This window comes from Humulus lupulus, chromosome 8, assembly GCF_963169125.1.
Source record: "Humulus lupulus chromosome 8, drHumLupu1.1, whole genome shotgun sequence".
In the NCBI taxonomy this organism is placed as follows: domain Eukaryota; kingdom Viridiplantae; phylum Streptophyta; class Magnoliopsida; order Rosales; family Cannabaceae; genus Humulus; species Humulus lupulus.
In genome coordinates, this window is record NC_084800.1 from 142,081,296 (window position 1) to 142,153,384 (window position 72,089).

At 36.9% G+C, this 72,089-nt stretch overlaps 2 protein-coding genes across 2 annotated transcripts; one reads left to right on the forward strand and one right to left on the reverse strand.

Annotated features, from left to right (window-relative positions):
- The first annotated feature begins 6,593 nt into the window (after positions 1-6,593).
- On the forward strand, positions 6,594-7,154 carry LOC133796117 (uncharacterized). The gene is made up of 2 exons (XM_062233599.1): positions 6,594-6,746; positions 6,855-7,154. Exons 1-2 carry the CDS (start codon positions 6,594-6,596, stop codon positions 7,152-7,154), a joined length of 453 nt encoding a protein of 150 aa, XP_062089583.1.
- Positions 7,155-9,766: 2,612 nt separating this feature from the next.
- On the reverse strand, positions 9,767-34,127 carry LOC133796118 (7-dehydrocholesterol reductase-like). The gene is made up of 16 exons (XM_062233600.1): positions 33,714-34,127; positions 33,345-33,632; positions 16,490-16,552; positions 16,275-16,391; positions 15,123-15,185; positions 14,296-14,351; positions 13,729-13,831; positions 13,565-13,630; positions 12,896-13,009; positions 12,283-12,409; positions 11,665-11,765; positions 11,041-11,166; positions 10,873-10,937; positions 10,511-10,592; positions 10,347-10,429; positions 9,767-10,013 (listed from the first exon to the last, which is right to left on the reverse strand). Exons 1-16 carry the CDS (start codon positions 34,125-34,127, stop codon positions 9,947-9,949), a joined length of 1,935 nt encoding a protein of 644 aa, XP_062089584.1. The 3' UTR covers positions 9,767-9,946.
- Positions 34,128-72,089: the final 37,962 nt, after the last annotated feature.

Here is a 72,089-nt window from a genome sequence, read left to right on the forward strand (position 1 = left end):
CCGAGACTCGATGAGGGCGGTATAATTAGTGAACCTAGGTTCATAACGATTACCCTTGGCTCGCTTATTATCGGAGGTTGAAGGCTCATTGTGCGGCCGTTTTCCACCGTTCTTGCCATTACCGTTGCTGCGCTTGTCGCCTTTGCCGTTGCCATCAGGTTTGGAACCATTAGCGGCTTTGGCGGGTTCGGCGGCCTTCTTACCCTTGTTCGAGGGTTTTCCATCATCAGCAATGGCCTCTTCGAGCTTGATATACCGATCAGCTCGGTCCAAGAACTCCTGGGTGGTTCTAACCCCGCCCTTACGGAGACTCTTCCATAGAGGAGAACGGCGTCTCACTCCTGCGGTTATAGCCATCATTTTTCCTTCGTCTCCGACTGTCTTTGCTCCAGCTGCTGCTCGCATAAAGCGCTGGATGTAATCCTTCAGGGATTCTCCATCCTGCTGGCGGATTTCAACCAGCTGGTTTGCTTCGGTTGGGTGCACACGACCCGCATAGAATTGTCCGTAGAACTCCCTTACGAACATTTCCCTGGAAACTATGCTTGTAGGGGGGAACTTAAAGAACCACTCCTGTGCTGCTTCAGAAAATGTTGCAGGAAAGATCCTGCACCGAGCGTCTTCGGACACTTTCTGAATGTCCATCTGAATCTCAAACTTATTCACATGAGAGACTGGGTCCCCATATCCATCAAAGTTCGGGAGCGTAGGCATTTTGAACTTGCTGGGAGTTTCGGCGTTAGCTATCCTCTGGACGAAAGGAGTACCTTTCCTCCTGTCGTGGTCGATGTAAGAAGTCCTTCCTCCGACCAACTGCTGCACAGCCTGATTAAGAGCGTCTATCTGGGCTTGCACTGCGGCAGGAATTGCGGTGGCCTCTGTGGCTGGGGGGATGTTCTCGTCGTGCTTCTCGCGATGATCATTGAGTACATCTCTCAGGTCTTCTTCTCTTCTTCGTTGCTCGCTACCTCCGAGTCGGTTAAAGACATTATTTTGTCTGGGCTGCCCCCCAGCATCTTGTCCATTTGGTTGGTCACCTTGAGGTACTTGGCTCCTACTCTTTCCTCTATTTCCGTTCCTTCCATCAGCATTGCCCTTGCCTGAGTCGGCCTCATTGTACCCATGACCATCTCTGAACCTTGAATGGCTGTGGTGAGACTGACTGTTCCCTCTGTTGCCGTCTCTGGCAGAAACGCCCCGAGCGTTAGAGGGTGGCCTGCGCTGGTCACGGTGTCCCCGTGCATCGTTATATCGTGAGGGTCCACGGACCGCAGAGCCTAGATCCGAGTCCCTCCTGTTACCAGGAGGGTAGTGACCTCTGTTTGCTTGGTTTGGCCCATCATTCTCATGGCGCCTAGGACTACGAGGCTGACGCTCGACCCTATTCTGCCTTTGCTGCGGGGGATTACCCCGAGCAGCTTGGGATGGTGGATTTGCCTCAGGGTTTAGTGGGACATCGTCATGGGGCGTCTGGGGCTGTTCAGGCCTTTGCAGACTTGAAGGCTGAACTGGTGGGCTAGGATTGGGACCCTTCTGAGGTGGCCCATTTTCAGGTTGGTTAGGTTGCGAGGCAGGTGCGGCCTGATTTCTTGCTAACAGCAAGGCTGCTTCGAGGGCTGCCATGGCCTCGGTCTGGCGGTGATCCACCTCTGCTTGTCTCTCGCTCAACTCTGCCCGCTGTCGATCAAGCTCCTGTTGCTGTCGCGCCATAACTTCTGCGGCAGTCTCTTGACTGGCCTTCAGACTAGCCAATTCTTCTTGCAACGCGCCCAGGGTGCTCTTCAGCGTCGCATCATCCATTTCCTCCTCTTCAAAATCCAGTTGCAGCTCATCTTCCACCATGCTTGCAGGGGGAGGAGGAGGTGGTGGGTTCGACGGTGCAGCGGCAGCTGTTTGGCCAGCTTTCCTTCCTGCTTTCGCCATCAGTTTTTTTTTTTTAATAGCAATGAATCGTCCCTCTCAATGAAAGCACCAGAATGTTGACCCACAATTTGTCCAACTGACACGGAGTCAAAATATGATTGAAATAGACGAATGTAAGGAGAATAACGTAATGACAAAAGTAAAGAAAACACAGTGATTTATAGTGGTTCGGCCCCAGGATTTGGTAATGACCTATGTCCACTTAGAATGATATTGATATATAATCAAAAGTATGATCAGAGAACTTGGGTTCAATGAGTTTCAACACTTCTGACAAACAATACAAGTTTGCTAAGAGAAATTCTATAATTCCTATGATTCAGAAGCCAAAAGTCCCTCCCCTTGAGCTATATCTTGCTATTTATAGGCTCATGGAGGGTTACCAAATATTTTTACAGATATTACTCCCTGAATAATCAGATATCCAGAAGATTGCATGAGATAAATTCGGGATTCACAAAGATCTTCCATAATTGTTGCCTTGGCTGCGGAACCACCGACCAGACTGGTCGTGGGTAAGATAGGCTGGTTCTGCTTCTGCTGTGCATACTAGTCGATACTCTAGCAGACGCCTTCCAGGTATCAGCCACGTGTCAAGAGAATTATCTGCCACGTCACAAATGCTAATTTATTGGATAACAGGTTGCATGCCTCATGTGCATTATTGGCTAAATGACATAAGTTATGGGCATTTTTTCTTAAGATATATATAATAACACAGATGGATCGTGAACATGCAATGGGGGCTACTGAAGGCTCTTGCAGTAATAAATATGAACTAGAAATGGATGAACTTTGAGCGGTGGTGAATAGACAAGCTGAACAAATTGAGAAATTGTTAGCAGAACAACGACAAAGACAAGCACCATCACCACCTACTGAAACTCCAACACCACCACCTCCACCTCCACAAGCTCCACCTCCATAAGCCCCACCTGCAGTGCACCCCATGGAACCACTATATGAACGTTTCCGGAAACAACACCCACCTGTATTTGAAGGTAGCACTGACCCACTTGACGCACAAGACTGGAAGAGTTCTTTAGAAGATATCTTTGAGTTTATGCACCTAAGTGACAGGGAAAATGTTTCTTGTGCTGCACCTACACTAAAAAATGATGTTAAAATTTGGTGGGAAGTGGTTAAGCAGACAAGAAAAGTGAATCAGATGACTTGGGCAGAATTTGAACTGATCTTCAATGAAAAGTTTTATAATGAAGCTGTGTTGACCACTAAAGTAACTGAGTTCACTAGATTACAACAAGGGTATCTTTCAGTGGTTGAGTATGCCAGGACATTTGACTGTTTAGCCAAGTTTGCACCAAACTTGGTTAACAATGAAACTAATAGAGTGAATCGCTTCCTAGATGGTCTGCAACCATAATTGGCCAGAGATGTGGATATGGGACATCCAGGGCCTCTTTCTTATGTTCAGACTGTGGAGAAAGCTTTAAGAGCTGAACACAGAGAAGAAAGGATAACAAAAGCTAAAGCTGCTACTGGCATGCCTCGTAGAGACACTCCATTCAATAAAGAACAAAGCCGCTTTCTCAATAACAACAAAAGAGGGGACCAGAATTTCCAATTTAGATAATGACAGAATAAGAAATTTCAAGGAGGTCAGCAAAATAGGCAATCTGGATTCCAACAATAGCCATGATGTCAAACTTGTGGAAAGAATCATTTCGGGGAGTGCAGACTTCTAAGTAAGAGTTGCTTCAAATGTGGCAAGGGGGGTCATTTTATCAAAGATTTTCCATTGATGAAGAACCAACAAAAGAAGGATGAACCTCAAAAGACAAATGCTAGGGTGTTTATGATTACTCACATTGATGCTAATACCAACAACTCTGTGGTGCCAGGTGATATTTTTGTATCTGGTATTCTCACTCATGCATTAATAGATTCAGGTGCCATGCATTCATTTGCATCCTTGAAATTTGTAAAAAGGTTGGGTAGAACGTGTGAGAAATTGTCAAAAGTTTTTAGTACAATGTTGCCATCTGGAGAGATTTTATATTCTACTCATTGGTTGAGGGGGGTTCCTATTTGCATTGATGGTAGGGAATTATATGTAGATCCAATAATGTTAGAGATGCATGGTTATGAGGTGATTTTGGGTATTGATTGGCTTTCAAAGTATAATGCCACTATTGATTGTAGAAAGAAAACAGTGACATTTAAGCCTTCGAAGGAAGATGAGTTTATGTTTATTAGAACAACATCAAAAAGTTGCATTCCTTTAATTTCTGTTATGAAGGCCAGGCGACTGTTGGAAGGTAGATGTATGGGTTATCTCGCCAGTGTGGTTGACACTTATAAGGAGCAAAAGTTAAAACCGGAAGATGTATCGATAGTTAGAGATTTCTTAGAAGCGTTTCCAGAAGATTTACTGAGATTGCCTCCAGACAAAGAAATTGAATTTGTGATCGAGCTACTTCCTGGTACAGCCCCTGTGTCCAAGGCACCTTATAGAATGGCACTAACAGAACTAAAGGAATTAAAGATACAATTGCAAGAACTCTTGGATAAAAAGTTTATCAGGCCTAGTTTTTCACCATGGGGAGCTCCGGTGCTATTGTGAATAAAAATGATGGGAAAATGTGAATGTGTATTGATTATAGAGAACTGTACAAGTTGACAGTCAAGAATAAGTATCCACTTCCTAGAATTGATGATCTTTTTTATCAATTACAAGGAGGAGGAGTGTTTTCAAAGATTGATTTGAGATATGGGTATCACCAATTAAAGATTAAAGAAGAGGATGTACCAAAAACTGCATTTAGATCTCGGTATGGCCATTATGAGTTCCTTGTGATGCCATTTGGATTAACTAATGCTCCAGGTGCATTCATGGACTTAATGAATAGGGTGTTTAAGGACTACCTTGATAAGTTCGTAATAGTGTTTATTGATGATATTTTGGTGTATTATTGATCCAAAGAAGACCATGAGGAACATTTGAGGTTGACATTGGAGAAATTAAAAGAAAAACAACTCTATGCCAAATTTAAGAAATGTGAATTTTGGCTAGAGAATGTGGCATTTTTGGGCCATATAGTCTTAAAAGATGGTATTTTAGTGGATCCATCAAAGATTGAAGCTGTTAGTAAATGGAATAGACCAACAAATGTTTCAGAAGTAAGGAGTTTCTGGGATTAGCAGGCTATTACTGAAGATTTGTTGAAGGATTTTCCAAGATAGCAATACCATTGACACAACTGACGAGGAAGAATCATAAGTTTGAATGGACTGAAGCTTGTGAGAAAAGTTTTCAAGAGTTGAAGCAAAGATTGGTTTCTGCTCCAATACTTACTATTCCATCTGGATCAAGAGGACTTGTGATTTATAGTGATGGTTCAAAGCAAGGATTAGGGTGTGTGTTGATGCAGAATGGCAAAGTCATAGCTTATACTTCTAGACAATTGAAGAACTATGAACAGAAGTATCCAACACATGATCTGGAGTTGGCAACAGTTGTTTTTGCACTAAAGATCTGGAGACATTATCTGTATGGTGAGAAGTGCGAAATATATACCCATCATAGAAGTCTCAAGTATTTCCTTACTCAGAAAGAATTAAATATGAGACAAAGGAGATGGTTGGAGCTAGTGAAAGATTATGATTGTCAAATACTTTATCATCCTGGAAAAGCAAATGTAGTTGCAGATGCATTGAGTAGAAAGTCTCATGGAAATGTGTCATTTTTTGAGGAAATTGACAAGACCACTTCAGGTGGGCATGTGTAGAGCGAAGATTGAGGTAATCACAGGAAGATTATCAGTAATGACTATTCAGTATACCTTGTAGAAAGAATCAAACAAGGTCAATGTGAGGATCCTTACTTGGTGGAACAAAAAGGTGAATTGGAAAGTGGGAAGGTCAATGATTTTAGTGTGTCATGTAATGGGATGCTAAAGTTCAAGGAAAGAATTTGTGTCCCTAATGATGAGGAGTTGAAGAGAGAAATCCTTACAGAAGCCCACAATACTTTGTATTCAGTACATCCGGGGATGACAAAGATGTATAATGACTTGAAAAGACACTACTGGTGGCCCAACATAAGAAAGGATGTGGTCGAGTTTGTAGCCAAGTGTTTAACCTGTCAACAAGTGAAAGTTGAACATCAGAAACCTGCTGGTTTACTACAGCCAATACAGAGACCAGAGTGGAAATGGGAAGAGATTACTATGGATTTTGTAGTTGGATTTCCAAAGGCTTCTAAACAACATGATGCTATTTGGGTTATAGTAGACCGATATACCAAATCAGCATACTTTCTTCTGGTACACATGACGTATACTATGGATCAGTGGGATGAATTATATGTTCGGGAGATTGTTAGATTACATGGAGTGCCAGTATCTATAATTTTATATCAGGATGCTCGATTTACTGTATTGTTTTGGAAAAGTTTGCAAAGAGCATTGGGCACAAGATTGAAGTTTACTACGGCATATCACCCCCAATCTGATGGACAATTTGAAAGGACCATTCAAACTCTTGAAGATATGATCTGAGCTTGTGTCCTAGATTTTCAAGGATCATGGGAGAAGTATTTGTGTCTGATAGAGTTTTCTTATAACAATAGGTTTCATGCAACGATTGATGTAGCACCATATGAAATGTTATATGGCAGAAAATGCAGGTCACCAATTCATTGGGATGAAATGGGAGAAAGAAAATATCTTGGTCCAGATCTTGTCAGAAGGACAACTGAAGCAGTAGAGAAAATAAGAAAAATAATGTTAACTGCTCAGAGTATACAAAAGAGTTATGCTAATCGAAAGCGAAGAGATGTGGAGTTCAATATTGGGGACAAGGTATTTCTTAAAATTGCCCCTATGAAAGGAGCAATGAGGTTTGGAAAGAAAGGGAAGTTAAGCGCGAGATTTATTGGACCTTTTGAAGTATTAGAAAATGTGGGAAAGGTAGCCTATAGACTTGCATTATCGCCATCATTGTCAAATGTCCACGATGTTTTTCATGTATCATTATTGAGAAAATACGTTCCAGATCCTTCACATGTGCTAAACTATGAGCCAATAGAAGTTGAACAAGACCTAACATATGAAGAAAAACCAATGAAAATTCTTGACAGAAAAGAGAAGGAGTTGAGAAATAAGAAGATTTCACTTGTTAAGGTCTTGTGGAGAAGTTCAAATATTGAGGAAATGACATGGGAACAGGAAGATGAAATGAGATCCAAATACCCAGAGTTATTTGGGTAAGAGAATTTCGAGGACGAAATTTTTATATGGTGTGGAGTATTGTAGCACCCACATTATTTTGATATAATATAGCCCATAATCACATGATTGCATTGCATTACATATCATACAATATGTATAATTTGAGCATATGCATATTCTGATAAGTGTTTTCATGGATAAGTATAAATTTGTGTATATGATGTCTATGTGTATGTTCAATATTGTTAACCTTGGGGCATTTGAGTTGTCTTTTATGGGTATTTTATGTGCTCAAGATATAAGAAAGTATGAAAAATATTGACAAGGCATGAAATCAAGTGAGAAAAGTGTGATATAGAAGGCAAAAGATGTTAAGCGGTGAAAAATAGTACAATGTCGATTACTAGTATTTCAGTGTAAAATTGAGTAGTATTTGTAACGACCCAAATTAGCTAATAAGGCTTAAGGGCCTTGATTAGCATGCCAGGAGGGCATGATGGGATTTATGTGTGATTTTTATGAATTAAATGCATGGTTATGATTTAAAGCATGTTATATGACAATTTGTTTATCTGAGATGCATGACTAGGTATATTAGTATGCATGTAGGCCCGGATCGTGTTAGAAGGGCATAATTGTAATTTTGGCCATGTTGGGCATAACTGCATTGATATGTGATGATTGTTGAGACCACAGTGGTATGTGGGCGTATCTGTGATTTGTGACTCGAGGCGATCCCAGTGAGCAGGCTAGCAGAAAGTCATGACGGGAATTTATACCCGGCTCGGGGCGAGCCTGGGGGTATGAACAGGAATTCAGAGAATAGATTGAGATTTATTTTGATGATGGGGAATATATTATTTGGTGGTTTATCAGGTGTTGGAAAGCAACGGGAAAATATTAGAGACACTTTAGGATTAGCGGGAATTGGGTAAAATGACTAAAATGACCCTATTTGGACAAAAGGATTTAGAGTTAATAGGAAGGGCGTTTTGGTCAATTGTCTTTTAGAAGGTTGATTTATGAGGCTTTATACACTTAGTGGGATTTATAGAGAAAGAGTGTTGGCTGTGGAGAGAAAGAGAGAAAAGAAAGAAAAAAGGAAAGAAAGAAAATAGAGAAAAACAGAGGGGTTTTCCAAAGGATCGGTTTGTGCATTTTTGCACCATTCCTCTCCATTTTTCTTGGAGCAAAGCTTAGTGGAGAGCAATGGTAGGCTGAGCATCAAGGATCTTGGGTTAGACTTGAAGATTTGGCAAGAACACATCAACTTTTGAGGTAAGTTTTAGAGATTTCAGTTTTAAGGGTTTTGATGGTTTGAGCTGTGTTTTGAGCTGAGTTGATGGGAATTTTAGGGAATTTCTGGGCAAGCTTTGATGATGAACAAGCTAAGGAGGTCTAGGGTTGAATCAAGGTCGAAATTTGCATCAATGGTAAGAATTCTAAGCCTTTAACTTTGTTGTTGACTGAATTTCTGGGTTTAGGGTTGTTCATGGTGAATTTTGAGATTTGGGTTGATTGTGCTTGGGTTTTGAGTTCTTGGGAAGCTTGGGATGAGTGTGAGATGTTTATAAGCTTTATTTTGGGTTTGGAAAAGGTTTGGAAAAGTTTGGGGTTGATTTGGTTGAAGGAAATCGCAAGAAGCGATTTTTTGTTTCTGCTGGGCTGCAACTAGCGCTACAGCGCTAGTCAGTGGGCGCTGTAGCGCTAGCCCCTGTTCTGGGGGGGAGTGTTCTGCTTGTAGCGCTACAGCGCCCTCTTTAGAGCGTTGTAGCGCTGCACTGTTCACAGAGGTGGATTTTTGGGTTTTTGATGAGGGATTTTGACCTAGGGTTCGGGGCTCGATTCCGCCACTTTGTTTTGGGGATTTAGGACTTCCCGGGGGTTCGGGATTGGTCCCGAGGCTAGGTATTCGGACTTGGGGTTCAGTGTTGACTTTGACCTATGTTTGTGCCTAGGTGTGCGCTAAGGCTCGAGTGGGATCGTGCACTACAAGAAAAAATAGTATTCATAACACTTAGAAAGTGCTATCTGGGACTATTGATAGCACTTCTGAAAATGCTAACGTAGCCCATGTTATTAAAAGTCCAGTCTTTTCTATAACATTTTTTGAATGTTATGTTCGGTGTTATCTTAAACTATTCAATAACATATTTTTAGGTGCTATAATATTCAAATAATAACATTTAGATAGAGTTTTTGATTATAAATTTGAAGTTTAATCTTGTATTTTTTTCATAACACTTTTCAACTGTTACATTTGATTATTTTGATAACATTTTTAGTTTGTTATATTATATAAACCATAACGATTTTTTACGCTTATAATATGCTTTTAAATCATAACATATAGTAATAAAATTTTAAATTTTATTTTGATAAGTATACTTATATGGTTTTTTTTTAATTAAAAGATTCTCATTATTGTATTTTGATAAAAAAAAATTCAAAATTAATCATAAAATGTAATTCTCAATAGATTGATAAACCATAAGTATTACATTAAACAATAACTAATTCAAACCATAAATGTGTCTACTTCATGAGATCTTAGTTCTAACTTAAGTTTGAAAGCATAGCATAATAAAGTTTTATAATCTTGAACAATTTTTACTTCAAAAATGAAAAATAGAAACAAAACTTTATAGTAATTTTCCTAAACAAGAAAAGTTTTTGGTCATTGAAGATGAGAGAAATACAACATCCATAAAGTTGACCATTACAAAAACAACAATAACAACAACATGATACCAGCCTGCCATCATTTAATTTGGAAAGGCTGAATATACATGCCATTCTCAACATAGAACAAACACTTGTGCAACATTTTCTCAGTAAATTCCGGGGATGACCCTGTACCGAACCTTCTCGCAGTACGATTTCCAGTATTTTCCATACCTACAATAACAATCACATGTCAAGATTTTATGCCTTTATCTGTATGAAAACGCGCAAACCATTATTCATTTCGTCTACTTATTTATTTTTCTCTACACTGGCATCGGTTTGTAAATTGTCTACACCTGTTGGACCAGAAACCACTAACATGATCAGAGTTTGTCTCTCCCATACAAGCAAATAAACTAGTAGCACTCGTAAGGTAAGTTTTAACTAATGAATTACCTCAACTTCGGGATCTATTTGAAAAACTAAATTTGGAAGGTTTACCTTTGCAATTTTTAAGGGACATATAATTTTTCATAAACAAATGATGAGATTGTGTTTGCTTACTTGGATCGGCACCGATCATCATCCCTTTTCGCCCGGTCGAGGAGAAGGATTGTAAGAAACACCACATAAAAGTAGGGTAAAGCCTGCAGGACAAAAGTGATTCAATTCAAACACAGCTTCTAACAACATAAACAAATCTAAACCCCAGAAGGAAAATTACTTACGTGGTTAAAAAGAGCTGGAACAGTCCAGAAAAATGCAGCTAATATTTCTGGGACATAGTGGAAATGTCGAGCTAATCCCCACCTGCGTGAACCAGAGAACTTTGTTTTTAGAATTTTAGCATTTGACAAATTAGGACAATGGCTCATAGAAATAGAAGAAGAAAGCACCCTCTATCAGAAAACCAAACCATCCACATGGTTAGAATGCTCATTTTATATACATAGTGTACCCATTTCAAGGTTTCCAACATCCTGTTGGAGCAAGTAGGCCAACAACAGCATGCTCACCCCCCGCATTCATAACCAAGAAGAAAAAAAAATCCAGTTAGTTCATATTTACATGGCAGAGCCTGAAAACGTACCATCCCGAAGTTAAAAGAATGCTGCTTTTTGTTTCCCCAGTTGTGGTAGTGTAAGTGGCAGTTATCTGTGAAACAGAAAGGGAAGAATTAAGCAGGATTTAGCAGCAGCTATACAGAAAATTGTATGTATAATGAGAACCAAATAACGAGTTTCAGAGAACCATATACCTTTGATGGAGCTTTACCCCAAACCAAACCTTTCCCATTTGTTCTGCGAAACTCTTGCCTTTGCCTATCACAGTCGTAGTTGATGTATATGCAAAGAATGCCTGCTACTAGGATGTAGAGTGCCAACTGTGACAAAGCAAAGTAGACAACTAAAATTAAGAATTAATTTAACAGGGACAATGGGGAAATAGGACAGAAAAGAAAGTATGGTTGGTTGCAAAAAAAATCAAGTCTATGCTCATCTCATGGGCTTGGCAGCTTACAAACAAAGTTACAAGCATTCAACTTTTGCATTTGGCTGGTAGAATAGATTTGCAGCTTCTAACTCAAATCTAGAATCAAATTGCCAATATACAGCTTTTACAAGCTAATAATAATATTACTGGTGTATACCAAGGGGAGTTAGCTCAAATGGGAAGACATGTGGTTTGCTTCCATAAGGTCTAAAGTTTGAATCCCACCAAGGTATATACATAGCCATTGCTATAGTTTCCTACTCTCTAGTAATGTAGAAAAGTGTTCACATTTTGAAAAGGTTGAAAAACATTTTGGAACTGTTCCTGAACGAAAGCAGTAATATTACATTTTATTGACCAAATAAACTTAGAATAGAAAACTTTATACCTGAGTTCCAAGGTGTACAGGATGATTGACCAGGTACATGCCAGGAGAAGTATATATAGAAGGCACCCATACAAGGCATCCCCAGAAAATATAAAAACCAGCTGTCAAAATGATAGGTACAATGATCCAAATGAGAGAAAGTATGAACAAACCAAAAGAACGGGAAAGAAGCAATAGATAAATTCAGCACTACAAGAACATTTGTTTAATAATTATTTGGTCTCTTCTAATCACAGTGAAAAATTAGGTAGTAGAAACAATTTATCTGCTAAAATTAAGGCCAAGAATTTGCAACGTCATGGTAGCCAATCCAAGTAATTGGGATCAAATACAGCAATAGATGGAAAAGGTTAAAGGGGAAGTAACTATAATCTTCGAATGGTAACGAAAGTAAGAGACTTTAATGATGATGACTTCATAGAAGACGAGTTATCTTATTTCTATCTCACTTAATTCATAAATATAAGTTATGCTTAGTATGCATTCAAAAAAATAATAAGACATCTAAATTTGTACATGTTCCAAAATATCAAACCATCCAGAAGATTATTGCCAAAATGATGTTTAATAAAATAATGGATAACAAGGATGGAAAGTTAAAATAAAAGGATGTAGAACCTCGATCATGTGCAATATCCATTGTGCTCCAGTATCCAGCTTCCCACCAAAAAAACTTAGTAACATACACCAGCATCAATATGGTATTAACAAGCATTGAATCAGCCACTTTGCCGTTCACTTCATACTGGTAAAAAGAAAAAAGATAGACGTTAAATACTAGCAAAAGAGCTAAAGAGTGTGTCCACAAAGCAATCTGTTGTAGAAGTGTAAAACAGGAAGGTCGGGTCTGATTTAGAGGTAAGAAATAACCACCAGGCCAGCTGCACGGGCACACAGTAAAGTAAGATTAAGTGTTCTTTTTGTTCAAATGAATTATACAGAGAAACAATCCTTGAACAAGAGGGAAAATGATTGGCCGCTGGAAATGGATTGTAGAGATTTTGTGGCAAAGCAACTCAGATTCGTTAATAAAATTTTAACAGTCTAAGTTCACACAATCAAATGGCTACACTGCTGCCACATATTTCAAATTGTAAGCGAGCCAAGTTTCAAACCTAAAATGCAATTCATATTGCAACTGGCACATCAACCAACACCATGGACATAAACAAAGTGATGCTGAATTACTGACATAATTAGGCATAATTCACAACTATCCCATAGACGCTACCTGCTTTATGCAATAGGTTACAGCTGGAACTGCCCAAGACATCATTCCAAATCTGCAATTTGTAAAAACTTTAATGTCGAAGTTTTTACCAATGCGAGGATAGAGTTCCATACCCTGCAAAAAGACAATCGAAATTCGAAAGGATATTCAAAAGTTATGGTTTGGGAAAATTTCAATAATGACCGCATACACTTAGTAACCCAGCAGAGTTTAAGCTGCTACAAAGCACATACTCTCTAGCAAAATTGAAATAGTAAAAATGACAACAACAAAAAACTAACAGAAACAAGTAACAACCACCACCACCAAAAATCCACTCAAAGTCCTTTTGACAGTTGACAAGTGGTGCCAAGACTTGTGCTAATTTTATTATTATGATTATTTAAATTAAAAAACTAGATAAATAAAAAAGAAGAAGAAATCAAGCAGAGAACTATTGTGATTTCTAATAGTAGTTACATGTGATAGCACAAAGCCCTTGAATAAGACTTAAGAACAACTGATAGGTGAATTATCCTTACAAAGAATGTCACACTCCAAAAACCTAGTTGGCAATCCTAAATTTACATGTACCTTCACAACCTTATCTCATTACAGTTTTTTTCTAATTTACCACATCCCAAATTTAATAAACAAGAAAAGCAGAAATCCCAGAAGAATCACACTTACCCAATAGAAATCAATTATGATGTTCCTAGACGAGCCAGAATCAGTGGAAGACGGTGCCACATGGCCCTTAAAACAGAAAGAAAGAGTCTCAAAAATGTATCTCTAAGTTCATATTTGTGAAAGGGGAACAACAATTGTATTACATAACAATTCAAAATCCTTACTTTTATGTATAATAAAATGCAAAAAACCAAGCTTCCGAAAATAAGGGCAGAATATATTTCTCCCAAATGATCATAAACAGTTGAAGGATTGAATATGCCAAACCTGAAGACAGCCAAAAAAAAGTACCAAGAGATAATATAGCACATTGCTTATATCAATCCCAAACTGAACAATATAAGCATCTAACTTTCAAAACAGTAATTAACCGGCAGCACTGTCCTTTAACTTAAAACAAAGAAATATTTCACTTGGAACATTATGAAATTTCAGAATATCTCATCAGCTAATAAATTCCAACATTTCACAAAGAATTTGTAAATAAGAGTAAAACAGACAAATTAATTAATAACATTGTAATGAATAATGATGCACATTAATCATAGTGAATTAGTGATCACTGCAATAATTCAGAAGGTGAAGTCTGAAAAACAAAATAAGATGAATAAAACCTAAGACATCGGTTTTAAATGAAAAAGATGCTACACAACTGAGTAATACTATAATAACTTCAGGCTCTAAAAGCTATTTCAACTTGACTGGTAAGCCATCATGGAAAAGTTTCTTACCACCAAAGGCCAAAATAGGTGGTCAGTGTCACAAAATATGCTAGCATTCCATTAGCCTGTAAAGGGCATGAACTAAAGAGTCAGATGCTTTGATTGAAGAGCTCAAGAGTGAGAGAAGAAACTTACTTGAAGATGTCACTAAGTTATCATCAGAAAGAGAAAACTTGTTGGGATTGGTTGAGGGGTTGAGTGACAAGATTAGTGAGATCTCCAGTTCAGACAAACAACTAATGGATCTGTTACAGACAACAATGCCCTCTACTGAGGATGAACACTCTAGCTATCTGAGTGAGAATGTGAATAGTCCCATTGCAGTGAAGAAACTTGAAGCAAATTCTGACATAAGATCCCCATTTAGAGAAATCAACAACTAGAAATATCTATCTTGCTCATGGATAAAGGAATGTTGCTGATCTTGTAGTGTAGTAAAAGTATGGATTCTTGTAATTTCTTCTTTCCCACTACTTTAGCTAGCTTGTGTGTGACTGACTCATGCTAGTGCAAGTTTTTTGTTCTTACCACAAATGCATCTTGGTCTATGATTCAGTGCATGTATTTTTTCAAAAAAAAATACTAAAATTTTAATAGAGTTTTGGGTTATTTGGATCAGTTTATTACCGTCGTACTTAGTTTGCTCTGGTAATTGTATTATTGAAAATCTCCTTCGGCTGAACAAATAACTCTTCCTCCGGCATGTACTAAATTGCCATGTATCAATCGTATGTTAAGAACACTAAAATTAAACAACAAGCATAAAATGTATATTTATATATATGTAATAATAGCCTTTATAAATTATAAAGTATATTACCATACAATATTCAAACAACTAGCTTAGTGACAGACATGATGAATTCCTCACAAGTGGCCTTCAGACTTTTCTCCAGTTCCTGCAAGAAAAAGTGTTACTGACAACTCGATAAATGTTGCAAAAACAAAAAGTGTACTGGAACTCTTCTCCACCCACTCCCCCAAATATCCCATCCATCCCTTATTAGAGAAAACAGAGCACAGCAATTATATGCTGCAAAGAATAGTAGAAGAAAATTTAAACTGAAGAAAGACTAGAGCCCACAGGTTATCTTGATGAACTTAGAAGAAACCTTGATGTCATAGAAATACTTAAAAACACTCAATTTCCCAGGATTTGCAGATCTCCATATAGTAGAATACCTGAGAAAATTCTTGATCATGAGTGAGTATTCTATAATAGTTGATTGAAAACTTGAACAGAATTTTATCTGATTTTTCTTTTTATACTACGGGATTAGAACCCTTTCACTCACACACTCAACCACTTAAGCTAGTCTCAAGTAACAGATTTTTATCTGATATGTCTGTTGGAAAACGATTGTAGTCGGATCATATGGCTTGGGGACTTGAACTACCGGATTTCCTTGAGCTACTCTGACACCCGGAAACTTCTAGAGGCCAAAAACTGGGATGCTCTCTTTGACAGTGATCAGGTATTTTGCATTAATGACTAAGAAACTTAATCGATTTTCTTTTTCCCAAACAATTTGATGGCACTGTTTCATTATTAAAAAAGAAAAAGAAAAAGAAGCTATTGAATTTGTTTGGTGTATTGAGTTGAGTAATTTTAGTTTAAACCAAATATACTTACAGATTCAATACTACTCGATGAATAACTAGGGGCTTGAAATTGTAAACACTTGAACTTTCATGCATTTCAAAATGGTTCAACTCTATTGTCATAAACTTCCATGCACTAGTCTATGTATCTCACAGATTTCTCTCATGTAATTTGTTCATCTCCACAAGGTTATCATTTATTCTTCCCTTAAAGCATCAAAGCTGATATCATCGGCAAAAAAATATTCAAGAGCTTGCTGAACTAAGAACTAAACAGAGTTCTAAAGAAATTTAAGAATTTAAAAAAAATTATATACTTGTATGTATATACGTATTACACACTAAAAAATAATAACAGCATAAATAGTTGCAAGTGAATCACAAACCTTCTTAGCATCTATTTGACTTTCCAAAACTCTGGGTGATAAGGTCCTCGCCAGGGAAGAAGATCTAGACCAATCAAATAGAGAGGCTTGACCTCTAAGTAGCCGTCTTAAATGATCCTGGAAATACAGTTCAACAACAATTGAGACCTTCCTTCCATTATATGAAATTTTTAGTTAAGAATAGCAGCAAAAGGTTTAGCTCTGGAGGAACTAACCAGCAAATGAGAGAAGTCAAGTTCCTTGTGTGTCACTGAAAACTCAATATCGAAAGGTGCAATCTGGGGATGGGCAAAAAAAAAATTTGAAGAATGAGATAAGAAAATCTGCAAGCAGAATCAGACAGGCCAATCTTTTATATAAGAAAGACTTAAGAAGTACCTAATTACAAGTTTGTTAGTCAGAAATAATGAGTTTTACTCTCACTTTAGAAATGGAAAGCTCCAGTTTTTTTTTTTAAATGAACTTTATAAGAAAATCTAACAACGATTGACTAATAGCAGAGCAATACCAGCCACGATCGGAAGAGAGTGAAAGAGACTCCTCGTCGCTGAGGCGATCGGTGAACACAACAACTGTCCAGACGGAGAGGTAGAGAGACGCGACTCTGGAAAGTTGTCTTCGTGAGGCAGAGACTTCGGTGAGGGCGGAGAGACTTCGGTGAGGGCGGAGAGACTTCGTGAGGGCGGAGGCAGAGATGAGTTGAGGGCGGAGAAACTTCGGTGAGGGCGGAGAGACTTCGTGAGTGAGAGATTGAGGCTGAGAGAAAGGCTTGAGAAAATCTGAGAGAAAGGGAATTTTGGCATAAATTCATTTTGCTGCCTGGGATTTTAGTCATATGGCGCCAAAAAATTTAATCCCCACTATTCATCACTATTCATCAGTTCCGTGTTAATTTTAATCCCCATTAATAATAGCATTTTTAAAAATATGCTATTCTTTAATGTAATATATACTCAATATTGTTGTAGTGGTGCTCAAGGAGTCAGGTGATCTAAGCTATTGAAGGGAAAGGTAAGAAAACTATAACACCCGTAGGATAGGGCGTGGGCCCATAGTGTGATTGCGGGGCACGGCCCTATATTGCATGATGAGATGATTGCCGGGCACGGCCCTATATTGCATTACATGTTAGGGTGCAGATTTAAATGAATTGATATTTGTTTGAATGTTGTTTGATTTATGCTATATATGTTTATAGTGAAATGAACGGCTATGGCCGAGGGCGGCAAGGCCGAGAACGGCAGCGGAGCCGGAAGTAACACTTAGCACATGGGATGCTTATAGTCAGGGTAGGACCCAGAGGATACATGTGAGATCCTTACGGTGAGGACCGAGACCCCAGGTTGTGGTAAGGGTTCTGGGGCGGCATGGCCGTGTTTGCTTAGTCTATTGGTTGACTTGTTTATCTGTGGACTATCTGATATGATTAACTGTATATTTTGCATATGTTATGAACTGCATGAGTTTTCTTGCTGGGCTTCGGCTCACGGGTGCTCCGTGTTGCAGGTAAGGGCAAAGACTGAGTCAACCAACCATGAGTACGGAGAGCGTGAAGCGACGCGTACATGTTTGGCCTGCCCGACTGCTTTGGTTGGGGGTTTATTCGAAAATGGCTGTAATAATCTATGATTTTTATAACTAATCAACTGTAAACTTATTTCAAGATGTAAATAGTTTTCAAACCTTATTTTGGGATCCCAAGTGTTTAATACTAGAAGTTTTTAATGAAACGACGCATTTTCAAATATTACAGCCCTAACTTTTAATTAGTCACACTTTTGTTTCAAAACCTCGGTTAGCGAGTTCATTGCACACTGTTTTGTCTTAAAACTCACTTAGTAACGGCTCTAAGGAAGTAGGGCGTTACAGTATTGGATTTACCAAATATAATTGAGGTATGATTAATGTCTCAGTGATGAAGTAAAAATATTTTTAGAACCATTATATCAAGTCTCAATGGGAGGTATACATAATCAGTGGTGTTGACGCAAAGTCAAAACGAGCTTAGCATAAGTGCGCTACGCTCAATCGGGTAAGCATAACTATTGGGTATGAACTCATATGGACCTAAGGTTTGGTGTGAGTGTTTCACACATAAGGAGAATAGGCCTATTAGATGATTAAGTCGAAATTATTGAAGTGATAAGATTTTCATAAGTCAAAAAGTGAAATGATAAGGTGAAAGGTATCAAATTTTAATACAATAAGGCCAAATCATTGAAAATAAAGGATTTTCATCAACCTTATCACTTTACACGACCAAGACTCTGAAAAACAAAGAGAAAAGAAAACAAAAAAAAAAACTTTTCTTGGCTAGCTTGGAGAGATTCTAAGGAGATCCAAGTGAAATCAAAGCCAAAGAAGTGGATTAAGCTTAGTTCTGGTCTTTTTATGGTAAGCTCTTATACGTGGAAGTTAACCAATGTTTTTGAATTTTTCTAAGAGCTTATCTATGGTGTTTTATCTTTTTACGATATTTCTTGGTGGTTTCCAAGTGGTTTGAGGTTCAGAAAAGCTAGAAGAAATTGTTTTCGCCGAAAAGTTGCTCGCTAAGTGAAATTTTGTGTCTTATGGGGGTTTTGTGGTTCTTGGAGTACAAACTGATTTTTGGTTATTTTAATGAGTTTATAAGAGGATAGATATGTTTATAAATGTTTGAATAGACGTGGAGACTCATTTAATTTGGGTGATGATCTTGGAAATTAGAATTTTATCAAAATCAGTATATGATAACTTTGTGATGAATTATGTTAGTATATGAGATATATGGTTATGGAAAGTTATTTGATATTAATTACTGATTGATTTTGATGTTTGGGGATAGTTAAAATTAAGGGGGAGCTCTGTCAAAATTTCTCCAAGTGTCTAAGATAAATCTAACGCTCCATCTAAGTGGTTTAAGACATTTTAGGCATGATTTGGATATGAAATTTGATATAATATTTTATGGATATTTTAAATGATAGTTCAATGCTTTACTGCCATCATTATGATGTGAAATTCATGCCATTGTCAGGATAAGCACATCAACACCTAAGACACCACTTGTTACTCGGTGAAATATATTTTGGACAGAAGGTAAGTAAAGTACTCAACTGTAACACAAGAATTACATGTTATGTGAAAGTATGTATTATATGAATATTTTGTGAGTAAGTGGTATTAACATACATTGACACTTCATCATAAATTTGTATACATGGAATAATAGTGATATGGTGAATTATTGTATGATATAAGACCATGCATGATATAATGATGATTAATTATGTGTGCCTCAGCAAGTTTTATGCAACATAAGAGTAAGTTGTAATAAGAAGTTTAAGTTTGGTGCCAATGTTTTGAAAAGGAAAATGAAAGTGTAAGTAAGTGTAAACGGATGCCTATAGTTAGGCTCATAGTGGCAACCCAATAATTTGGGCTAGGTTTTAGTGAACCAATTATATTGTTTGCCATGTTCCCGTTTTTATTTCTCCTCCATATGAGTTATTGTATATGTATTGAGACCACAGTGTGTGCCGCCTTAACTCTTGAGCCCGACAAGGCAACGATGGAATAAGGTTTTTAATGCGCCCTACTGTGGTGATGGCTAGCCGGAGGAGAACCCATGGGATTTTATATTATATGTGTAACAAGCCCTGTAGGCATTGGCCTAATCAAACAGTGTGCACAATATTAAGGGGCCCAAATTTTAAAAAGAAGTTATGTATGCCCATTGACATTGAGTAATCATTAGCATTGCATTCATTACTTTGCTTACTGAGCTTTAGGTTCATAATTCTCTTGTGTTGCAGGTAGAGAATGAAATGAGTGAATGACAAAGGAGAACTGAAGCATGGTCCTGACCCTGATTTGTGCATATAAACATATCGAATATTTGTGGGTTATTTCAATTTATGAGTGTATATGTTTGTAATAAAGTGTGAAGTTATGTTTTGAAAATAAATTGGGTTACTTAATACTTATTAAGAATATGTTTGAGACACACTTTAAGTTTAATTTAAATAATGTGAAATAAGTTTTCGAAAAAAAAAATCCAGACTTCCGCTGAAAGTAATTATGATATAGTCTTAAAATGTAACACCTCAAATATGGTTTTAACTAAAATAAGTAAGGGTGCTGAACCAATCAAGCCCTAAAGTTTCATAGCTTTTTTCAATAAGCATACTCTATATATATATATACACTAGATACAAGCAACATGCACGTTTATTTAGTTTTATTAATTATTTTTAATAAATTTGTATCATTATTATATAAATTTCAAATAAATAAACAATATTATATATAAAAGAATGACATAAATATATTAAATGAAAAATTAAACCAAAACATTCTTTGTGATTTTTTAACAATATATATAATATGATAACATTTTTAAACATAAATGATAAACCTAAGATTATGTATATGCTATTTTATAATATTTAAATTTATATTAATATATGTATTAAATATCTAGTCTTGTATTATATATTATTATAATATTTTATAAGTGTTTATACTTTTTTGGACCCTGTGTTTTGTCTCATTACCTATTTAGACCCTGTGTTTTGACAAATTACTTTTTGGACCCTATGTTTTGTAAAATGGTTCAAATAGACCCTTAAACTCAATTTTGATGAAGAAAAAAATGAATATAACAACAGAGTTTTTAAGTTGAATGATTTTATTTTTGTTCTGGATTATTGGTTTGGTAAATTATTTGTGATTTCAGTTGAGAAAGCTTTGATCAAAATCGGGTTTAGGGTTCTATTTGAACCATTTTACAAAACATAGGATCCAAAAAATAATTTGTCAAAACACAGGGTCTAAACAGGTAATGAGACAAAACACAGGGTCCAAAAAAGTATAAACCCTATTTGAATTTATATTAATATAATTATTAAATATCTAACTTTGTATTATATATTATTATAATAATGATATTTTATAACATTTGAATTTAAATTTAAATTTAAATTTATATTAATATAATTAATAAATATTTATTTTTAATTAATTTTAAAGATATATTTTATTAAATATTTAGAATATTCTATTAAATTAACAAAATAAACTGTTAAAACTAAGATTTTCCATTACCTATACACTTTTTATATATAAAAGAAATATAGATGATAAATTAGTATGAAATCTAACATTTCAAAATGTCACTGTTTCAACGAAAAAACGCAATTGTTTATGTGCTCTTAAAATCCAAACTAGAAAATATAAGAAATTTATAGCTGAAAACATTTTATAAATTTTATTTACAATAATAACGTCATTTTTTTTATTTAAAAAACTAACGAATTTTTATACTGTTTTAAAATATATATATATATCACTCTCCATTTATATTCTTTCTCCTCTATTTTTCCACTTTTCTTATGTGAGATGCTATTGTTTCTTTTTTTTTTCTTTTAAAAGTTTTTTTTTTCATATCAACAGTCTTCTCTCTTCTTCTTCATGTCTTTAAAACTTTTTTCAGTCACACTTTTGGTCGGTTAAGCTCAATAATTGTATCATCGCGACCCACTCTTCAAGGTGATCATTTTAATAAATGGGAAGCATATGTTTTTTCACCGTCGCCTAAGTAGATGACTAGAATAAATGTTAGAATGTGGAAAGTGGTTTAGAAAGTAGAAAATGGTGCATGATAAGAAGCATGGGGTTCCATCTCAAAACCAATTGGTGATGAGTGGAGTAACCATGCTCTTATAAATGGTATGATGATTCCACATACTTTCCATATGAGATTCTATTCTCTAACATCTCCCCTCAAGATGGTGGTTATTTTTGCTCACCAATCTTGGACGACTCGATCGTAAGTGGTTCTTTGACTCTTTTGGCTCTTTTCAGCTCACTATTCCCGAATCACAATGGGCTCTCTTGGATCTTTTTTTGGACTGGTTTTGGATTTGGATCGGATACAAACTCGTTAGAGTTTTATTTTGCTCATGATACCATGTTAGAATGTAGAAAGTGGTTTAGAAAGTAGGAAATGATGCATGATAAGAAGCATGGGGTTCCATCTCAAAACCAATTGGTGATGAGTGGAGTAACCATGCTCTTATAAATGATATAATGAGCCCATATACTTTCCATGTAGGATTCTATTCTCTAACAATAAACAACAACCTTTTAATTTCTTTTTCATACTTTGTTAACAAAAAAATAACTAAATTTAAACTTAAACAAAATTTAATATACCAAAATTTGTATTCTTATTTACATTTAAAAAATAGTATTTTAAACGCTTTAAAGCTATTTTATAAACATTTCAAGTAATTTTTTTAAAATAGATTATTTAGGATATTGTTTGGTAACTTTTAAATAGAATATTAAAAACATGCTTTTTGGTAACTTACTATGTTTTTTGGTTGCTTTAAATTTGTAGTATACCAAAAATATTAGTCATATATCAAAAGGTAACCGATTGGTATCTTAAATAATTTTAAAAGCAACAAAAATGTAGCTTTTAAAAGTAACTTTGCAGTATACTAAATAGTATCATTTTCTAATAAGTTATTAGTGGTAACTTTGAATTATAGAAGTAACTTTTAATACTATATGATGACTAATTAGTTTCTAAAATAGAATTGAAGGTAACATAAAAGTAACTTAAATAATAAGACATGTAAATTATATGAGTGACTAAAAAAGTCTATTAAAAGTTCTGTGTAATATACTAAATTAATTTTTATTAATAAACTATATGGTAACTTATTATACTATATGATAACTCATTAGTTTCTGAAATAATATTGAATGTTACCCAAATGTATCTTACATAATAAAATATCATAATATAACCTAAAAATAACTAAATAATATATTAAAATGTCTACAAATAAGTTTTGGAGGTAACCAAAAGGTACTGAAATAATATGATTTAAAAATAAAACTTTTAATAAAAAAAGTGACCGATTGCTAACTTATCACAATTATAAGTAACCAAAAGTTACTTTTGAAAACCTAGAAAAATGAGAAACTGGAGATTTCAAGAGTGTTTCCAATTTAGATATATTATTTTTGGAATCATGTATTTTTTGATGATGTGGCAAGATATTTTTGTAAATAAAAATTTGCAAGTGATTTTTGTAATTATTTTATGTTATATACATATAATTGTAAATGTAATGCTCTGAAATCCCTAATGCGGTTTAATGGCTGGATTAGTAGGCCAGGAGGGCCATGACTGTTTAATTATGCCATTAAATGAATATATGCATGTTTATGTGAATTATATTATAATATGATATTAAATACATGCATGTGGGTCCACATTTCATGACAGGGGTATTTTGGTAATTTGGCCTGTTGAGGGCGTAATTGTATATTTGTTTGCATGTCGGTGATATATTGTTGAGGTCACATTATAATGTGGATTGTTCAAGCTATTCGGCATGAGACGATCTTTGAATATTAAGTAGCGGTTTAGTCATAATGGGATTAAGTTCGAGGCTCAGGGTGAGTCTTGGGATGTTTTAATGATTAGAGCGTTGCTAGGAATAAAAGGATAACGGGATATGAATTATTGGTATTTGGGAATATTGAGAATAGCAGGAATTGGAGGATGTTAATTATGATTAACGAAATAGGTTGGAAATGACGATTTTACCCTTGGGAGTTTTTAGAAACTCTTTATTTGACCTAGGGGCATTAAGGTCATTTGCCTTGGGATATGTATGACTTTGGTAACCTGTAGAAAATAGAACTAATAACAGAGCAAGGTTTCTCTCTCCCGTACATCATCCTCCCTCTATCTTCCTTTGGAATTTTTGGTCCCAAATTGAAGAATTAAGATAGGAAATCAAGGCTTGGAGGTTATAGACTTAGTTCATCCATTAAAGAGGATCCAAAATCAGCTTGAGGTAAGAAATCGTCCATGAATTTTAAGTTATACTCTGTTTTTCTTATAGTTTTCAGCCTATGGATTTTGATGTGGATAGTTGGAATTAATGGGAGTTTTTGTGTAAAATTGATTGGGTTTTGATGAGGGTGTGATGTAGATGAATTTTTGGGGTTGAATTGGATGTTTTGGTAAGGTTTGGGATTGATTTGGAAGGTTGGTTTCAAGGAGAATCGCAAGGAGGGAAAACCAGAAACCTTTCTGGTCTGAAGCTGGCGCCCTAGCGTTATGTAGGGCAGAAAATAGCCCTCTCTGTTTCTGGGGCAGCGCCCCAGCACTAGTTGGCAGCGCCTAGGCGCTAGGTCAATTTCAGGGGATGTTATTTTTAGGGCTCGGGATGGTTTTTAAGGCTCGGGGGTTGGTTTCTTTACCCCTTTTGAGTAGATTGAGAGTCCCGAGAGTGAGGGATTGATCTCGGGAGTGTGGTTTTAGATTGTGAACATTTTATTAGTTTACTTTATTAATGATTTATAATTGGTTATGATTAGGGAACTGCTAAGGAATCTAAAGGTTGATCGTTCTCAAGGGTCGTTCTTATATTAATTCTCTCTCGAACCAGAGGTAAGAAAACTGCACCCCATATGTGACATGCATGGTTATTCTTGAGGCATGTTGAATGTTTAAATGTGGACATGAATTGATTATTGAATGCTTAGCAAATCTTGCTCACTTGTGCATGATTGATTAGTGGTGAAAATGCACATTTGTTGATTTTAATTGTCAAAATAAATTAAGTTTTAATTAATATTTTCATAGAATTAATATGATTTTATTTTTAAAATGAAAATATTTGATTAGAATTTAATTTATTGTTGTTTTGTAGGAATTAAAGTGCATTTTGGCATAGAGAAAAAGAAAGAAGAAATAAATAAATAAATAAAACAGAAGAAATGATGAAAAGTTGGTATTTTTGTAACTTGAAGCCCAAACTAGGCCCAGGCGCGCCAGCCTCTTTCTCCACCTTCAGCGCCATGTGGCGCCCTCCCCTCGCGCCACGTGTCCTAGTCTATTCTCAATTCCATTCAGTCGCCCAAGCATCAATTATGCAATGTGACCATGAGCCATATCATATGCCATACGCCCCAGCATATTTCCTCACGCCCAAGTACACATGGAAGCCCAACTTGGCCCAGCAAAGCAGCAAGCCCAAGTGACCATCAGCCAAACCTTCCCAGCAGCCTACCTACGTGGCACTCCCTCATTGGCTGAAAATGGGTCAAAACCCTCTTGTGTCACCAGCCATGTTTTGTGGGTATTGGGCTCTGTAAATTGCTATTTTGAGCTTTTATAGATCATGTTTTTGTGGTATTTTGGAAAAAGAGCATTTTGACTATACACAAAAATAGCTAGGGTAATATTAATAATAAGATTTGATTTTTCAAAATCATATTTTATTATTAATATTTCAGATTTATTTTGTAAACCCCAAATTGTTGTTTAATTTTTTTTTAGTCCTTTTCTCCATCTATAAATAGGGACACTTTCTTTACATTTGGTATGTAATTTTTAGGTAGCAAAACTCTACCAAATTTTTGTCTCATTTCTCATATTTTCTCTCTAGAATTTCATGAGAATGTCTAGCATAATAGGCTAACCTTCTTAGGAAGGTTATGATGATCCTATATGCACTATGACTTTGTTTGGTATTTTTGATTCACCATGTACTTAAAGTTTATATATTTTAGTGATTTATTTTCTTTCATCTCTACTTTTTCATCTTATTATCTATATTTATGTTTACTAATAGTATATAGATTTTGTCATGCACTTTCTATGTATTATCAAATTAGTGAAAATAATATAGATAATATCTTTATCATTTTCTCCATCTCACTCATATATATGTACTTTTGCTAAAATCTATATAGAATTAGTCATGCTCTTTCTATGTATTTTATAAATAGTAAAAGTAATATTTGTGTTAGGTTTTATGTCCAATCTTTTATTGCATTATTGCCAATAGTATAATGTCATTTTTAGATTTATCATAAGATTCATCTCATCATTTCATGGTAAAGAATATTAATCACTTGAATGCATTTTTGTGAAACATATTTGTGCTTTAATGTTAAATCTTCCAAATGAATAGTTGGGATGTGAACTATCCATTTGTGTAATTTTTGTGAATCAAATATCCAAATAATAATAATCAGTTGTTAATATTTTATATGCAATACTGTGTTTTCTTGCTGGGCTTTGGCTCATGGGTGCTATGTGGTGCAGGTAAAGGGAAAGAAAAGCTCACCCAGCCTTGAGTGGAGAGCTTAGGTGGTGATGTGTACATATGCGGCCGCTTGACCACCACAGCCAAGGAGTTCTCAGAGGAACTAGGGGGTTTACCCTATTTTTGTCGCTTAGGTCGGCGAGTTTGTAAATTTGAGACACTAGTGACCATTTTAAGTTTTAAATAACTTGTAAAAGTTTTTATGGGTCCATGAACAGTTTTATGTATTAAATAAAATATATTATTTCAATTTTTTTGGTTTTCCAGCTTAGCTTGTTAATAACACTTAGATGCATGTCTTTAACCAAAGGACTCGGGTAGCGAGTCAAATTTTTGGTTCACCGTAACTGTTCTGGGGTAACCAGGGTGTTACAGTAAAGATCCCAAAATATATTACAATAGTTTTATAGAATAAATATATTAAACTATCCTTACTAAATTTTTTGAATTAGTTTTTGGAATTGAAATTGAGATGTATCTTCCTTACATATTAATAACTAGAAAACATAACTGCGTTCCACATAGTGTTTTTTAATTATTAAAAATATATTTTTTTAAATATTTTTTTGGGAGATTGTGGGGTAGTGATTCATTTTCACACTACTCGTACAACATACTCTTTATATGAACATATGAAAACATCTTGACCATAATTTTTTATTTCGTAATGGTGTTCACTGTTCATTATATAGCAAACCTCCAGTAGGTTTTTGAATTTTTTTGACAAATTAAAGTATCGAAAACAAGTTCAAAAAGCTTGTTATATATGTGCTTTTATTTATTATTATTATTATACGCTTAGCGTGCTTTTTTTTTTTTTTTATAAAAAGTCTAATGAATTATGTATAAGAAAATTTATGTTTTGTGTAAGACTTATTTTGGCCGATTATCTATTTGAAACCTTTATTTTTAAAAATTAAATTTTAGATCTCCTTTTTTGTCAAAAGGTTAAAAATTGGAATTGATAGAGTAATTATTTGAACACTGTATTTTTTCCAATTGCCGGTTTTGACCCTTTATTTTTTAAAATGAACCATTGGACCATGTATTTATTTAAAATGTTCAAACGTCTTATAAAAATTAAATTATATATTTATATACTTTTTGTTTTTTGTAAGAGTTGACACCATTTTTAACCTTGTATTTTAGTCGATTACCTGTTGGAACCTTTAATTTTTAAAATTAACTTGTGGACCTCAAGTTTTGTCAAAATGTTAAAATAGGAATAGATAGATTGATTATTTAAACACTATATTTTAGCCGATTACTCGTTTTAATTCTTTATTTTTAAAAATTAGCATTTGGATCATATATTTATTCAAAAGGTTAACAATTCTTTATAAAAAGTAAATTATATAAATATATATAATTTATGTTTTCTATAAGGGTTCACACCACTTTGAACCTTGTATTTTAGCCGTTTACCTATTTGGACCCTTTATTTTTTTAAATTAACTTGTGGACCTTGTGTTTTGTCAAAATGTTAAAATATGAATATAAAGATAGATTATTTGAACCAAGTATAATTTGGTTAATTACTCGTTTGGATATTTTATTATTAAAAACTAACATTTGGATCTTGTGTTTTGTTAAAAAAATTAAAATATAAATAGATAGGTTTTATTATTATTATTATTATTACGTAATCTGCAGGCCTCAATCGATAAATTCTATCTACATTAATATTAATTTATATAATTTATCGTATACGGTAGTTCAAGAAGAGATACATTATTATTATTACTTTAAATAATAACATGAGATTTTTATATGCAATATTATTAATTTAAATAATAACATCTTATAAATATCTTATTTTAATTTAACTAATGTGTAACTAAATTTATATTAATTAGTTACATGTAACTACATTTTTAAAAAAAAATTAGTTAATAAAAAGAATAAAAAAATTACTATTATTATGTTAATCCATAAAATGATTAAAAAAATTAGATTAAAGGAGAAAGTAGAAAGAGTGCTTTGAAGAGATTTTAGAGTATCACATAATCGCATTGAAGCTCTTCTTTATATATATACTGGGTTGAAGCAACGTGGAATGTACGTTTACTTAATTTTAAAGTTATAAACAGGTTTATTCAACACATGTATTTATTTTTATTATATTTTTTAATTATCTTATAGATTTTTAATAAATAAACAATATCATTAAAAAATAAATAAAAGATGTTTAATAAAGTGTATGACATAAATGTATTAAAAAAATTAGGGCAAAATATTATCTATAATGTTAATAAAAATTGGTTCACTTTTTTTCAAAAGTATATATATATATATATATAATGGAATGAATAATAGTTTTATAGTATATATAAATATTTATATCAGTAATCTCTACATATGACATTTAAATACAACATTGACATTCATATATAAATTACAATAATATTTAAAAATAAATTAATAATAGAAATAAAATAAGAATAGAAAAAGTCATAGTGTAGAGTAGTATATATGCATCAACTATTTTAATTAATTAATTAATTTTTGTTTGAGTTTATGTTTGCTTTAGCTTTTGAATTTGACAGTGACAACAAGAGATTATATATTAGATATATAATATAATATTATTATTATAGGTAGATTTTAAAGTTAAGTTTGTTGCTAGTTGATAGTAGATTATATTATATTATATATTTAATATGATATTATTATAATATGTGAAGTTTAAATTTCAATTTAATTAAATTTTATTTAAGTTATAAAACATAAAGTTTTATTATTTTTAAATAATTATCATTATAAAATATCTCAAAAATACCTTATTTTAATTTGTATAATTATTTATTTAATTTTATTTAAGTTTAATTTTAAGTCAATATCTCAAAAATATTTTATTTTAATTTATTTATTTATTAAATTTTATTTAAGTTTAAGTTATAGTATAATTTACCGTTAAATAAAAAAATATTATATTAAATATAAAAATATTTCGTTAAAGTTAACGAAAACAAATAAAAACTGTCAAAATTAAGAAATTCTATTATCTACCCACATTTTATATTGAAGAAATATAGATTAGTCTTGGTCCGTACTTATTATTTATTTGCTCTGAATTTTATGTTGCGATGGTTGATTTTAATATAAACTTTTCCGTTAAATAATCATTTTTCTTCGTTTGCCATGTGTAGCACGATATACCTTCTATCTAGAAATATATCAATATTTATGAAAAGTTTTTTTTTTCTCTCGAATTTCTTGTAGACTAGCTAGAAAGTTTTCCTTACTTTTTATCTTCTTCGATTATGACTTAAAATACATAAGTTAATTCCTATTTATTGATTTTTTTTCCTTTTTGAAAATGAAGTGTACAAGATATTAATTAGGTGTTAGGATGTTTGTGGGATCAGTCAATGTGTTTCACCACGTGGCTGATTGTGCATGGGTGAAAAGACAAGGAAGGTGGCTTCCTAAAATGTGTGTAGTTACTTAAAAAATAATAAAATGCCCACAACAATGAACACCCCTTACGAACGCAAATTGGTTGAATTTGTGGGGCCGGCTTTTTCAGCGTTGGACTTGATTATTTCTCTTCATTTGTGTTCTGCTTGTGACTTTCTTCTAGAAGCTGTATTTTTTTTTTAATTTTTGGTAGAAATCCAGAAGCTGTATCTGAAATGCAGACAGTTATATAAAAGATTGAGAAAATTAAATTTATTGCTTAGGAATTATTCATAATCCAAATTTAAACTTTAAAATTCTTAAATCAGTCGAGTCGCAGGTTTTTTTATAATTTTTTTTTCTAACAGGAGTCGCACGGTATTTAATTCATATGTGATCGTAATATGTATAATGAACGTACAGATGTTTTCTCTGTTTTGACAAAACAAACATATACACAGTCCAAATGTTTAATCTTTTCGGAGGAAAAAAACAGCATAAAAAAATAAAGGAAAATTAAGAAACATTGGTTGTATTTGATAAAATTTTTATTTTAAAATTTTTTAAACACAAAAATAGAAATATTATTTTATTTTTATTTCTTTATTTTTAAAAAATAAAAAATATATTTGGTAACTATTTTTGTTTTTTGTTTTTAAAAACAAAAAATAATAAACGTGATTGATAACTTTTATTTTTATTTTTTGTTTAACAATATAATGTGTTGATTTGAATAAGAGAAGAAAAAAAAAGTTGAAAACCGTTTAAAAAAATTTTGAAAGTGAAAAAATTCTATTTTTAAAATTTAATAAAATTTAATTAAAATTTAAAAAAATAATAAATAAAAATAGAATTATCAAATATATTTTATGTTTAATTATCAAATTTTTAATTAATAAATAAAAAATTATTTTTTTAAGTGTTACCAAACAATACCGTTAACTTATTTATCACCGAATACATATTTCCTTCTTCACCTACTGCTTAATAGACTATTAACCCTTATTTTCAGCAGTTTTATAGGGTTTATTGTATTTTTTATACTAATTTTCATTTAATTTTTTATTTTTTCACTGCCTCTCATCTTCACGTACGTTCTTCTCCCCTCCTGCTTCACCAATTTCAGTGCCATCCATACCACAACCCTCCTATTTCACCCACTTCTTATAACTTTTCCTTCTCTAAAGGTCTTTCTCTCTGTTGACCTTGAAGCTCTCAAATCTCAAACCCAATCAACATTTATGCTTCAGCGCCACTTGTTTATCTTTCTTTTAATCATTTTTCCCTTTCAATTAAGCAAATATGGGATCTCTTGTAATAACTCAATTTAATTTTTATAAAATATAATTGTCTATGAATTATTTGAAACATGTGTGTTGATTGCTTTTTTTACTATCAACCTAATCTAAGAACTTGACAGAAAATATAAGAAAATAACACAGAGGTGTTACGTAGTCTAGGCTATAAGAGAGCCCTAGTCCAAGAGTCTTTTGTATTAGTGAGTTTGAAGCTTGAGCAAGCTTCAATGGAGTCTCAGACATCGTATATATTGCTCTGAGTTTACAATGCTCAACTAACCGAAGTTATGAACCATTTACAAGAAGATACTCATGCCCTATTTATAAAGGTTTGGGTCATTAATGCCCATAATGAATATTTAATACACTTTCCCCCATTATTTTGGGGAATAAACTCCTAATTAATTACATATGGATGCCCTGACAAAGACCATGGGCCCAGGCGAATTGCACGGGGCCCATTCGGAAAAAGCTGCCCACCAACTTCGTAGGGAATAGGCATTTGACCATGTCAGGATACGACACACATTTGCCTATGTCAGGCGATGTTGTGGGTAATGCCGATTGTCGAGGATATGAACTCGACACTATTAATCGAGGCTCACTAAAAGCTATCAAATGATCTGGTGGGCCATAGTTGCGGTGACTGACACCTGGTAGCCACTCACCTGGGAGATTCGCGAATGAAGAGAGCGATGATCATGTGAATGGTCCTCAGGATGTGGCCTCACTTGGAGACATCCCACTACTACAAAAAATGGCAATTGTGTCAGTCAAACGCGTCAGTCAATGCAGTTGACTGACACTGTTGACCAGGAATTAACATTTGTAGCAGTTGGGCACTGCCACAAATGCGGAGGCAATTGCATCATAACATACACTGATGGCGTTGAATGAGACAGTTCGCGTCAATGCCCCACTGACGCTGTTAACGGGGCCGTTTGTGTCAGTGGCCCACTGACGGAAACGGGTCGTTCCCGTCAGTGGGCCACTGACGCAAATGGCCCGTTAAGTAAATTAAGCCCCCTTTCGTCCCCCACAGCCACATTGACCTAACAAGTTTCAGAAAAAAAAACTGAAGAAAACCAGTGGCGCCCCCTTCGGTTTTCTCTCATTTTGGTAAGTTTTTATCATTTTTTTTTTCAATTTTAATGTAAAAATAATGATGTATATATGTTTATGAATCTTATATATATATATATTTTTAAAATTTTGTGTATAGATTTTGTATTTTTTAAGATTATTGTTTGAAAACCCATAAACTTTCTTAGTTTTGTGGGGTTTTCTACTTCAAGAATCCACATTGCTCAATTACTACAAGTAAGTGCAATTTTATTAATTTTTATGATTTAAATTTAATTTTTGTGATTTTTTTTTTATAAATTGACTATATTTTGGATTTTTTTAATTTTTGGATAGTTTTATATTAATGGTTATGTAATTGTTTTAGGTTTAAAATTTGCATTTTAATATTTTATTTTTTTATAATTTTTTTATTATAATTTCTTTATTTTTTGTTAACTAATTCAATTTTTTTTAAATTAAATTTAATTTCTGATTTACTTATGTAAATGATTATATATATATATATATTAAGTATATATTTTGTATAAGTTTCACTTTATTAATTATTTAGTTTGAATATTTTGAGTAAATTTTTGTTTATATTTTGTTAACTTTTTAAATTTATTTTTAAATTTTGGGTTTAATTGGTTCAATATGTATTTATTAAATTGTTTGTTTTCTTTAAGTTATATTTTATTATTGATTTAGTTATGATATTTATAGTCGATTTTTCTTTATGTGATTTGTTAATTTTTTTAAAAAATATTTTATTTCAGGTTTAAGTATTTAAATGAGTACATATAACAAATTATTTGTTTTCTTTAGGCACTTTATTGTTTATTTAGTTACAATATAGCTTTAATATATTTTTCTTTATATTTTGTCAACTTTTTTAATATTTTTTTGTTTATTGTTATATTTGAGTAAGTATTTTGTTGACAACTGTGTTGGTGAGATCAAGCTTTGGAGGATTTTATATTAGAGGTAATATTTTAAACCTTAATGTATAATTAAGATATTGAACTTAGTGGAATGTATGAATTATAAAATAGTGGAGATAGGTTCTGGGACTGTATGCTACGGTGATGTTGAAGTGTTTGGTGGAGTTTATTGATAAATGGAAAGCTGACCGTGTGGTAGAAATTCCAATTGTAGAAAAGGTATTTGGAAATCATCAGTCTGATCACCTCTTTTGTTTCAACGACTTTCATCAAAGTAGCCTGGTGCTGTTTCAGCTTTTCGGCCAGCTTGGTCTTCTGTTCGAGCAACTCAGCATTTTTCTTCTTGGCTACCTCAAGCTGCTCGGTGTATTTTGCCCCAGCCATCTTAAGCTCCTCAGCGTGTCTGGCCTCGGACGCATTAAGTTCCTTAGCGTGTCTATCCTCGGACGCCTTAAGCTGCTCGCCAAGTCTCTTCTCATATTGCGCAGTCAGGGCTCCCGAGCGATGCCATCTGGCGGTCATAGTTAGCATTCCCTATGACAAAAGAAAAAGATAAAATGATGGCGGAAAATGACAAGATAAACAAATGAACCTCAGCAAGAAATGGAAACTTACACTGGCTATTTCATTCAGCGCGTGACTAATTATCTGGTCGACCTCCATGGAGTCGGTACCAACGATGGCCTCTCGGTTGTGCCGATGCCTCGATAGTTTAGTCATCCTCTCTTTGGCCAAGCTGAGCACGATGTTCATCAAGGCATCTCTTGTTTGATCAGGAGGTGTCTGGTCGGTAGGTGCTGGAGGAGGGGTCTGATCGACGGGGGCTGAGGGAGACGTCTGGTCAAGGGGGGCCGGAGGAGGTGTGGTTTCCCGAGAAGGAATTGGCACTGGAGGATCCCTGGTCCGAGCCTTTTTCTTTGGATGGTTCTTATTGCTTTCACCTCGGTGTGGCCTACTCCCTTTTTTCTTGCTCGAAGGAGCAGCGGGTACAGGTTCACTGTAAAGCTCAAACAGATCTTTAGTTGACATGGCTGGAAAATAGAAGTGAATAGTCAGATAATGTGGATGGAGGTATCTACTAAATCAAGAAAATAAGATCAAGGAAATTATAAGTAAGATACCCGAGCTACAACTACTGGTCGCTACACTATTTATTGTACTACTGCTACACTCACTCACTTCCTTGAAGAAGTCTGAATTTAAATTAGGCGTGTATTTAAAGTTGCCGTCCCCGTCAAATAAATGATAGGGAATGGGCAAATTGTCTAAGAGTGAGAATTCAGTACCGTTCTCATATAAAGATTCAAGAATAAGTCCGGGGCCCTCAGAAACCTTATGTTTGCCCTTTCCTGAAGGAGCAGGGGCAGCAGCTGCTCGCGGGGTGCTGGAGGGTTCCCTGATAGTCACTCCTGTTGTCCTCCTCCTCGGAGGTTGTGACACATCATGGTGCTGTTAGGGAACTTCTCCACCGGTAGCACTCCCCGCAGTTGTTTCCCTCTGTAGTGCACCAATTTTTTTTTATAGTTTATTAAAATTTTTGTGTTTTATTTTATTTAAGTGTTATGAGTGGTGAATTGTTTATTTAAATGTTGTTTATTTTATTAGTTGTTGTTTGTTTTATTTAATTGTTTGTTATTTTATTTAATTGTTAGAATTGTTTGTAGAATATTTTTGTGAAATTATTTGTTAAATGATATGTAATTATTTTTATTTTTAAAATGTGATTATGTGAGATTTGATTGAATGCACTAAAGTGCATGGTAGGTAGTGATGCACCCTAGTGATTGAATATGTGCATGTGCATGGTTGCATGGTGTGCATGCAATAGTTTTCTACACATTAATTTCCTTTTATTGGTTTATTTTTTTTTATTTAATTAAGGGATTTAAAAAGAAAATAAAAAGAAAGGGAAATAAAGAGGCTTGTGTTCACACAAGAAAAATATTGGGAAACAAATGGTGAGAAAGGATAGAGTTGTCATTTTTTGAATTCCCGTAACCTTAGATCCAGCCTCAGTAAAATGGGTATAACATGGGCTGTGGATATCCAATTTAGACACAACTGGTACCGTTAGAAAGCTAATGAAATTATCTGCATTTTCAGTGAATATTATTTTTCCTAAAACGTAACAAAAACAGGTCAAAACCCAGTCCCAAGTCTCAACACCCTAGAGTTACGAGAATAGCATTATTTCCTTTATTAGCCATGAACAGCCAAGAAAGACAAGAGAGGAATTAGTGTGCTGTCAATGATAAAATGGATTGATTGGCTGAGTATAATTTTTAATTGAATTATATTTTGATTTAGGGAAAATAAAGGAAAATGATAATTACATTTTCCTTAGCTAGGTTTTGAAGATTGAGGCATTTAAATAGAAAATAAGAAAGAGATTGAAGGCTCATTTGGCTTGGTGGCTGTCGTGTGCTTAGAGAGAAGGGAGAGGGAGAGCTCGTGAGTTCTAGAGAGAGAGGTAGAGAAGAAGAACGTGAAGGAGAAGAGAATGAAAAGAAAGAAGAGGCCAAGGCTAGGGATCCTAAGGTATGGGTTAAGGTTTATAGCATTATATTTTGTCTCCTCTACATCTTGATTCTAAGCAAGGCAAAATGATGGTGATGATAGGTTTGGATTTTGTTGCAAGAGGATTGGAGGCTAGTGTTCGAAATCCCTAGGGTAAGTATTTGGGTTCATAGTGATGTTAATTTCTACATCTTCTTGAATCTAAGATCATTTTTTTTTCTTTTCTTCATGTGGGTTTCGAAACCCTAGGCTTGAACAAGTGGTGGCCATAGTTTGGGTTATTGTCACTATTGTCCTTGAGTTCTAGCAAGAGAGGTAACGGGAACCTTTTTGTCTCATGGTTATTGTTTTTATCTTTGGTTTCTTGCGGTTTGGAGAATATTGTTTGAGAATGTTGATTCATTGTTTTGTTCTCCTTTGATATATTAGATGATTAATCTTATTGAAATGTGGTGTTGATGATATGTTGTTTAAGGATCTTCTATGATTTGATGATGGTGGGTATGTTTTGGCTTAAAGACTCTATGTGAAAATATACAAATGTTTTAAATTGTGATCTATAAAAATGATGATGAATATCTCTTTTAAAAATAACATGAAAGGATTTGATTATTTTAGCTATGGGAATTTCGGCCTAAAGGTGATATTCAAAAGCATGATGGTTATTTTTTTTTTATGTTTAATGTCAATTTAATATTAGAGATCATGATAGGTTGTGGCAAGATCTTGTATGAAGTTATGATGGTTTTGTTCTTTGTAATAATTGCATGGTAATAATATATTGAGAGTATGTTTAACACAAGATCAAGGGTGGTTATTTGTTCATGACTTGTGAATAAGTTTCAAGTGATTGATGAATTATTGTATGCTCATGATGTGATTAAAGTGATTAAAGAGGTTAGAAGCTTGTTAGGGTTTGTGTTGGAATATTGTACATAAATAAGCATGAATTTTGTGAATATAATGAAAAGAATGAATTTTATGATTAAATGTGCTTGCTGTTTTTTTTTGTGTGCAAAAATGATGTTGTTTATGATGAGAATAATGTTTTGAGTGCTTAAATAAAATTTGCAAGTGTTTTGATGTTTTAAGAAGTTTGATGAGAAATTTAATTATGCCTTGAAATGATATTTTGTGTAAATAAATACCTACAGATTTTTTTTTTTATATATTTTTGAGAAAATATGAGTTTTTAAAAATAAGGATGGTGATTTTAATGATAAAATTTGATTGCTGGAATTTTTGTTTAAACATATAAAGTGTGTTTCAATAAAATGAATTTGATTGGTATTTTGAAATAAATAAATAACCAAAACAATGGTAAAACTTAAAAGTGATATTTTTTTAATATAATATGAGTGGTTATTTTACAAGTTATGATTTTCTTTAATTGGATTAAGAAAAATGTTGGATTTAATCCACTTGTGATTTTTAAATAATGGTTGAAAGTTTAGTTTAAAATTTTTTAAATAGTTATTTAATTTTCATATATGAATTTGTGTTACATAAAATTTAGTATTTAAAATAATTCAAACAAAATATATTTTTCCCACACTTAAAATTATCATTTTTCTCACATCAAAATATGAAATTCTATTAACTTAAATTAAATTGTTATTTTCTAAGGAGACATGATAATCATAGGTATTTTCTTTTTAAAATAATTTCCAATGCCTTTGCTTTTCTTTGTAATTAAAAATAATAAATGAGTCGTTTATATATTCTTAATGGCTAAATAAAATTGTTTTTATGAAATAAAAAGAATTTCTTGGGAGATTTAATCAACCTAGTAACTTTAAGAAGATAAACAATGATAAACAAAACATGCTACAAGTCTATTATTTTTAAAACGATAGAAGTAAGACGCATGAAATTATCGTTTTAAATGCCACATTTACGCAACGTTCCCACGTATGCATGTTACATGCAAATTCACTTTTACGTCCAAAATTATGTCTATTATGCAACCATGTAGTTTTTATAGAAGGATCATGCATGCAATATATGTAGAATGAACATTATTCCTTTTATGACCTTATGTGTAACTAAGCATATTTGTATGTTGTGTGTAATTCTCACCATGTGCGCATGGCCCATGCACACATGAGTTATATGAACGGGCAAAATATTAATTATGTGAAGCTAAGGAATGTCGTTTTGATTATGGTATAGGCTCGTTGAGAAGTTGTGGTTTTACTTAGCCTGGACCTGAGGTAAGGAAGTTAGATAAAATTTATGATTGTTTATACTATGAATGGTAAGACTGTTGTGTGAATGAAAATGTTAAGAATTATGAATGCTATAATGTGATGATATGTTGGCTTGTATGAATGCTGTATGATATGAATGGATGTTAGCGTGATGAATTCGATACATCAAATAAAGAGGTTACTAAGGATATGAAGACGTAACCGAGTTTTATGTAATGGATGTCAGCGTGATGAACGCGACACATCAAAATGGGTTGCTAAGGATATGAAGACGTAACCCGAGTTACTAAGGATATAAAGACATAACTCCAAGGGCGGATGCACTGAGGTTATTCAAGGACTAGAGACTCCTGTTTACCTCAAAAGGTGGCATGGACAAGTTAGCGGGCCATGTTCACAATGAATTGTTTATGATTATGTTATGATGTTTTGTGATATTTATGATTATGTTATAATGTTTTGTTATGTTATGATGTTTTGTTATAATGATGCTATGATGTTTATGTTATGGTGATGTTATGATGTTTATGATATAATGATGATGTTAATGTTGACGTGAATATGTTTATGTTTATGATATTGACGCCATTATGACGATGATGCTATGATGTTTAAAGATGAATGAATGTGTTTGTGATTTGTTGTATCTTACTTGTTTGTTGTTTGTACTTCCTTACTGGGCTTTTAGCTCACCCCCTTACTTTCCCTTCCAGGTAGCAAATAGGTTTCTCTATGGCACGCATGGTGATGTGGGGAGTTCTATCGTCGTGGTGTGTATGGCGTGGGGGCATCCTATGGACGAGAAACGATTAGTTTAAAACGCCATTTTCTTTTAATAATGTTATGTTTAATGAGACTTTTTAAAACTTATTAGTGGGACTTGAACTTTTGGTTGTTTTAGAACTTTGCATGAAACTGATATTTTCTTTTTAAAATTTTGGGCCTAACTTGCATGTTTTAAGCAAGACCCTATTGAAACCTTTATAATAAGTGGCTTTCTATTATAAACCATTGAAAATGTAAATGTAAATGTTTTATTAAGTACTAGTTAAGGGCGTTTTACACCCTCACATTTTAGTGAGGGGCCAAAAGGCCAATCGGCCTTAGATTATTCTCCGTGACCAACTCTTTAATGCTTTTTTCTATGTCGGTCATGCTGGCTAGGGAAGCTGCTCGTATCTCCATTTCTAAAGTGGGAGTTGGTCGGCGCCACGGAACTGAAGAATACCAAAGTTCTAAGGAGCATGCGGAAAAGCTAAAGGAAATTAAACGACCAATGAATAAAATAATTTACCTCATTCAGTGAAGGCCAGATTGTTGGCGACCAGGTCTGGTGTTAAAAAGTACTCTTGGAAGTAGTTCCCCACATTGGATTTGTGGGTGATATCACTCAGGAAAGTGCGAGCAGATTCCTGGTGGTAGAAGTGGAAGAACCCCGTGTTGTTGTCATTGGGGTTGGACTTGAGATCAAATAAGTAGTTGACCTCGTGTGGCGTAGGAATGAGCCACTTTTTATGGCTGTACATGATATAGAGAGCAGAGAGCACTCTATCCATTTGGGGTGATTTGGAAGGGGGCGACCTCGAAGTAGTTGTCCATCCCCTATAAAAATGGATGAAGAGGCAAGGTTGCCCCTGCCTTGATATGATATCTCGACCAAGCGCTGAAGGCGCCCATAGGCAGGTTTGCCCACTGGTCGATGGTAGGCTTGATTAGGGTTATCCCAGGAAGTCCATACTTCTTGAGATAATTCCCTACCATCCTAGCTGTGATGTTGCTAGGAGGTACCACGTACCATTCAACTTCTGGTTGAAGGACGTCCTGAGGTTGGGCCATTGTTTGAATTTCTGGCTGAGGAGTGTTTTCAGCTTGTGGCTGGTCGAAGGATTTTCAGCCCGAGGAGCAGGCTGTTTGGCAGGAGGAGTGACTGTTTTCTTTCTTTTTTGAGCAATGGACTTTACTTGACCCATGTTTGTTGGACTGGTTGAAGGTCTATTAGAAGGGTTATGAGAAAAAGGAATTTCCGGGATTAGTAGCGACGACTTTTCTTGATCTTTGAGTAACTGTGCAAGCAAGTCGTCGTTGATCGGCCTCTCACCTCCCCACGTGTCGTGCATGAAAATCTGCAAACAGAGAAGGGGAGATGAGAATCTACGACCAATAGACTAAGAAAGTGGAAAAGTTGGAATAACGTTGCTCATGTATAAAAGTTAAGCTTTTATACGACCTGCAGCATTCTAACAAAAACACTAAATTCTATGCGAACAGTTTGGAAAATGGATTAAAAAGCAGAAGTGAAAAGTTTTTCAGGAAAAAAATTTCGACTCTGAAAGGGCGGGAAAAAGCCAGTTTTTTCTACATGCCTAAAAATCAAATTTTTACTTCTATTTTACACCTTAAATCAATAATCCAAACTCCCAAGCCAATTCCTAAACCTCATATCGTGTTTTTTCCTTATCCTATTGTGCTAATAATATCTACGTGCCCATTTACCCCAAATCGGTTTTTCAAGAACATTCATGAATTCTAAGTCCGAAACAAACAAGAAATTAAATATTGCATGGCAGTCTAACGACAGAGAAGTTTGAGATACTTACTTGGATGAAGATTAGTTCAAACTTCCGAGACGATGAATGGCTGGGCAAAAGCTCCATGGATCGTTGGGATCGTTTGGGTTTTTTGATTTTGAAGGGTATTGTTTTTCAGTGTTCTTGAGAAAGAGATAGAAAGTAAAAGGTGAAAGGTAAATATGAAATGCTATTTATATATTGGTCGAAGCACGGTTACAGAGGTAATCACGAGGGGTGATTTCTCGAGGCATGGGAAAGCGTAATAGCCGTCAAATCACTTTTTGGGAAACTACAAAGACATGATTGGTTGCCTTTTTTTGAGGAGGCATGGATGACTCTGACAGATTTGATAGGGCATGCAAAGGGTCGGTTGTGTAAGTTTACTTTATACTGGTCGCAGTAAAATAAACTTGGGGGGTAAATGTTTACCCAAAAACAGCTCCCGATGACGTGGCAGGATTGACCTACACGTGGCGAGCACGTGACGACATTAAGTGAATGAATCTTGTTCGACCATCGACCAGAAAGTCATTGATTTATCAAGCATCACGCTTAGGTGCGACCAGTCTGGTCGCATACTTTCATTTACTTCCTTTTGGATATGCAATCTTGTAATATTTGCATTAATTGTAATTTATGTTATTACCTAGATACATGAATGTTAATGATAATTAAGGCCCATCGGCCCATGTACTCTTCTTGAGCCTATGGATAAGAATCAAAGGGCTCAAGGAAGGGAATTTTTTGAACTTTTCATCTTTGTACTATGAGAGAAAAAATATAGTGTGATTATTCACCGAAGTTGTAATCTTCCCAAGGCTTGTGAAACTCGTGAACCCTAGTTCATTGATCACAGTGTTGGGATTCAACATCAATAGGAACACTAAGTGGACGTAGGTCATTACCATCAAATTGGGGCTGATCCACTGTAAATCGTTTGTGTCGTGTGCTTTCCATTTGAATTTCTTCTTGTTTTCATCTCATCTTATATCGTTTATCTGACTCCGTGTTGTTGACCGATTTGAGGGTCAACAATCACTTAGCCCTAGAAAATGAATTAATTTGCAATTTAGTCATTTCCTCCATTAATCTTGCGTGTGACATCTTTACCCTTGACAGTATATGTAACGTCCGAAAAATGCTAATAAGGTTTAGTGCCTTGATTAGCGTGCCAGGAAGGCATAATTGGATATATATGTGTGAAATTGTTGATTAAATGTGTGACTATGTGGCATACATAATTTATATGATAATATGAATATATATGCATGTTTATGTGCATTAAATATGTAGGTGGGCCCGTTCTTCTTAATAATGGCATATTTGTAATTTTGGCTCGTTGAGGGCATAAACATAATTATATGTGTAAAATGATTGAGACCACATTATTATGTGGATATATATATGCAGTATTCGAATCGAGGTGATCCTAGTGAGCGGATTAGCAGAATAATCACAACAGGGTCTAATACCCGGCTCAGGGTGAGCCTAGAGGTATTTTGGAAAACTTAACATATATTTGGGATTTATCGGGCAACAGGTAATTATTTGGTGATTAATTGCGCGTGCCAGGATATATAGGGCTACTCGAGGTTTATCGGGAAATGTGGTAAAATGACGGGTTTGCCCTTAATGGCCATAGGAGGCTAAGGAATAAGTTCGAGGGTATTTTTGTCTTTTTATTATGGGATATACTTAGGGAACCACATGAGTTAGCTAGAAACAACCAGAATTCCTCAGGTCTTTCACTCTCACGTTCATCTCTCCCTCTCTTGTGATTTGGGAAACCTTTGGAGTTTTGGAGAGCTAGCTTGGAAATCTAAGAGGTTGAAGTTTTGGAATAGAAGAATTTTAGCTAGGATCACTAGTGGGTAAGCTTAGGGTCAGAATCACCATCAAGGTAAGGTCTAAGTCTTGAATTTTCTGATGAAATTCTTCTATTAAGATAGGTTTTGGCTGGGTTTTAATGTTAGCATTAATTGCAGAAATGGGGAGAGAATTGTGGTTAGTTTTTTGATAATTATAATACCTAGGCTGTGTTGTTAAGAGTTCTAGACTCAATTCTGGTTTTAGTTCAAGGTTACAATGACATTTTTACTAAATTTGGTTGGGAGAAAATGCAAGAAAGATCTGGGAATTCGGGGTTCACGGGGGCGCGCCGCGACCCTGTTCTTGGGCGTCGCGGCCAGCGTAAACCTAGAAGCCCTGGGGGGCTTTTGTTTCGTGGGCGCTCTACGACCCTAAGGGGCAAGTCGCTATGCATGTCCCTGGGAATTTAGGGTTGGGTTCCCCTGGCTTGGATGAGCATCGAGACCCTCAGGGCCAAGTCACGGCTCGCATAGGCAGACTTGGCCAAATTAGGTTTTAGGCTCGAGAACTCAAACCTAATGGCTCGGGAAGACTTCCACTACCCGGTTTAATAAAATTCGAGGCCCCAGAGGCTAGTATGTTATTCTAAATCTTTTAATTGGTTTAGGTTTTAATATTTTTCCATTATCGCTTTGTGACTAGGGTTATTGTTAAGGCTCATGATTGAGGTTCATGCTCGGGACTCGAGGTAAGAAAACTGCACTCGGGTTGTGAATGGGGCTGAGAGCCCCCTTTAAATGAATATACGTGAGATTGTGAATATATATTTGTTTGAGGATATTTGGATAGGCATGTTTGTTTGTGCTGCTTTCGATTGCATTTTTCGCAATCTGTCTATCTGTTATATTTGATCCTAAAGTTGGGCTAAGGGAGTCGGGGTTGATGTTAAGTGTGCGGAATGCAGTTGGGCCTAAGTGAGCTGGGGTCAGCTAAATAACTACAGGGCTCATCCTAAGGGCCCCAATAGTTAACTAAATGTGCTAAATACTGAGATTGAATTACATGTTGGATTAAATTGTTTATTATTGCCTAGCTTGTTGCTTATGTTCTGTTATTATTGACTTGATTGGTCTGAATTTACTCTATGTATAATGTTGTTCATTTGTGACTGTGAATTAAATTTTCTTGATGAGCCTTGGCTCACGGGTGCTATGTTGTGTAGGTAAGGGAAATGGAAAACTTGACCAGCCATAAGTAGGGGAGCTTTGGGGGCAGTGTGTTAATCTGTAGCTTCTCGACTGCAACGGCCGAGGGATTGACAAGGACTAGAGCCCAAATTATATTTTCCCACTTAGGCTGTGTAATCCCTGGTTACTCCAGAAATTTGACTCGCTACCCGAGTCCTTTGGTTAAAACGTGCTTCTAAGTATTATTAACAGGCTAAGGTGGAAAACCAATAAAAAGGAAATGATATATTTTATTTAATACATAAAACTATTCATGGGCCCATAAAATCTTTTACAAGTTATTTACAACTCAAAATGGTCATTACTGTTTCAAATTTACAAACCCGCTGACCTAAGCGGCAAAAATAGGGTAAACCCCCTAGTTCCTTTGAGAAATCCTTGGCCGTGGCGGTCAAGCGGCCGCATATGTACACATCACCACCTAAGCTCTCCACTCAAGGCTGGTTGAGCTTTTCTTTCCCTTTACCTGCACCACATAACACCCATGAGCCAAAGCCCAGCAAGAGAACACAATATTGCATATAGATATTAACAACTGATTATTATTATAATCACAGAGAGCTTATAGCTCTTAAACAGATGAGTGATTCAACACTTGAGGTTTCGGCAAACCATAATGAGTGACTGACAAGCAAGTCACTAATTTAAATAGATGAGTGACTACTGGGTAAGTCACTAGCTTAAACAGATGAGTGACTGCTGGGTAAGTCACTAGCTTAAACAGATGAGGGACTGATGGGTAAGTCTCTAACTTAACAGATGAGTGACTGATGGGTAAATCACACAAGCACTTTTAGTTTTCATCGAACTTGAGGTCGGTCCGGCATTAACGCTCTTCTGAGTCATTTAATGCAAATGTCGATTAGATCTAATCTTTATTGGCTTGCGTTGAACATGCTAAGGCCGTCCTGACTTATAAGTCAGCACTGTGTGACCAGTGCCCAATACCACTGCTGAACTTGACTAATAAGTCCCAGCTTCACAGTTGATACTGACACCTTTGCCAAATCTGACTAATTAGTCTGTACCATGCACAAGTGAGCAAGATTTCCTAAGCATTCAATAATCAATCCATGTCCACATTTAAACACTCAACATGCCTCACGAATATCCATGCATGTCACATATGGGGTGTAGTTTTCTTACCTCTGGTTCGAGCGAGAATTAATATAAGAATGACCCTTGAGAACGATCAACCTTTAGATTCCTTAGCGGTTACCTAATCATAACCAATTAGAAACCATTAATAAAGTAAATCAATGAATGGTTCACAATCTAAACCACACTCCCGAGATTAATCCCTCACTCTCGGGACTCTCAATCTACTCAAAAGGGGTAAAGGAACCAACCCCCGAGCCTTAAAAACCATCCTGAGCCTTGAAAATAACATTCCCTGAAACTGACCTAGTGCCTAGGCGCTGCCAACCAGCACTGGGGCACTGCCCCAGAAACAGAGAAGGCCATTCTCTGCCCTGCATAGCGCTGGGGCGCCAGCTTTAGACCAACAACTCCTCTGATTTTCCCTCCTTGCGATTCCCCTTTGAAACCAACCTTCCAAACCAATCCCAAACCTTAACAAAACACCCAATTCAACCCCTAAACTTCATCTACATCATACCCTCATCAAAACCCAATCAATCTTACACAAAAACTCCTATTGATTCCAACTATCCACATCAAAATCTATAAGCTGAAAACTAAAATAAAAACAGAGCAATACTTGGAATTCATGGACAATTTCTTACCTCAAGCTGGTTTTGAATCCTCCTCAATAAATGAACTAAGTCTATAACCTCCAAGCTTTGATTTCCTAGCTTGATTCTTCAATTTGGGACCAAAAACTTCAAAGGAAAATAGAGGGAAGGTGATGTACGTGAAGAAGAAGTGAGGGCTCTGTTTTGTTCTGTATGTTTCTACAGCCAACCAAAATCATATATATCTCAATCCAAATGACCCTAATGCCCCTAGGTCATTTAAAGCTTCTAAAGTCTCCCCAAGGGTAAAATCGTCATCTTTCACCTATTTCGTTAATCATAATTAACGCTGTCCAATTCCCGCTATTCTCGATATTCTCAAATACCAAAAATTCATATCCCGTTACCCTTATACTCCTGGCAACGTTCTAATCATTAAAACATTCCGAGACTCACCCCGAGCCTCGAACTTAATCCCGTTATGACTAAACCGCTACATAATATTCAAAGATCGTCTCATGCCGAATAGCTCGAAAAAATCCACATTATAATGTGGCCTCAACAATATATCACCGACATGCATACAAATATACAATTACGCCTTCAACAAGCCAAATTACCAAAATACCCCTGTCATGAAATGTGGACCCACATGCATGCATTTAACATCATATTATAATATAATTCACATAAACATGCATATATTCATTTAATGGAATAATTAAACAGTTATGGCCCTCCCGGCCTACTAATCCAGCCATTAAACCGCATTAGGGATTTCGGGGCATTACAACTATCCCCTCCTTACAGAAATTTCGTCCTCTAAATTTACCTGAACAGCTCGGGATACTGACTCTGCATATCTGACTCCAGCTCCCAGGTCGCTTCCTCGACCTTGTTGTTCCTCCACAACACCTTAACCAAAGGTATCGTCTTATTCCTGAGGACCTTATCCTTTCTGTCAAGTATCTGAACTAGCTGCTCCTCAAAGGAGAGATCTGGTTCAAGCTCCAGATCTTCATAGCTCAAAATATGATTCACATCAGATACATACCTCCGAAGAGCTGAATCATGGAACACATTATGCACAGCTAACAATGTTGGAGGCAAAGCAAATCTGTAAGCCACTTGACCAATCCTCTCCAGGATCTCAAATGGACCTACAAATCTAGGGCTCAGCTTGCCTTTCTTCCCAAACCTTCTCACCCCTTTCCATGGCGAGACTCTAATGAAGACATAGTCTCCCACTTGGAACTCCACATTCCTGTGCTTGGGATTTGCATAGCTCTTCTGTCTACTCTGAGAAGCGAGCATCCGAGCTCTAATCTTCTCAATGGCCTCAATGGTCCTCTGAACTGCCTCAGGACCCAAGTATCTCCTTTCACCTGTCTCATCCCAATGAATGGGAGATCAAATTTCCTACCATACATCATCTCATAAGGTGCAACTCCAATGGTAGACTGATAACTGTTGTTGTAACGACCTGAATTTGCTAATCGGGCTTAGGGCCTTGATTAGTGTGCCTGGAGGGCAATAAATGATTTAATATGTTTATACGTGGATATATGTGAGTATATGATTATGATGCATGTTTAGTTGAGTTAAATGCGCATGTGGACCCCGTCTGGATATTAGGGGTATAAATGTGATAAATGTTATATATATGTGATATGTTTGTGCAACATGATCCGAGACAGTCCTGGGGAGCGGTTAGCTAGAGAGTCACAACGGGGTTGAGATTCCGACTCGGGGCGAGTCGAGGGGTAATTTGGGTACTAGGTGTGTTATGGGATTATCGGGACATGGAAATAAATATTTGGAGATATATTTGAGGATAGAATGTCTAGGCGGGAATATTAGGGAAATTTACCAATTTGCCCTCGGGGAAGTTTTGGGTACCCCGAGCCTTAAGGTAACCACATAGATTTAAGTGAATAAAACAAAAGGGAGAATTGTTTAGAAACTTAGAGAAACCGACTTGCACTTCTCTTCTCAGCCAAGGATATCTTTTATTTTCTTCTCTCTTTCACTCTCTAAGGCAAATTTAAAGGGAAACTTTGGGAATCAACTTGAAGGTTTAAGGAGTTCAGCTGGGATTTAGGGAGCTTGGAGCATAAGGGGGCTGGTTCTAAGGTTTAATTTAGCAAGAGGTAAACTTTAATTATAGTGGTTATGTTTAGAATTGCAGCTGGTTGTTAGAGTATGCATGTTAGCAAGTTTGAATTGTTCTTGAGTGATCTAGTTAAGTTTTGGGGTAGATTTTAATGGGTTTTGATGTTGATAATGAGCTGGAGTGATGGTGTTGATTATCTAGGATTGTTAGCTTGGTTTTGGTGAGGATTGGCTTGAAGAAAACGCAGGAAAAAGGGTGAAAAATCTGGGTTTGGAGGTGAGGGCCGCGACCCTAGGAGGGGCGCGCCACGGCCCGTGCGCGCGTGGCCATGGGAGGCCGAGAAGATTCATGCGCGCCGCGGCCCGTGTGGGTGTCAGTGGGAAGCTAGCCTCTATTTTGAGGCTAGCCGCGACGCTTGTGGGTAGGGTCGCGGCTCTTAGTGCCAATTTGTGTTTTTAAGGGTATTTAGGCTTGGGAATTCAATGGGCAAGGCTCGGGATGTATTTTATCACACGGATTGATAGAATTCAAGGTCTTGGAGGTTAGGGTTTTGGCTCGAAGTTATTTATTGGATTAGAATTTGATGGATGGATATTGTTAATATGTTGTGACTAGGGATTCGGAGAGGCTCAAGTTTGAGGACTGTGCTCAGGACATCGGTGCTCGGAGAGCTCGGGACTCAGGTAAGAAAACCCTTGTTCCCATAGAGCTTGTGTGCAGGGCTGAGCCCATTGTGTTTGAATAGATTGATATGGAGGGCCGAGCCCAATATGTTAGAACTGCGGGGCGTAGCCCTTAAACTGATTATGCTAGAATTCTGTACTTGCTTGTTATACTATGTATGTTATTATGTGAATGATCGACGAGAGCTGGGAACGGTGTAGGCCGAGAACGGCGAAGGGCCGGGAACAACGTTGGGCATGTTGAGTGCAAGGCCGAGAACGGAAAGGGGCCGGGAGCAGCGTTGAGCATGTGGAGTGCGAGTTGCCAGGGCGAGTCCCTAAAAGGATACCTGGGATATCCTCACGGCTTGGTCTGTGAACCCAGGGCTTGGTAAATGCCTGGGACAGCTAGGCTGTATGTGTTTAGCCTATTGGTGGCCTCTTTATATGCTTGATATATGTGTTGCATATGTTATCTGTTTGTGGGTTTTTTTGCTGGGCTTCGGCTCACAAATGCTCTGTGGTGCAGGTAAGGGTAAAGAGAAGGTCAACCAACCATGAGTATAGCAGGCGTGAGGCGGCGTGTACATGTTTGGTCAGCCTGGCTGCCACAGCCAGAGGATTTTTGGGAGATGCTTGTATATAAACCTAGATTTTTGTCGTCTAGTCGACTTGGTTTAGTTTGTATGTTGTTATTGACGGTGAGAACTCGTCAACTAAGTTCAGTTGGAAAAAATTGCAAAGCAAAGATTGTCAAAAAAAAAACCTTAGGAATTTAAGTAATAACTCAAGAACAATGGCAGAACAACCATGGAGAAATCAATATTTCATTCACTCTCAAGCACTTGCTACAGTAAATTTTCCAACCCCCTTTCAGGTGGAGTTAGAGTTCATTTTATAGTAGGCTCTAATGGCCCTGGGTACATGGTGGTCCAGGAGACCAAGTGGTACATAAGTACTCTGTCAGGAGAGTGGTTTCAGAGGTTGTGGTCATGCATCTAGTACAGGGGCAGGCGTCAGGAGGATGTCTCCACTACTTGTCCGTACCCATGTCAGAGGAGTGGTGACAGACATAGTGGCGCAGGTGGTAGTGGTGTCGACTCTGACTCCTGGCCGTAGATGTACGGGCCATAACTCTTATCCCAGCATTCCCACTCCCCCACTGGTATGGGTGTCCGTACTCGACATATAGGGTCTTAACGGCTGTACCCAGTACTAGATTGTACAAGTGTGTTCCACTCGACTCGTACCGGAGCCTCTAAGCATTGGGGTCTCAAGATATGGGGAATGGGACACTTGGTGTATGTAATGGTCGTGACGTGAGGTGGGGCTCTCGGGTCCTGGGCATGAGATGCCTGAAGCACCTCGAGGCCACCCACGGGCATAGGTGATAAGCACGTGGCCTCTCTAGATGTCTAAGGGTCCGAGGTGAAATGCCTCCCTCGCGAGCCCCTTGGTGGTGCGACTCTCCTGACGCGTGGCCCCCTGATGGCGTGGCTCCCAGGCTGCTCACGAGTCCTCTTCGTGAGGCCTCCCTTGCGTGGCCACATGATGGCATGGCTCCCTAGCTGCTCACAAGTTCCCTTCACGAGGCCCTCCCCCTCGTGTGGCCATATGATGGCGTGGTTCGCTCGGGGCGCGAGGCCGAATGCCTACTGGGACGCGAGGCCATGGCGCTGAGGCGCGAGATCGAGGGTGCTTCGGGTGCGGCTGCGCGAGGTCGAACGCCTGCTGGGGCGTGACGCCGAGGGTGCTTCGGGCGAGGCTGCGTGAGGCCAAACGCCTGCTGGGGCACGAGGCCATGGCACTGGGGCGTGATACCGAGGGTGCTTCAGGCATGGCTGCGCAAGGCCGAACGCCTGCTGGGGCACGAGGCCACGGCGCTGGGGCGTGACGCCGAGGGTGCTTTAGGCATGGCTCTCCCAGCCTACTAAACTGCCACTAAACCATATCGGAGAATTCAGGGCATTACACTACCCATGATCTGGAATTGGTAGCGGTGGTATTCGCACTGAAAGTTTGGCGACATTATCTGTATGGGGAGAAGTTCAGGATATACACCGATCATAAGAGCTTGAAGTATTTCTTCACCCATAAGGATTTGAATATGAGGCAGAGGCATTGGCTGAAACTGGTGAAGGACTATGATTGTGACATCCTTTACCACCCAAGGAAATCCAACATAGTGGCAGATGCGTTTAGCCGGAGGGGCCCGGGACAGTTGTTTAGCTCTACACAGATATCAAAGGAGTTAGCAGAGGAGATGACTAGAGAAAAGACAGAGTTGGTTATGGGCCGGTTGGCCAATATTACCTTGTAGTCTACCCTCCTGGAGAAGATAAGACAGAGTCAGATGGTTGATTCATTATTGCAGGAAGTTAAAGGGAATGTCTTAGCTGGAGTGGCTAAGGACTATTCCATTTCATAGACTGGTTTGCTACGATATAAGGATCAGATCCGTGTTCAAATTGAAATGGGTATTAGGAGAGAGATACTTAATGAATCCCATACCACACCATAATCACTTCATCTAGGCATCACAAAGATGTATCAGGATCTACGGACGTTATATTTGTGGCTTGGGATGAAGAAGGATGTGGTGGAGTACATGGCTAAGTGTTTGACCTGTCAGCAAGTGAAGGCTGAGCATCAGCGACCAGCGGGGTCGCTACAACCTTTGGGTATTCTCGAGTGGAAATGGGAGGATATTACCTCCAAGTCTATAGTATCATATCGGGATTTTATAGTTACCTCCTAGTTTTGGGGTGGATTGCAGAAGGCTAGGGCAACTCAGCTAAAGTTTAGTACGACCTTTCATCCTCAGACCGATGGACAGTCTGAGAGGATGATTTAGGTTTTGGAGGACATGCTCAAGGCGTGTGTGATAGACTTTGAGGGGTCTTGGAGTAAGTATCCCCTGTTGATTGAGTTTTCATAAATTAACAGTTATCAATCAACGATTGGAGTGGCTCCATATGAGATGTTATATGGGAGGAAGTGTAGATCGCCCATTCATTGGGACAAGATGGGTGAGAGGAAGTATTTGGGATTCGAGATGGTTCAGAAGACTAATGAGGCTATTGAGAAGATCCAAAATGCACTATCTCTTGATTGCATAGCTTCTCTTTAAGTCTTAGGATCATCCTCAACGAGAAGTACAATAGGAATTTTCCTAATAACTTCCTCTCTATTTCCTTCTACAATGTAGAACGAAATTCGTTGAGAATCTGTCTCATCCACTACTAGACTTTTATGATTTTTAAGTCTTTGACTTCTTCTAGGTTCAAAGGGTTGCTTTACATCCTTTTGAGAATTCTCCTCTTGAGAATCAACTTTGGATGTAGAAGCTTGAGAATGTTTCTCATATAACAAATTCTCCTTTAGAGATGTTGAAGCTTGAGAATTGTTGTCACATAACATATTCTCAAAAAATTCAACTTCTCTAGATTCAATCACAATATTAGACTCTAAGTCTAATAGCCTATAAGCTTTACTATTGTTGGCATAACCAACAAAAGCACACTTTATGGCTCTTGAACCTAACTTTGTTTTATTAGGTTCGTTTTTCTTGCAATATGCAAGACACCCCACACTTTGAAGTACCCTATGTTGAGTTTTCTTCCTTTCCATAACTCATATGGAGATATCTCATTTTTCTTCATTGGCATTCGATTAAGAATGTGACAAGCGGTTAGAAGCGCTTCACCCCATAAGTTAAAGTTCAACTTAGAAAACACCAACATAGAATTTATCATCTCTAGATAAGTCCTATTTTTCCTTTCGGCAACACCATTGTGTTGTGGTGTATAAGGTGCAGTGCACTCGTGAACTATACCATTTTCTTCACAAAATGTATTGAATTCATTAGAGAAGTACTCTCCTCCTCTATCACTTCTTAGCACCTTAATCTTTTTATTTAGTTGATTTTCAACTTCTAATTTATACAATTTAAAAGCATCGAAATTTTCATCTTTATGCTTTAAAAGGAACACATAGGTATATCTACTAAAATCATCTATAAAAGTAAGAAAATACCTTTTACCACCTCTAGTTAAAACACCATTTAATTCACAAAGATCACTATGGATTAAATCTAGTAAATTAGATGATCTTTCTACACTAGGAAATGGTTTCTTAATCATTTTTGCCTTAACACATGTTTCACATTTACAACAGTTTTTAATATTGCATGCAATCATACCACATTTTACTACTCTTTTCATGGTAGAAAAACCTATATGCGATAGTCTAAGATGCAACAAAAATAAAGAATCATACTCAATAATATAGGCGGAATTAGCATTTTTATTGATAACATTGAAAGTTACATCATTGTTGCACAATTTAACCATTCCCTCACAAGAGTACCATTTTCCAAGAATACATTTGATTTGGTAAGTATAGGTTTACCAGACTCAAAAATTGCTTTAATGCCGGGCTTTCCAAGAAAATCACCACTTACCAAGTTTCTACTCATTTCAGGAACATAAAGTACATTCACTAATGTAACTTTCTTGCCGGAGGTGAAGTAGACTTCAATAGTACCTTTGCCAAGTACCTTGGATTTCCCCTCATTGCCCATTTGTATCTCAAGGTTGCCCTTTGACTCTTCAAGGCCTTGAACAATGATTTGTCATAGGTGACATGGACGGTGGCACATGTATCATACCACCACCCTTTCACCTTGCCTTGGACCGCATTCACCTCACTAAGGGTAGCAACTATGTTCTCCTCTTGAGTTGCGTTCACCTTAGGTCCTTGTTGGTCTTTTCTATGCCTACACTCTCTAGCATAGTGACCATTTTTCCCACACATGAAGCAAGGACCTTTCTCACCCTTAAACTTGTTTGGGTTGGTTTTTGGAACGAAAGGTTTCTCATTACCCTTTTTCCCTTTGTTTTTGGGATGTTTTAGTTGTGACACCGGATTAGCTTTGGAAGTCTCTCCATTAGACCCCTCCACAAGTTTATCTCTACATATCGATTCCTCTTCGATTCGAATATGCTTTTGGATCTCCTCCAAAGAATAATCCTCATTTTTATGAAGGATTCTTTTCCTATAGCTCTTCCAAGTTGGTGGTAATTTAGCCAATATAGCACCAACTTGAAAGGCCTCGGGAAGCTCAATCATTAACACTTTCAATTTGTTAACAATTATTTGAAATTCATGAATTTGAGGAAGAATAGGTTTATCACACAAAAAATTGAGACCGAAGTATTGAGATATCAAAAACTTTTTGGTACCTTCCTCTTCTGCCTTAAACTTTTTCTCAAGTGCATCCCATATCTCCTTGGCCGATTTGGTCTCAGTGTAGAGGTCATAGAGCCTATCGGAAAGGGCATTGAGGATATGACCCCTACAAAGGAGATTGTCCTCCTCCCTCTTCCTTCTCTTCTCTACCTCCTCGGGAGTGTCCTTGTTGGATGGCGTTGGGAGAGGTTCTAGAGTGGATTCTAGAATGTAGGCGATTTTGAGTGTGGTCAAAAGGAATCTGTAACGATCCAAATTTACTAATAAGGCTTAAGGGCCTTGATTAGTGTGTCAGGAGGGCATAATTGGAATATATGTGATTTAATGATTAAAAGTATGCTATATGACTATGTGTATTAGTATGCATGTAGGCACTGATTAGGTTAGAAAGGGCATAATTGTAATTTTGGCCCGTTGAGGGTATAATTGTATATATATGTGATAAATTGTCGAGACCACATTATTATGTGGATATATTTGTAATCTGTGATTCGAGACGATTCTAGTGAGCAGGTTAGAGAAAAAGTCACGACGAGGATTTATACCCGGCTCGGGGCGAGCCTGGGGGTATTATGGGAATTTAGAGAATGTATTGGAGTCCATTTTGACATTGGGGAATATAATTGGTGATTATTTAGGTGTCGGGAAGTAAGTGGTAAATATTAGAGACACTCGAGGAATTAGCGGGAATTGGGTGAAATGACCAAAATGCCCCTAGGTTGACTTAAAGGCTTAGGGATAAAAGGGAGGGTATCTTAGTCATTTGAGTTAAAAACTGGGATAAGGATAACTATTGCTGTATGCCTTAGTGGGAAAAGTCTAGGGTCTGAAAGAAAGAAAAGAAGGAAAAAGGAAAGAAAAGGAAAAGAAAGGGAATTAGAAGCCTGTTTTTCTCTCCATCGGTTTAGGCTCTTCTCCACCAGTCCTTGGGGTCTTTTGGTGCTGAGGTTCAGAGGAGATCTAGGTCAAACTTGGCAATTGGGTTTCTGAGTTAAGCTTGAGGATTAGCAGAGGTTACTCACTCCCAAAGGATTGCTTCCCACTCCCAAGGATCGACCAGTTGGTCGATGCAACTGCAGGACATGAGATCCTCTCCTTCATGGATGCATACTCAAGGTACAATCAGATCAGTATGCGTCCCCCTGATGAGGATCACACTAGCTTTCGGACCGATACATGGTTATACTGTTATAAAGTAATGCCCTTCGGACTGAAAAACGCTGGTGAGACTTACCAGCGATTGGTCAACCACATGTTTAAGGAGTTGATTGGAGTAAACATGGAGGTGTACGTGGACGACATGCTAGTAAAGTTGAAAAAAGTAGAAGGACATGTGAAGGATTTACAAGAGTGTTTCAACGTTCTGAACAAATATCAGATGAAGTTAAATCCTCTCAAATGTTCCTTCGGAGTAGGATCAGGGAAATTTTTGGGGTTTATTGTTAATTCGAGAGGAATCGAGGCCAACCCCGACAAGATAAAAGACCTGATCGACATGAAATCGCCAATGAAAATCAAGGATATGCAAAGTTTAACTGGAAGAATTGCCGCACTAAGTAGATTCATTTCCAAGTCGACGAATAAATGCGTCCCTTTCTTCAATCTACTTAGAGGCAATAAGAAATTCGACTGGACAGGAGACTGCGAGCAGGCTTTCCAGGTCTTAAAGGCCCACATGGCACAACCTCCTGTTTTATCAAAACCCATGGACGGAGAAACTTTGTTCATTTACCTGGCGATCACTGAATTTGCTGCCAGTGCGGTGCTAGTGTGAGAGGAAGAAGGCATACAAAAGGCGGTTTACTATGTAAGCAAGAGGTTAATCGGGGCTGAATTGAGGTATCCTCCAATCGAAAGGTTAGCCTATTGCTTGATTTTGGCCTCAAGGAAGTTACGTCCTTACTTCCAAGCCCATCCCATCACAGTCTTAACTGACCAACCCCTTCGGCAAGTTCTGCAAAAGCCAGAGGCGGCTGGACGCTTATTAAAATGGGCAGTCGAACTCGGGCAGTTCGATATCATATATTCACTGCGAGCAGCAGTAAAAGGACAATTCTTGGCTGACCTTATCGCTGAATTCACTGAGCTCCCAGACGACGAGCAGTGCGAAGAGCCTAGTGCGCCCGAGCCACAAGTCAAAGCTCCTTCGTGGAGGTTATTGACGGACGGATCGTCCAACGAATCTCACGCAGGAGCAGGAGTGATATTGATAACGCCAGAAGGGCATCGATTTCACTGCGCTATTAGGTTCGATTTCACTGCATCGAACAATGAGGCCGAATATGAAGCACTCCTCGCGGGACTAATGTTAGCCAAAGACATGAATATAAAAGTGCTTGATATCTATAGTGATTCACAGCTGGTAGTGAATCAGGTCTTAGGGGAGTATCAAGCACAGGGCCTCAAAATGGTGGCCTACTTAAACAAAACTAGAGATATGTTGGCACAATTCGAGAAGTATACCCTCCAGAAAATTCCCCGAGATCAGAATTCAAACGCAGATGCTTTAGCCAAACTCGCAAGTGCAAAATACGCTGACACTTTGAATATAGTGCCAGTAGAAAGATTGTGCGAGCCGAGCATACGAGCAGACGAAACCAATAAGGAAATTCGGATGGAGGATACATGGATGGCACCATATTTGGAGTATCTCACAATGGAGTACTACCAGTAGATAGAAACAAAGCCAGAACTCTTCAAAGATAGGTTGCTAGGTATATACTGGTCGATGGTGTCCTTTACCGAAGAGGATACTCTATGCCACTGCTCAGATGCATTACACCGGAAAAGGCTAAAGAGCTCATGAGGGAAGTACATGAAGGCTTATGTGGGGATCATGCTGGGGGGCATAGCTTGTCAAAATAGATTCTAAGGCAGGGTTATTTCTGGCCAACTATGAATGAAGATTCAATGGAGTTTGTGCGAAAATGCGATAAGTGTCAAAGATTTTCCAAGATCCCACGCGCAGCTCCCAACGAGTTAAAGCAGATGCAAAGTCCTTGGCCTTTTGCAGTATGGGGTATAGACTTGATTGGATCCCTGCCAACGATAAAGGGTGGAGTAAAATATGCAGTCATAGCAGTCGACTACTTCACCAAATGGGCCGAAGCTGAGCTGCTCGCTACCATAACGACCAAGAAAGTTCTTGACTTTGTCATCAAGAAAATTGTTTGCCGATATGGTTTGCCTCAAAAAATTGTCTCAGACAACAGCACCCAGTTTGACAATGACTTATTCACAGACTTCTGCGAAAGACTTGGAATCGTCAAAAGCTTTTCTTCAGTCGCACACCCACAAGCAAATGGGAAAGTCGAAGCAGTGAACAAAACACTCAAAGATACCCTGAAGAAAAGACTTGAAGATGCTAAAGGAGCATGGCCAGAACAGCTGCCTGAAGTACTCTGGTCGTATAGAACTTCTCATCGAACAGCGACAGGTCATACCCCATTTTCCTTAGCGTACGGGTATGAAGCTATGTTGCCCGTCGAGTTAGATCCCACCCCACACCCAAATTACATACGACCAGGACCAGAATAGCCAACTGATGATGGAGTCCCTAGACTCACTTGAAGAGAAACGGGAAAAAGCCCAACTCCAAGTAACTGCGTACCAGCAAAAAGTCATCCGGTATTTTAACTCAAAGGTGAAAGAAAGAAAGTTCAACGTCGGAGATCTAGTAATTCGATGAGTTTTCTTAAACACCCGCGACCCAACTGCTGGAGTACTCGGACCAAACTGGGAAGGACCTTACCAGACTGAGGAAGTCCTTCATCCAGGCACCTACAAGCTTGCACGCTTAAATGGAGATCTCCTTCCACGCTATTGGAACGGATAACACCTGCGCAAGTATTACCAATAAACAGTCCTTTTTAAAGGACTGGCTTGTATTACTTTTTACTTTTTACAAGTTTTTAAAAAAGGGTTAGCCATGTTGTATGGCTAATCGCTTATAAGTGTAAGATCTTTTTAAGATCACTCGTAAAGACATGTTTAGTCCATTTTTAATATGAGAATTATAAGGGACTGTGCGCAGCCAGTCATTCTTGCCAACCTTTGTAAATTTATTTTTACAAGTATTTGTTCATTATGTGTATTGTTTTGCTGTATTATAAGTGTTGCATTTCCTACTGAGCAGTAATGTTCGCACAGGTTGTGGTCAAGGCAAGTGACCAAGGACCTAAAGCTCCTCAGTCACTTGGGGGGCATATAAGGTACATCGATAGCAAAGCATACCAAGAGGTATGTAAACACATGAACAAAATGAGTGAAAGCATGCTACGGTACTTAGAGTATTTTTCAAAATTTATATTTTGTTAAATCAAGCCAAAGTACTATGCTAAGTTCGATTATGCGAACAGATGTTGTAATAAAGAGAAATATTATAATATCAAAAAAACATTCTCTTACACCGCTAGTAGTACTGCTTGGATGTAATTGTTTAAAGTAAAAGGAAAGTTTGCTACCCATGTAGCAAGATTAAAAATAAAAATTCAGTCTTTACATAACGACCTGTAGGTCATGTAATTAAAGAAAAGAAAAAGAACAAAAAAAAAACTTTAAGGAGCTGGGGGGCAGGAGGATCTGTTGGAGCAGTTTGGTCAGCTGCAGCTTCTCGTCCCTCCAAATCGGCGGCTGGCTGGATACTTGGGGAAGCAAGGACCCTTGCTCTTTCTTCTTCAGCAGCTAACCAAGTAGTACAATGCACTAGCTCGGCCTTCCTGGCCTTTGCTGGAAAGTAAGTGAAATCGGCACCTTGGTTGTGTTTCCAAAAGTCATAGAAACACCGAAGTGTCGCGTTCTTGTACCTCTCCAGATCCTTGGCATTGGTAAGCTTAAGCTGTTCCACTTGGATCTCAAGAACAACTATGGTCTTGTCCTTAGCGAGGTGCTCATCCTTAAGTCTCTTGACTTCACGATATTGGACTCGACTGGACTCCTGGTAATCGTCCCTCTGCTTCTTCAAAGCTGCTTGAGAAGCTTCATTCTCCGCCAACTTTGCCACCAAAGCATCCTTCTGCTGGGTGACCACCTCCAACTCCCTAGCATGCCTGGCTTCTGCAGCCTGAAGCTCCTCGATGGCTTTCGCCTGAAACTCCTCGACGGCCTTTGCCCGAGCCTGCTCGATGCTAGTACTAGCGCGAGTACGAGCAATAGTTATAGTCAGCATTGCCTGCAGTCAAGGAATAAAAGTTAGGCTATATTACAAGAAGGAAAGATAAAGGCCAAGAGAAAGAATACTTACACTGGCCACTTCGTTAAGAGCCCTGTTAAGGATCTGATTGACCCCCACGCTCTCAGCTTCAGCCATTGCCTCCCTGCAACGGTCATGCTTCAAGATATGAGCAAGGCGATATTTAGCTGATCGCAGGGAGAGGTTCGAGAGTTTGCTCCCAGGAAGTTGTGCTTGCGGGGCCTGTTCCCTTCGGGCCGCAGGCGGGGGGTTGGCAGCAGGGGCAGTCTCCTTTTCAGCAGGAGCAGGAGGTTGGGCAGAAGGTTGGCCAGTAGGTCCATCCTTGGAAGGATCAGCTGTTCGACCCTTCTTAGCCGGGGGTGCTTTGCTTGATTTGCCATCATGCCTCCTAGCTGATTTTCGTCGAACCAGGGGGACCTCCTCTTCCTCCTAGGTCTGGTACAGATCGAAAACATTGGGGGAAGCCATCTCTGTAGATAAAGAAAAACATGCAGGCAGTAAGACAAAAGTAGATAAAAAATCATGGCAAATCAGAAAAGAGGTCACAAAGTTTAATACTCGAGCTACAACTACTTGTCGCTACACTATTGACTCTATTAGTCATACACTCACTATGGCACGAAGAAGTCTGGCCCTAGATTTGGAGTATACGTAAAATTGCCGTCCCCGTCAAACAAGTGACAAGGAATTGGCATGCTATTTAAAAGCAGAATAACAGTACCGTTTTTGTCTGAAGACTCATCCAAGTCTATGACGGGCTTGGTTGCCTTTTGTTTCCCCTTCCCTTGGGGCACAGAAGGCCTCTCTGCTGAAGGGTCGCTAGTGGGTTCCCTGATTGTAACCCCCGTTGGCCTCCTTCGGGGAGGAGGCGCTGGGGGTTGCTGCTTGGGATCCCCTTCGGCAGTGGCATCTGCCACCACGGGTCCTCTTGTTTCATGGCGAGGAGCCAGGAGGCCAGATAGCCTCAGATTTTCATCAGTGACTAGGGACTTAATGCTTTTTTCAACATCTGCCATCCTGGCCGTTGCGTTGGACCTCAACACCATGTTTGGTGTTGGGTTTGGGCGTAACCATGGTCCTGAAAGGCACAATATACTTTAGAGAAGTGCAGAAGAGTTTGCTAAGGAAAAGTAGCGACCAGTGAAAAATGACATTTACCTCCTCGAGCGAAGGCCAGGTTGTTCATAGTCATGTCTGGCGTAAGGAAATTCTCTTGATTGTACTTCCCCACGTTGGAAATGTGAGTAGTCTCACTCAGGAATGTTCGGTTTGTTTCCTGGTGACAAAGATGAAAGAAGCCCATCCCGCATTGTTGAGGGTTGGACTTAAATTCAAAAAGGAAGTTGACCTCGTGGGGAGTGGGCTCTGGCCATTTTTTAAGTTTATAAAGGTTATAGAGTGCGGCCAGCTTTCTATATCCATTTGGGGTAATTTGAAAGGGGGCAACACCGAAGTAGTTGGCCACCCCTTGGTAGAATGGATGTAGAGGGAGGATAGCCCCCACCTCTATGTGATACCTGGACCAAGCACTATAGGCGCCCCCAGGCAGGTTAGCTCTTTGGTCAGCTGCAGGGATTTTGAGATTAACCCCAGTAAGAGGATACTTCCTAAGATAATTGGCGAGCATCCGGGGAGTAACCTGGTTGGTAGGCGAAAGATACCACTCGACATCAGGAAGGTTTTGATGCCGAGGGCGAGCCCTAACTTGGATACGGGGGTCCGGGGCGATGTTTTCTCGACCACTGGTCGAGGGAATCCTGGCCTGCGAATCAGGCTGGGTAGGTGAATTTGGATTGTTTTTAGAGTTTGGTTTTTTCTTTCCTGGAGACTTAGAACGGGCCATTTGAGGTGGTGATGGTTGAGGTCTAGAAGAAACTCTGGAAAATGGAATCTCGTGAACTCGGTCGGCTGGTTGTTCTTCGCCTTCAAGCAGTTGCGCAAGAAGATTGTCCTCGATGGGCCGTTCACCTCCCCACAAATTTGGCATTAAAATCTGCGAATAGAAGTATGTGGAGGTGAGGATGAAGAATTTTTGAATTTTTTTTAGAATAACGCTGGTCGAGTATAAAAGTTAAGCTTTTATACAGCAGCATTCTAACAAGAAACTAATTTTTCACACGAACAGTTTGAGAAACAGATCAAAAAGTGAAAGCAAAAAGTTTTTTGAAAAAGCTTTTTCAACTCCTTTTAGGGCGGGAAAAACTTGGTTTTTCAACTGGCATAAAAATCGAATTTTTACTTTGGTTTTACGTCCTAAAGTCATGATCTCAACTATCAAACTAACTCGTAACTCCTTAATGGCAGAGAAATATCATCCTATATAGTATCACCCATTAAACCCCCTATTGTCATGCATCTCAACCCAGAAACAAATGAACTCAATAGTCAATCCACAGAAGCATGCACGGCTAAAATATAAAGCATAAAAGTTCTAGACTTACAAGAAAAAAGATCGTGGAGATTTGAGAGAGTTTTCGAGCGTTGGAGAACTCGCAGACTGAATCTTAAAACACTGGCAGACGGTCTCCAGAAGAAAATGGAAGCTCTGATTTTAGGGTTTCCTGAAAGAGTGATAGCTTGCGTAAAAAGGAAAAGAAGACTTTGGAGAGACTATATATATTTTTGCCCATGGCATAAAAGGGGAGTAATAATCAGTTTCCTCTTTTTCGAGGCATGGGGAAGGGTGATAGCTGTCGAAAGATTACTTGGGAACCGAAAAGCCGTGATTAGACAAGGGTAGGTTACTTTTCCCAAGATTGCACGAATTACTTTGACAGGTTTGGTGGGGTAGTCGAAGGGTCGTTTCCTTAAAAGTTTATTTATTGCTCGTAATAAATAAACTTGGGGGCAAATGTTATCCAAAAAACAGGCACGAACGTGGCAAGTGATTTCTAACACGTGGCTGACACCTGGCAGAATTCTGTTCGACTATCGACCAGTAAGACATTGCAAGCACGGAGCTGAGTTTTATCACGACCAGCATGGTCATACATTCTAGATATTTCAAAGATAATCTTATAGAGATCATCATCATATCCGAGAGTATCTCCCATGATTTACTGAATATCCGATTAATTAGGAAAGAATATCTGTAACTAATTCATGTAATCTTCCTTGAGCCTATAAATAATGAGAAGATAGCTCAAGGAAAGGACTTTTGGCTTTCTAATTACTGGAGATTAGAGATTTACGAGTGAGCTAGAGCTATCACATTCGATATATTGTTTTGTTCTTCAGAGGTTGGTGAAACTCATTGAACCCTAGTTCTTTGATCACTCCTTTGAAATATTATATCAATAACAGCTCAAGTGGACGTAGCTTATTACGAGATTCTGGGGCCGAACAACTATAAATTCTTGTGTGCTTTACTATTTTTGTCATTATTCTCATTTCAACATATCTGTCTACATCAAGCATTTTTGACTCCGTGTCAGTTGACCAAAATCAGGGTCAACAGTAATACTTTCTTTAAGTGTATTAGTTAGTGATTGAGTTACATTTTGTATTCTTGAACATGAGATTCAGTAGTTTGTAATTATATATGAAACTATTCTTGCCGATTGTTTCTTTTTCCAAAATCGATTCAATATAAGTCTTTGCAATGATTCTTTTAAAGTATCAAAACCACTTTCATATTGATATCAGAGCGGATTCATGATATGTGATCTCTAACTGTTTGATGTTTTGTTGCTTTGACTTTCTTTCGGGATTAGTTTAGTTTTCTAGATATTGTAATCTATGTTTACTATTTTATCTCACCCTTTATGAGATCTATCTCTGAGAGTGTTTTTTTGTGTGTGTGCAAAAGGTATGGACATGTTCAGAGATGGTGTTTCTATATCTAAGCCTCTGATGCTGGAAGGGGAAAACTATCCATATTGGAAGAGAGCAATATATGAACGAGTGTTGATGGATGTGGTTGATGTGTGGAAAGCATCAAGTGTGACTAAAAATTGGGTTTAAAGGGTCAAAGCTATGAGTGAGTGGGCTGAAACTGAGATTGAAAAGGCAAATTGCAAGAAGGCAAGACTGAGAACTCCTGCAACTGATTTTGAAAATCTAATTATGGAGAAAGGTGATACAGTGGCTGATTTACATGCTAAACTGTGTGACATCTCTAATGAATCGTATGCACTAGGCGAGACATATTCCATTGCTAAACTGGCCAGGAAAGCTCTTGGGGGTTTTGCCCAAAAATTCAAGGCTAAAGTGGCTTTTATAAAGGAAGTTGGTGAGGTTGGCGATATGGATCATAATGAGCTATTTGGATCTCTACATAACTATAAGATGACCTAAGAAAGTTGGATCAAAGACAAGAAGGAGAAAGAGAAAGAAGAAGGCAGTAGCAACCTTGTTTTCATTCATAAAGAGGAGTAGGAGAAAAATGATCAGACTGAGTGTATGACCAAGGACAAGGTAGCTTTTGTCACAAAGAATAATGCTAAATTTGTCAAGAAGAACCCAGGAAAAGGAAATCAATATGGAAAAAAGAATGTCTTTAAGAAAAATGTCATTTATAATCAGAAGCAATCATTTCCTCAAGAGAAGAAGAATATAGGAATTTAGTGATGTGAGTGTGAAAGGTATGGTCACATTCAAGTTGAGTGTGCGAATACCATGATGAAAAAGAAGGCTATTGTTGTTACTTGGAGTGACAACGATGAAAACTACAGTGACCGCTTAGACCAAATAAAGTGTGTTGTAGCATTCATGGCAAACAGTGACCAAAAAAGTGAAAGCGAAGATGATGATTCTAGTGAGTCTGAGACAGAATGCCTTGATCAACAAATTGCATACGAAAAATGTATGACCAGTGGGTGAACATGCTCAAGAAAGTAAAATGCGTAGAGGAAAGAAATTAAGTGTCGATATCTACTAACAAGAGTCTTGAGATCAAGGTGAAAAACCTGCAAAATAAATGGATGACATCAACACATAACTTCAGGTTCTCCGCTTTGAAGTTCTAAGGATTAAGAAGCCTAGGGAGGAAGCTAAATCATAAGGAGCTGATTGTAATTAGAGCTCTCAAGCTCTGAAGACTCATGAAGAGAGATCTAGCAATGGGATAATGCTTCTAAGCAGAATGGGAAGGAAATAATCATTGAGGGTCCATCTTCATCGAAAATGCATCAATTAGACGCTGATACGTCAAGTAGAATAAGATCTCAAGAAGTGAAGTCACGATATAAACCTAGTAGTTTAAAGAGCACAACTGAGGTTTACTTATCTGGGAGAGTTGTGCCTGTGTGTCACTTCTGCAACAAGCATGGTCATATCCAACCAAGATGTTACAAGGTCAAATCTTATCTTCGAAAGCCTCTTGCTAGAAAAGTGGGGCTGAGACCTCATGAAAGGCTTGAGTGGAAAGCACAGGTGGAACCATTTGACATTTGTGCTAGAGAAAAATCTATCGAAGAAAAGGCTTGTGTAACTCATATATCTCTCTCGACCTTTAAAAATAACCAGTGGTATTATGATAGTGAATGCTCTAGATACATGTCTGGCAAATAAAAATCTTCTAAAAAACTACAAAGGTATGTTAGAAAAGGTTGTTTCTTTTGGTGATGGAAATAAATGTACAATACAAGGTAGATGTGAGCTCATTATGAAAGATATACCTCTACTCGAGGATGTTTTGCACATTGAGTTACTGAAAGCCAACCTAATTAACATTAGTCAGTTCTGCAATTCATGTTATTATATGAGTTTTTCTAACACCAATTGTTATGTGGTTTCATCTGACGGATGTTGAGTCTTGACAGGCAAAAGGTCTAGTGACAACTATTACAAGTTAGACAGTAGTATTTTCTGCCACATGACAACTCTTGAAAACTCAAAGCTATGGCGCTACAGGCTGGGGCATTTGAATTATAGAGATTTACAGAAGATAGTAAATCTCATAACAATTACAAGAGTTCTAGAGTGTAAAGTTAGTCGTAAGAAATTTTATGGTCCATGTCATCTTGGAAAGCATGTCAAATCATCTCATCCTTCCCTTAAGTATTTTTAATCTTCACGGGTGTTAGAACTTCTACATGTGGATTTAATGGGGCTTATGCAGACAGAAAGTATAAGTGAGAAGAAATATGTCATGGTGTGTTTAGATGATTGTTCAAGGTATGGGTCAACTTTATTCGAGAAAAGTAAGATACATTTGGAATTTTTCAGCCATGATTCTCAAGCATTAAAATGAAAAGTCGCGGAAGATACTAAAAGTTTATAAAGTGAGAAGTGACCGTGGACAAGAATTTGAGAATAGTCTATTTGTTGAATTTTGTGATCAGTTGGGATAGTTCATGAGTTTTTTGCACCAAAAACTCCACATCAAAATGGAGTAGTTGAGAGAGAGAATGAAACCCTTCAAGACATGGCCCGAGTAATGCTGAATGGGAAGAAGATAGCCACTCATTTTTGGGCTCAGGCAGTAAACACAACTTGCTATATTAGCAACGATTTTCTTTGAGATCTGGCACAACTCAAACTTCATACGAACAATGGAAAGGTGAAACTCTTAATCTAGCTCATCTTCATGTTTTTGGATGCAAATGTTACATTTTAAATGATAAGGAGCACATTGCCAAGTTTGATCCTAAAACTGATGAAGGGTTGTTTTGGGATATGCTACAAATGGTAGAGCCTGCATAGTTTATAATAAGAAAAGTCTCACTATAATGTCGTCAATAAATGTCAAATTTCATGAGTCTAAAGACAGAGAGGATAAAAGAGAAGAAGATGAAGATCTAATTTTATCTGTTCCACTTGTTGTTTCATACAATCATGTTGACATGTCTATTGAGTCTCCTTCTCAGTTAATTGATTCTATGTAGGTTGATTAATTCAATTACTCACTAGATGAGACTACAAATAGCCCAGGTTTTGAAGAAACATTTGATGAATCACAACAAGGACCCATTCATACAAAACTATATAAGAATGACCATCCATCTTGGATTCCTAAAATTCATCCACCAACTATGAAAATTGGTGATCCCACTGAAAGACTAGTTACTCGAAGAAGAACAACAAATGAAATAAGTCATTCTTGTTACATTTCATTGCTCGAACCTAAGAATGCAAATGAAGTTCTATTGGATGAACATTGGATATCATCTATGCAAGAATAATTGGAGCAGTTGAGGAGAAATAATGTCTAGGAACTTGTGACAAGGCTGGTTGATACAAATATTGTAGGAACAAAATGGATCTTTAAGAAAAAATTAGATGAATTTGGGAATGTGACAAGGAATATGGCTCATATTGTAGCCCAAAGATATAATCAAGTGGAAGGCATAGACTTTGAGGAACTTTTGCACCAGTAGCAAGGCTTGAATCAATTCGAATGCTTCTAGCTATAGCTTGTCAACTTAAAACGAAGCTTCATCATATTGACGTAAAGAATGCCTTTCTAAATGGTATTCTACACGAAGAGGTTTTTGTGGAGCAACCAACTGGTTTTAAAGACCCTCATTTTTCAAATCATGTCTACAAGCCGAAGAAATCTTTATATGGAGTAAAGAAGGCACCCTGAGGCTGGTATGATAGGCTCACTTCATTTTTACTCAGTCATGGATTTCTGAGGGGCGGTGCCGATCAAACACGCTTCATCAAACACTTGGCCATAGGTATATTTGTTGCTCAAATTTATGTAGATGACATAATTTTTGGACCCACTTGCCTGGATGAAATAGATTTCTTTTTTTTTGAATTAATGAAATATGAATTTGAAATGAGCATGATTGGGGACTTTATCTACTTTATCGGTTTGAAAATTAAACAAATGAAAAATGGCATTTTTATTTTAAAGTTCAAATATACATTGAATATGCTTAAAAAATTGATTCTTGAAAATTCAAAGCATACTAGGACACCAATAGGCATTACAGCTAAGCTTACAAAAGCTACCTTGTTAGTTGCAATGGGAAGTTTTATCTCTTGTTTATCTTACCTTTGAGTAGTTTGCTCCATCTACATTGATATTTTCTTATTGAGAAGACAGTTACATCTCTATTAATGAGTGAAAGACATAGTTGATTTTTTATGCTTCATTTAAAAAAAAATCACAAAATAACTAAATAAAGCAGAGAGTTCTTGAGGGTATGAGCCAATAAGCTCAAATGAGGACACTAACACACACATATGGAAAATAACGGTTCATCATCTAGTTGAAAATTCTTCTACTTAACTCGTTTCATCAAAAGGTGCAAAAATTGGGATGCTACTTGGACTATTTCTTCTAGATTTTTTTAGATAAATAATATTGGGCTGTATAAAATAAATTTTTGTATCATTTGTTAGTGCTCTCCTTAATTGATTTTTTTTTGAATATTAGTCTGAGCTTTTTTTTTTTTTTTGTCTTATCTTTTCATTTGGGAAAACACTTGTGCTAAATACTATCGACTAGAGTCTGATTTATCATTAATGTGGAAGGTTGCATAGAGTTTAGTTCTCTCAGTGTAGTTTTTAAAAAAATCTCAAATTCTAATAGAGGAATCATATCAGTTCCGAGTCTTCAAAACCTAGCTCTAATAGCGTCCTCTAGTGCCCCTTTTTAGAATGACAACTCTCTCATCCCAACTCCAGCCGCTACATGTGCTCTACCGTCTCTCTCGTCTCATCCTCCAGATTTGGTGTGATGTCAGAATCTTCTCCATCACCTCCAAAGGTGTTAGGGTTATCCTCCAATACAGTTCCCATCAAACTTTTCCTCCAGTGACATGTACCATTCCTGAGTTTGACTTGAATATTTTACCTTCTGTTCAAAATCTTGTTGACTCTACTTGTGTTCTTGTTTCATCTGCCCATCCCACCCCTTCATCTTAGCTTTAAAATGTTAAGATGGTTGCCAAGAAACTAAAACCTTCGCTGAATAGGCAACCCACTCATTCATTATCTAGGGCTTCTTAGTCTTTCCAACTGGAGTCTCAGACTAGAGGACTTAAAACATCTAAACCATCATCCTCAAAAGGGTCCAAGCTTTCTCACATGCCCATTCCGACCAAGTCATCCCTAGCTTTTCAAGAGCGATAAATCATCCATTGAGTCTTCTGCACCTACAAAAAATACAAAATCTTCTCATCAATCATCCTCATCAAACTTAGAGGCTCCTAGTTCAAAAAAGGTACATGATATTGATCATCCTCTATTAGTGTTCTTTTTCACTACTCGTAAGTTCAACAAGTACAAAGATCACGTGTCTTTTCATCCGTTAAATGTTGAATCAAATGTTGTGCTTGACGATTTTCCTACTTTTAAAGATTTAATGCACTTTAGGGATTGGGTTACTACAGTGACCAGCATGGTCATGCCTTCATAAAACTTAGTTAGGGAAGTTTATTCTAATATAGATAAGCATCTCATTGAGTTAAATAACCCTAATCAGTTTAAGGTTTTTTTCCAGGGGAAGTGCTTTCTTTTTTCACCATCTGCTATTGCCAAAGCATTGAATTTACATATGGTTACTTCCCCTGCGTTCTTTGCTGAGTTTACCCCTGACATGAATTTAGTAGCTGCAGAACTGTCTTGAGTGCTTGACGTCCAGTGGCATACTTCTAAGGGCTTTATTCCTTCTACTGCCTTGTCCATATAAAGTGATTCACTAAGGTACGTTAACAAATTAGTTTCCTACCACTCATAAGTCTACTGTTGGAATTAGTTTGGCCAAATTCATGTATTGTTGGAATAGGAAAATCAATTGATCAATCTACCTTGATTTTTGATCGAATTGTCAGTGAAGCCTTTGTTCGTAGAACGCTTTGTTTCTTGCCTTTTCCTTGTCTTATTCATTGGATGGCCTTCTCTACTACTCCTGAGTTCACTGCTCAAGTACTGTTTCTGCCTGTTCTTGGCATAGATAAGAAACTTTGTGGCCTTAATTGTAATGACATGGATAGCCAAGACAAGTACACTATGTATTTTAAATAGTGTTGGACTTGCTAATTAAGTCGTCTGTATATAAACATGTTACTATGGATAATAAATGGATTAGGGTTAAAAGATTTTGAGCATAGGAATAGTTATTTTTCATTAAAAAGTGTGAGTTAGTACATGGGATTCCAAAAATAAGTGTTTACAAGGCATTTACAACTCTCAAAATAATTACATCTTATGCCAGCCTAAGTGGAAAAATTAAGTTTGGCTTTAGTCCCTATTGATCCCTCAATTGTGGCAGTCGAGCAGCTGCTGATGCACATGCCCTAAAGCTCTCCAACTCACGACTAGAACAACTTTCCCTTTCTCTTACCTGCACCACATAGCACCCGTGATCCAAGGCTCAGCAAGAAAACTAAAATAAATGAATACAATGAGCAACAACATATAAGCATTATACTTGAATCAACAAATTCAGTAAGTAACGGGATATAAGCAATAAGCTTTGCAGTAATAATCTGCTCAATTAAACACATATGCCAATCTCAACAATCAATATAGTTAGTTAAGTAAAATCAACAATTCTATTTATTTAAGTGACGTTTAGACCCGAAACCCTTAGGTCGAGTCCTCTGGTCTCATGGCTGACCCTGGCTCGCTTAGGCCAGGCTGCATTTTGCACGCTTAATGTCGGCCCCGAGTCCCTTAGGTCAGACTTTCAACATTGATATAATCACATATATATATTGCACAACACGCAACCAGACACATCATATAAAAGCATGCCTAATCGAGTAATCACAATTATAATCACAGTCATATCAATTTACAGGGGTCCAAGCCCCGATCACAACTAGGGTGCAGTTTTCTTTCCTATAGTTCTGTGTGATAGACGATACGACCTCAAGTAAGATCTTGATCTCGAGCCTTGTATGAAACTCTTATTAGGGTTTGACATCAAATCCTGAGACTCACCACAGACCCTACTCTTAAGATTAAAATTCCTAGTTGTTGGGATGTTAAAAACATCCCCCGAGCCCCCAAGTGGGCCACCAAATGGATTCCCGAACTCCCCGATCCTTAATCCTAAAAATCAGCAAAACCACATTTTGGGGCACCTAGCGTGGTCACGCCTGTAGAAAGTTTGGGCTTTCTTGGGTATTGGTGTAGTCGCGCCCTAACCCAGCACGCTCGCGCCCCTAGACTCGGTGCTCCATTTCCAACTGAAATTCTCTTGTTTTTGGGACACTAGCGCGGTCGCACCACAACCCACTACTACAAAAAAGGCTTTTCTCTGTGGTTTTTTCACTTAATACACTGCAGTTTTCGAGAGTATTGAAAAGCGAAATGTATTCGACCGCAAAGCAAAGTGGTATGAAAGTCACGGAGAAAAGCCACATCTTTCTCTGCAATTGTATTAAGAAAACCGCAGAGAAAGAACATCTTTCTCCGCAGTTGGCTTATTACAACTGCAGAGAAAGCCTTTTAATAAAAAATATTAATTTTCAATTTCGATTATATATAATTATTTTCAATTCAGATTATATATATATTTTCAATCTTATAACCTAGCCTTTTTAATAAAAAAAAATAAATTTTCAATTTCATTTATATATAATTATTTTCAATTCTGATTATATATATTTTCAATATTATAACCTAATTTGTTAAATTATTATATATAAATTTTATAACTAATACAAAATAACTGGCTGATGAATAAATGACTTTAATCTTGTTAACCAATAAGTCAATAAGTTAGCAAGTTACATACATATGAAAACTTAGATTTCATAAATAAATGACATTAATCTTGCTAACCAATCACTTTGTAGTGGTAGTAGATCCTATTTGACATTGTATTCCTTTTTGTCAAACCACTGCAAAATTAAAAAGTTAATATAGATTAGATAATTAAATACTATATCTAGTTTTTCTTAAGCAAAAAAGAGTGTAAAATATAACATACTTTCTTCTTGATAACTTTTACCGGATTCGGTGCATTTACAAGATCATAAATTTATCTTAGTACATAATAACCACATTCATGACTTTCAGGTTGTTTTGGACAAGAACCTCTCAGCAATTTTGTAAATGTGTCAATGTATTCATTTTCCGAACATTGTGCATATGCTATACAAAAATTAAAATTAATTAAATACATATTATACTCTCAACTTTTAAAAATTAACAATGCATACATTACAATTGAAGAACTTACTTTTCCATAACCTCCTTAATTATTGGTGGAGATTTATGATTTTTTAAAGGGTCCAAAATTATAGTCATCCCCCGCATTATCACAAGCACCAACATCCAATGTCGATTAAAACAATAATAAATTATGATTATTATAAGATTAAAATCCAACCATAGTAGTGATAATATTTAAGTAGTTCGTTCTTACTCAACAATCCAAGGAATGAAATATATTTGGCCTCGTCTATCCATAGTCATCATCCATTTGGCTATAAGATCAATCGTATAATTTTTACTTTCATCATTCCCAATAGAAAGATGTTCGGTGTTAAAAAATTTGTGTAGTTATCGTGAATATGGGTGCATGCTTTCCCAAATGCATCTATAGAATTAATCATTCATATTACATTTTCAATTAATAAATTAATATCATAAAAAGAAATTGGGCAGAGTTTCCTCTGTTTCTGTAGCATATCCAAAATTATTAGTACCTATAAATTCAATTAAAACAAAACACACAACAAACAACAAACAACATGCATGTTCTCAACCATAAGCCACCGCAACACACAAAATTCGTAGAACCTACTTCATTAAGACACATATGTTCTCATCCTTCTGTTATCTCCGCAGCACACAATTTCTTCTTAGAACTTACTTCACTACAAATGAATATCTAATATATTCAAACTACTCTAATAATTTGTAATGACACAACAGATTGAGTTCAATTTGAATTGATACATACCTCAAACCAAACAGCATAGCTGAGGATCCAATATTATCCATGGAGGCTGCTTGATAAACGTCTTCCGAAGTGAAGAAGATAGCCTTGCATTCTCCTATAAACTCTGGGTCAACGGGAACTTGTAAAACCCCATATATTCCTTTAATGGAATAATATTCCTTCACTATAAATTTTAGCCACTACATTGTCAATATTATCAGAACACAAATGAACTTAATAGCTCGGCGGTGGCGGGGACTCATAAATTGATGACCGATCATCTGCATCAAAAGGATTCGTTGTGGTTTGGTAGAATTCACCTATAGGATAGTCTTCGGTTTGATGAAAATGATCATCTGCGTAAGAGGCGGGTCGATAGACTTCATCATTTGGATTCTCATAGCATTGCAACTCATCATTTGGATTCTCATAATATTGTCCTTCATCATAGTATCCATACTCATAATTTTCCTCATTATATTCCTCATTTTGAGATAATTCCTCTTCTGTTCTAAATTTATGTATTTTTAACTCTTCAATCTCATCTTTTAGCCGAGCAATCTCCTCTTTTGCAGTCATTGTTTTATGTTTTTTCCAAACATTTTGGAAATGGTCGCAATGAACCTACAAAATAATCAATCAAGTCAATCAATAAATCAATCTAAATAATTCTTAAAAGAAAACAACTATTATTAAGTATCATACCCGCCAGCTCGAACACGACCTGGGTGTTCTGGTGTCCCCAAAGCTTGAGTCAAGATGCCATCTCGACCATGAGCTGTAATTTCGCCACGACTTAATTTTTCTTTGACGTCCTCCTACTCAAGATATTTTTTGGTCAAATTAGTTTATATAAATAAAATCAATATATTAATTATAAAACCGTAGAAAACTTACTATCTCTTTAGTAATCTGTCGGTCCAACTCTATCACGA

Excerpts from the sequence above, each read along its gene's own strand:
- LOC133796117 (XM_062233599.1), top strand. The coding sequence starts at position 6,594 with ATGGGAGAAAGAAAATATCTTGGTCCAGATCTTGTCAGAAGGACAACT. Across the intron at positions 6,747-6,854 it reads AGTTCAATATTGGGGACAAG|GTAGCCTATAGACTTGCATT; the intron begins GTATTTCTTAAA and ends AATGTGGGAAAG.
- LOC133796118 (XM_062233600.1), bottom strand. The coding sequence starts at position 34,127 with ATGTCAACTAAAGATCTGTTTGAGCTTTACAGTGAACCTGTACCCGCT. Across the intron at positions 15,186-16,274 it reads GTCAAATAGATGCTAAGAAG|GAACTGGAGAAAAGTCTGAA; the intron begins GTTTGTGATTCA and ends TTTTTCTTGCAG. Across the intron at positions 10,593-10,872 it reads ATTCTTTTAACTTCGGGATG|GTGGGGATTAGCTCGACATT; the intron begins GTACGTTTTCAG and ends TGGTTCACGCAG.